Raw genomic sequence first — 72,089 nt, 5'->3', positions numbered from 1 at the left:
TATGAGGCATTGGCACAAGTTTCTTGTATCAATTGGATCTTGCTTGCTACAATCATGTGAGAATGAATGCCACTGTGTTCATGATATAATGACATCTAGGGGTTGGAACATTTATCCTAAAAATTGCTCCACCCAAAAATCTTAGATGCCTATTATTTTGTAAAATAAGAAACATAAAAGAAGGTAGTACAAAGCAAAAAGGTGTCCAAGAGAACCATGGTAGACAAAGCTGAGGAAGCTATTGAGTATCACACAATAATAGGAATGAAGGATACGTGGGTAGGTAGCGAGGATATAGGGATAGGTGGAAAAGACATAGGGATATGTGAGGCCATTAAAGAGATGTATAGGATAGTAGGGGTGCAAGGAAAAATGTGGGGTATAAACAGAGTGGCGAAGATAAAGAGGAGACAAAAACAAGTGGAGGGAAAAGAGATATAAGTGCACCACTAGAAAGTGGTGGGAAAATGCTAAGAGGAAAGGGTGAGACATCTGGATTAGCACTTGAACTATAGCAGCCACTAGAGCAATAGATTGCCTTCAAGTCAATTTCAAAAAAACTAACAAAGAAGGATACTAGCATGCTAGGATTAGTGGAGTACACAGAGTACTTTTTGTTTAGATTAGAGTATGAGGTGCTAGTTCCAGTGGTGAATTGCTTTAAAGCATCTTCAAGACAATGACCACAGTCTATATCAATGACTTGGTGAAGAGCTTTGCCATGATGTCAAAGCATCCTGTAGCATGTGCCTATGTCAAACCATTCCACAAAGGCATAAATACTCCTATCCTTACAAGAATGAGAGACCAAAGGACAATTTATGAGAGTATACATGTTGGATCCTTGCTGGTCAGCATTCAATATATGCTACAAAATTATTCATAACTTAAGTATAAGTAGAAGCCTTCGATCAACGAAAAAATTTCTATACATGTAGGAAGGCAAAAATTGTGGTGAACTCCTTGGTGAGTGCTTCCTTTAATACTTTCTCTTGCTTGATGCCCATCACTTGTTGAGACATGTCACTGCAATCCTCATCTTTTTTGGACTTAAACAAGACAATCTCTTCCAACTCAATCTCCTATTGGATTCCTTTGTGTATTTCCATTGTCTAATCCCAACAAACATCTCATGTACGTTACAGTTGGGTTACAACCTTGAAGATGCACCAAGGTCCAAATCTCAATCTAGTTTTCATAGATGTCATTTACATATGTCACCATGTGGGTGTCTTTAGTGGCAAATTTGGATCCCATCAACACATTTGCAATTGATATGAAATTCTCGAAAAACCCAAAAGGATCTTAAATCATGAACATCCAAGATATAGTTGTGAACTAAAAGCATGTGATAGAGGATTAGGGCACACTTATCATATCGTGAAAAATGGCATTGGTGCCATTCTTCCCATTACAAAGTCATAATTTTTACTTTACAATGGGGAGAATGACAAAATTATGATATTGCAATGTACCATTCTTCTCAAACTCATATGAGGTTGAGGAGAATCGCACTAGTGTTATTCTTCATATGAAGTTAGAAACATACCAAAATATAGGAAATAGTTTAGAACATGAATATAATAAGATAGCATTTATTACTCATATCCCAAATCTGATGATCTTTATGCCCTTTGACAAGGCCTTAGGCTGGCTTCTTTGGTTCTCCAAAGGCAATCCATTTCACCCTTAGAGGTTGCAAGATGTCAATGTATGGATGGTTCTTTAAGGCAATATAAGCCTCTATGCTGGCCATGGACAATATCTTGCAACTTGCATCTAATGGTACATTTACAAGACCCATTGCCATGCATCAACAATGCGAAAACCTTGCAAGCTACGTTAACATTGATGCAGATGTTTATCAATGCTTGAAGGAAAGTTGTAATGCATGGTTTAAGAAGAGGTTACAAGTTGGCAAGGCCATTTCTAACTTCCCACAAGTTGCATCCAAGTATATTGGATGGATAATAAGTGTTAGAAAAGGCAACTGCTCTTGGTCGGAGTCTTATTTTCCATAGAAAATGAACATGGAGATGGAAGGTGAGAGACGTCACTTTCTTCCAATCAGCTTATATATGTGCTTTACACTACACAAGATTTTTCTAAAGAGATGTGTTGGGATAAGAATGCATTCATGAAGTTGCTTAGAGGACCATAGTTTCTCTATCAAAGTTTGTATTGCTATCATTCTTCAATATGATGGAGATGGTGAATCTTAATGATGCCATTGCAAAGGGTGGGTTATGAAATCAAAGGCTTGTGGGGTGTCATCCACACGTATGAAATCTCACTTATGGATCATGTGATGCAGACCTTCTACACTTTGATATTCTTAAGAACACACGAAAATTTTGATGGGTTTGAGTACTTGTTGGATAGAGAATTGATGACGATAAACTTCTTTATCATGGTTAGGGTGAAGGGTGCACAAGAGGTTATTATAAAACAACTATAGCTTCCCTAACTATCGAGGTTAACACTACAGATAAACATTTGTGATATCATATCGAAATGTGTAGACAAACTTTCATGCAGAATGGAAATACAAATTGCGGACAAGGAAAATAGAGACTACAATAGGAACTCCAATCTATTACAAAATCTATGATGAATGTAGAGATGAGCACAAAAGTCTAGAGACTATGTATAAAGCCCTTGAGAGCCACTGGTAACTGACTACCAGACAAGTAGCTTTTGCACCTGCACCACTTGGCATCCTCTCCTAATCTCACAACTATTAATGCCTTAACACATGGTGCTCACGGTGAATTGTGCGAATCCACGAGGCCCTGATAAAACTCAGATGCTTAAAAAGTGCATACAATCGTTTCTCACCAATCTAAGGTAGAGAACCTATGCACGTAGAACTAATCTCTAAGAATCCCTCAATATAACAGTACTTCCAAAATAATTGCTCAGGAAGAATCATCTACTTTATTTCTTTGGGATCCTCACTATCTGCAACAGTGAGATCACATCGACACCGATGCCTGGCAGGAACTAGGGTGGGAAATTAATAAAGAATACAGAGCTACTCCAAGAACCACACAAACTTTTGTATTGTGTCATTGTTTTTATTGTGTAGAGTGTGTGGGAAATTAATAAAGAAAAGTTACAAAGTAGAAGGCCCAACTTTATCCCGCTAATCCCATTTTTAATGTATGGTTATCTTTCATTAACTTTAAAATCAAGACAACTAATTCTTTATCAACTTTTAGCGAATCCGCTTTAGATGACCACATAATCTAAAAGTAAGATATGCCTTTAGATAATTAAGAGTTATGTTATATGTTCCTTAGTAACGTTAGGTGCCTATACAATGGGGACTAGAGGTTGAGTTATTGGACACTCTAAATGACTCGGAGCTATGCCAAATTGTAGGAGTAGACTTCAAACGAGTCCATCTATGACTGGTATTTCACATGAGTGCTTCATGCTCAATCCCAAGAGCCAGATTACCTAGTATCTTGATGTGTCCAACCCAACAATCCATTAGTATTCCTACCTATCCAACACAAACATTCAATTATAGTTCCTATATCCCAATCATTTCTCAATCATTGTAGCACATCCAATAGTTGCTAGAGTGATGGGTGTTTCTATCTTTCTCCTTTTTCTCATTTCTCTTTCTCATTTGATGTTGGGCCCACCATTTTTTGATGGGTTCACATGGCTCTTATCCATATGGCATCAGTGTTCACAAAAAGTGGCAAACTATGTGCAATGAAACTTCAATTTTTTAAAGTTACCTGAGAGAGATATCTTTGCAATTTCTAAAATTCGATTTTTAAAAATGTTTTAGTTACATTTTGGTCTTAAAACTTGAAAAGTTATCGGAAAAAGGTGAGGCAAAAATTTGAAGGTTTTCCTATCGAGAAACATTGAAACTTCTTCGTGAACATTGTCTTTCTCCTTTTCCTCATTGCTTTCTCTTTCTCCTATAATGTTTCACCCAGTATTTTTCATATGTGTGATAGGGCTGTTGTTTCATATGGCATCTCTCTTTCACCTTTTCCTCATTTCTCTTCCTCTTTAATATTGCACCACCTTTTTCTCATTGCCCTTTGTTCTTCTAGAGAGAAACGGTTTCTAGATTCTTCCTTTCATTTTCTTTCACCTTTTTTGCTTTTTCTTTAGATTGGTAGGAGACTCTCTGTGAGTTTGTCCTTTAGACAAGTGCGTTGCTAAAAGAGTGTTGTTGGAGAAGGTCTTCATTGAAAAGAAAACTATGAAGTGTTAACTATCTACTTGTTTTTTATTCTTTTGTTTTTGTTAATCAAAGAAAACACAAAGTAATGAGCTAGTGAGCATAGTAATTCAAGAGCATGCAGGAACTTTGATAAAGAAAATGGACAATATGTAGTACAAAGGTACTAAACATGGTTCACACCTAAACCCCACCAATATCCTTCTTTAATGTATGATCTTTACCAAGTTTATGCTTCCTAAAATTTAAAAGTTATTGAAAATTCAATTTAAGAAGAACTTATTGAAGTTAACTAATTCTTTATCAACTTTAAAATTTTAGGTAAGAGTCAAAATTGAGAATCCCCTTTCATATGATAGCGTAAGTTGAGATTAAGTATATGTCGCTTATTGACCTTGGATGCCTTTAAAATGAGGACTAGAGGAGGTGTGCCAAATTGTAGTAGCAAGCTTCAAATGAGTCCATCTATGATTGGTATTTCACATACTCAACACTAATTTCTAGATAATTACCTAGTGTTATGATGTGTCCAACCATGTAAAGAATTAAAATTCCTACATGTTTAACACAAACCATCAATTACTATTCTCACACGTCAATTTTTACTTATTCTTTTAGGTACAATAATTGCTAGAAGTGATTGTCACCTCTTTCTTTCTCCTTTTTCTCATTCTCTTTCTCCTTTAATATTGCATGGGTGTTGCAACCATAAGGTGACATGGCTCTTGTTGTCTCCCTATTGTATATGGCATCTCTATCTTTCTTCTTTTTTTTACTTCTCTTTCTCCTCTGATGTTGGGCCCACCATGTTTGCATTTGTCGCACGGCTCTTGTTCCATATAGCTCTTTCTTTCTCCTTCTAATATAATAATGCACCCACTTTTTCTCATAGGTGACATGGCTTTTATTTCTTATGACATCTCTCTTTTGTCTTTAGCTCATTTCCCTTTGTTCACATAAAGAGAAAGGGTGAGATTCCCCTTTTCATGTTCATTCACCTTTTTTGCTTCTTCTTTAGATTGATATGAGGCTATACTTGAGTTTGCCCATTGTACACGTGCCCGTGGTGTTCGAGAAGGTCTTCATTCTTTTATGCACTAAAAAGAAAATTGGGAAGTGTTATCTTGCTTGTTTTTTAGTCTTTTCTTCTTGTTAATTAAAGAAAATACAAAGCAATGAGCTAGTAAGCATAGTAATTCAAAAGTGTGTGGGTACTTTGATAAAGAATACGGATATAATACATAGTAACTATCATACTAGACTCTTCACTTCACCCCACTAATACCCTTTTTAATGTATGATTTTTACCAAGCTTATCCTTCCTAAAATTATTATTATTTTTTAATTTAAAGAAAGACGGCACATAAGATTACTGATAAGTCAATCAAAAAGGCTTTGACTAAACCTAGGACATGGGATTCCCTCTAACCTACAGTTGGCTAATCTCCAAATGCTGCATGATTGTAGACTAGCCAAATGGCATAACACACAGCGCCTTGAATATATGGCCAGGATGCAACAACCGTAGACGAGCAGCCAGACGTGTCACCCAAGAGCGTGAGCTTCCAGTTCGCACCAATGATAAATCTAGTCATTACTCCTGAATCCCGAATGGCCATTTTAACTTTTAGCCATGCCCTTTTTGCAACCACGCACTTCCACATCAAGTGTGGTAAAACCTCCAACGAGCTCCCAAATAATGCACAGAGAGGGTTGATAATGATCCTTTTGGCCAGCTTGGCTCTCACTGGAAGCCATTGATGCAGAATCTTCCAAAGGATGAAGTAAAATTTGCCTATCAGACAACCCTTCCAGACGTCCTTTAATCGCTTGTCCCACGACGCTCGTGAGCAGCGCAACCCCCTTTTTTTTTAAAAATCCACTGGAGGACACAACTCCTCAACAAGGCATCTATAAATGACTTTAGCAAAAAATTTCCTAAGCTGCACCCTCCCCAAGTGCTAGTGAAGCACTCTCCTCTCCACCGCCAGAATGCACAATTGGCGGGTGAGTGATCCTCAACTTTTAAATTTTAGGCAACTCTTGTGCAAGGAGTTGTCTAAAATTTAAAAGTTGAGGGCTCTTCTATATTGCCATATTTCCATATCTCTTTCTCCTCCTTTGTTCCCCATGCTCTTCCTCCTCTATCCATTGATGTTTATACTACCTCTCCTTCCCTTTTCCACTCTACCCATGTCTACACTCTCTTATCCCCCTTTCTCTCTCTATCTCTTGTGGTTGCGGAGCATGAAGATGCCTTGCGCTCGTCGCCTTGATGGAAGAGTGCACCACCTTGTTGAGAAAGCTCCCCATCTTACGTACTTGTGGCACACAATGAAGAGTGAGGACTCTTGTATATTTTGCCAGATTTCCATCTCTCTTTCTCCTTTGATGTGTATACCATGTCCCCTCCTCTATTCCCCATGCTCCTCCTCCTCTATCTATTGATGTCTACCCATGTCTACACTCTCCCTGGATCACACAATGGACTAGTGCACCACCTTGTTCAGAAAGCTCCCCATCTTGCAATACAAGCTCGGAGATGGAGAACGCCTGCTACTTTCGATGAGGCTAAAGCTCACTTGCAACAGCATCGACAATACGATCCGCAACGACCAGCTGCTTGCCCATTGCTCCCAGCAAGCGAAAAAGTGGGATAGCACTGGGTGAGGTTGAAGAACGGCGTTAGGGATGGCCTGAGGATGGCAAAGAAGTCCGTCAACAGTACCAGAACGGTGTTCAATTCAAGCTTGCAATTCGATCGCCTGCAGCAGATGGTACGTGCTTTTTCGAATTGCTTCTCGATCATCTTTGCGTTTTCGACGGCTCTTAATTTCTCATCAGAAATCCGTCTTTGGATGACTTCCGTTTTCTCCACAGAACCTCCACCCCGGCTGCGCCCCATCGATCGTCAGCAGCAGCAGCAGCAGGAGCAGGAGGATCTCATAGCTCTTGCTTACGCTTGTGAGATCGATTACCTCCATGAAGTGTAGGAGCTGGTACAGAACGCAGGTGAAGACATTCTTTGGAAACCATTGCCTGGCGCATGTCGATAGATTAATCGGAGACCATCAGCTTGTTATTGAGCCTGTAGCTTTGTCGCTCCGTTGATGAAGATTAGTCGGAGACCATCAGCTTGAATTGTCACGATGATGTCACGATGATGAAACAACGTCGATCAGGGAAGTGTGAATTTTCACGTTGATGAAGATTAATCGGAGACCATCAGCTTGAATTATAACGATGATGAAACAACTTCGATCAGGGAAGTGTGAATTTTCTCGGGGATCTTTTGTAGGCACGACGATGGATGGAGAAAGGGGTGTGCGTCTGTGATTTCTCGGGCGAGACAGCGCTATACACGAAGCCGTGAAGAAGGGCCACCTGGAGGTAGTAAAGCAGCTTCTGGAGTCGAATGGATTATCATCGCAGGAAGGAAGGAATAATCGTCAGTAAGGAATGACAGGGGAATGATGTGCTACGAGTTCAAAGGGATGTTCAAACGAGGACGTGCATGCATTAATGGGCTGTCCAATTGATTGACCAAGAGCTCTGAAGATTGACCAAGGGCTGTCCAATTGATCGACCAAGAGGAGAAAGCTCTGAAGATGCTCTTAGAACCTCCTTGGAGCCAGATGGTCAAGACATCCCAGTTCATGACAAAATTAGGCTCTTTACACACCCCCAAAGTGGCACCCAAAAACATTTATGGGCGGGCTGGAATGGGCACCCCCCATTACACACAGACCGCCCATTGTGAGATCATAAAAAATGGGTGCCCACAGATGGGCACCCCTTTTACACACCGCCCAAGTACAAACCCCTTTCATAAAGATGAGGGCTTGCATGTGTTTCATGTCATGTTGAGCCACAAAATCTTCTTCCAACAATACATTGACCTTCTCTTTGGTGCATATTCACTAGGTGAGATCATGGCTTCCATTGACCCTTTTCTTCTCCCCATGCTTGACTATAATATTAGTTGGGATGTTACCATCTTTATTCTCATCTCGGGGGAACATGGAGAGAATAGGTTTATTGGCTTCCTTGTCATAAAAGGGTGTGATTTCTTTCCAAGCTTTAAGGATCTTTGTCACTAAGTTTTAAAGAAGCAAGAAGCTATGAGGTGCATGAAGTTTCACTACCCCCAACTTCATGTCACAGTACCCATACAATCCATGGTGAACCACTATGTGTCTGACAACTTCCAACTTGCAAATGCAACAATACCGCTCTACTAAAGAAGTTGGCTCTCTTGCAAGATTATTAAACCAAATGCACATACTCTCTCCGCACAAAACCAAATACGCAAGAAAAAGGATTGGATTGTTAACACCGACTAAAAGTACCTCCCATAGAGGCCATGATGAATAACCATCTTACATTGGAGAGTTTGATACAGACAATGAAATTCCATACTAGACATAAGCACATCCCATCGTGGATGTGCTAACAAAGGAGAGAGCTCCCCACCAAAGGGAAGGTCCAAAAAGATAAAGTCAACTACCTAGGCCACAAGTTTTCCCTTTTGTTTGTACTCTCTTTCCTTTGGTCTTGTAGCCAACATGTGCTCAAGTATAGCTGCATATAGTGGACTTTTTCTCCTCGTAAAAAAATCTCTAGAAATGTGGCAATGTAATCTGCCAAGATAGAAATGCCCTAGGTCTCTCTAACAACAACTTGAACATCAACATAGGTATGCTCCCTCAAGTACACAAACTTGGAGGTCCTTCTGACCACATGTTTACTTACACTTGTTTCTACCTATTTTAAAAATTGACCAAAAATATTTCCACACACCCTAAATGGATTACAAAAGTAGATATTGGAACAATGTGGCATCAGGAAAGTCATCTTCAACTCTAGTGGATTCTTCTCTAGACCTGACACAGGACAATTGTTTGGCAATGTAGTGTTGAGCACCCTTGTGGACCACTATTCTGAAGATGAATTCTTGAAGAAAGAGAAGCCATCTAGTTATTTTTCATGTCATACATGAATGATTCACAAGATATATTAGTGCTTGATGGGGCTGATGTAGAATACACAATCATTTGCCAATAAATAGTATTGAAATTTCTTGACACTATAAACCATTGCCAGTTCTCCTCTTTTGGTGGTTATGTAGTTGATTTCCACATCATTGCATTGTCGATTGGCAAAGTAAATTGGGTAATCCTTATTGTGATCACTAGGTTCGCAAAGTATGCTTCAAATTGCATACTTGGAGCCATCACGGTGGAAACAAAAATCAATATCCCAATTAGGAGCTATTAGGATTGGTGTTGTGACTAGGTGCTATTTTAGAAGCTCAAAGGCTTGGTCCCACTCCTCTATCCAAATGAATTCCACAAACTTGTATAGAGGGTGGGCTATCATGGCATATTGCAAGATGAATCTTCTATGGTAGCGGACATGTCCCATAAATATATTCAATCCTTTTGAATCTTATGGAGGGGTAATTCCATGATGATTTTGACATTTTCCATGTCAGTTGTTGCAATTCCATGTTGAGAGACAATGTGTCTCAAAACAACTCCATGGGTGACCATGAACTAGCATTTTATTGGACTTAGGGACATGCCAACTTCAATGAACTAGGCCATTGAGTATTTGTCATTTGGGAAAGGCTCAAATTTTGCAATAAGGCACTTCATTTGGCCCAGATTTGTACAAACTTCCTCTCTATTGCCTTATTCAATCTTGCCAAGTTGGAGAGCCGGATCATCTTGAAGGTGTTTAATTTGGAATCTCCTCTTGAATTGGTTTCAGAGAAGGGCCAACGTGGCTCGTTCCTCTACCAGAAGGTCTAAGTACCATTCATAGGCTTCATTGACCAATGCCATAGAGTTCCAAGCAGCTTTGGTCTTGTTGGATTGACCTCCTCCTCCTCCAACTCTACATGCATCATCAAAGAGCTGGAGGAATCTCTTTGGATCACCCCAGCCATTGTACTTTGGAAGTTTCAACTTTCCCATGGGTCTTATTCTATGATTGTTATGATGTTGTTCATTGAAAATTTGGTAGTTAAAGAAGTTGTTGCCATCCCCCTCCAAATCAAGGTTACCATCATATCAATGGCGCTCTACCATGTTGCGGATTGGGGGAGTAAGATGGATTGGATTAATTGTAGGAGGAGAATTTAGGGAGGAGGGTTGTTGTAGATGTCAGCCAGATTGCAATTGCGTGCACACTTGCTGAGTAGTCCAATGAGCACGTCCTCCTTTGATCCAAAAGTTGAATTGTGAGTGTTATAGTGGTTAGAGATGTGTTAGTATTTTTGGGACCATCATGTTAGGATATGTGTCTAGGATTTTCTCCCTTGAGAGTGGGAATGCATCAGTGCAAACGGACCGTCAATCGGAGGTTGTGAGCAAAAGTTATGAGAAAATTAGTGTGAAAAATAGCCCACACAGGAGCACAAAAAAACGAGTGCTTTGGATGCCAAAATGGTATGTAATGGGTTGGAAAAATACCCATCGCATGGTGTTTTTGAAATTTGAGTTCAAATTTGGTTTCCAATTGAGTGACTTGTGGATTGTTAACATTAATCTAAAAATTAGTCTTTAGTGATCTTTAACTTTGTGTGTGAATGAACCTGGTTAGGTGTGAATTGACCCTAGATTTAAGAAACCTAGACCTTGTGGAGATGAGCTTGATTAGACAAGGTTAGTGGAGAGGGGTTGATTTGACACTACTTAGAATTGTCTGTGGGGCTCGTTTGAATAATACCCAAGCTAGTTCGATTACACTAACAAGGGTCTGGTTAGTTTATGTGGTTTGGTTAGAAAATAATTGTGGCTAGTTTGGTTTAGTTAGCTCCCTAATTAGGTTATCTTGTACTACAATTAGGTGGGTTAGTGAGTAGGCTAGGGGATTTTTTTCATTATTATAGTTTTTTAAAATAGGGGTTAGGGGCGACGATGCTCTGGCAGCATGAGGAGTACCGCGAGGTGCTGCCTTGGAAGTAGCACATGTAGTATGTGAGGTAGGCGATAGATGCGACAAGGGTGGCGAATCGAGACGAGACAACACTCATGGGCGTGGGGTTCGAATATGGCCATGGGCTCGAGTATTGACATAGGTGATGCACCATAGGCAGGGAGGGCTACACAACCAATACAACGAGCGTGTAGGGTGGTTAAGCATCGTGTGGTGGTCGGTGGGGTGGCAAAGTGCCATGTGGTGGTAGCATGGTAGGCAATCATCGCGAACAGCGACAATAGAGGCTATGGGTGCTACATGGTGATGCTATGATGTGGCATGCAATGTAACCACACATGGTAGGGAGATGGTTGGGTGGCATGGCATGTGTCTTACACCTGAGGCATGGCAAGGCACAGCCTAGGTTGGCAGGGTACTACAACGTGGCCGACAGGTAGGTAGGCACATCACCCTAGGGCACGTGTGTAGAGGAGCATGAGAGGTGTGACAAGCGGCATGGCTAGTGTGTGGCACATGGGCAGGTAGATGCGGCACTAAGGGTATGCACACGAAGAAGCATGGGATGCATGACAAGAAACACCATCCACGCAACTAGTGTGTGATGATTGGGTAGGCAGGCAGGGACCCCTAGGATGCACATACGAAGGAGCATGGGAGACAAGGTGGGCGATGTGGTTAGCATGCGATGGTCTAGCGCCTTCGATGTCAATGTAGATGCAAGGCACATGCTTTGAGGGCAACGACGACAACGGCACTGCATACTACATGGCGCAACGATGGGAACGTGGCCAGGTGGTGGTGGCAAGGGAAAGTATGAGGCGCGAGGAGAGGCTTGAGGCAGTGGGGGTAGAGTCAAGGCAAGAGGGGACTGTTGAGGGTGCCGAGGTGCCATGGGCCACATGAGCATGGCCCTTTGGTGCACTGCAACCAGTGTCACTATCGCAAGAGTGAACTATACATCGCCACCATCATGCCGCCGCTATATGCGAGTGGGCGAGGGAGAGGGGGAGGTTCAAAGAGAGAGAGAGAGAGAGAGAGAGAGAGAGAGAGAGTGGGCAGGGGGGGAAGAAGGAGTGAGAGGGTGGAATGGGGTGGAGCTTACGGAATGGAGGTGGAGTGGAGACTGAGGGGGAAGAGGTGAAGGGGTGTGGGAGTGGAACAGAGGTGGATGGAAATGAGAGGGGGGGAAGAGGAAAGGATAAATGAATGATTGAAAAACCAAAACTTGATGAAAAATAAGAAAACTTGGCAAAAATAAAGGTGGAAGGGGGAGACGATCACCATCAATTACTCTCTAAAGACTTTCTCGATGTTCAGGATAGTTGAGGAATAGGATGGATGGCGGGTGGAAAGCTAGGACATTGTTGCAAGAAGTGCTCAATGTATAGCTTGAGGAATAAGGATGGGAGTAAGGTGGTGTTCAATGTAGAGGGAGGAAGCTCTTGCATGGGGCTTGAGAATTTGGAAGAGGGAGGGAGGCCAAATGAAGAGGAAGAATGATGGAGATGGGTGCAATTTTATAGGGATGGAGGTGGGAGAGGTGCACCCTCCAATTTGTCCACGTTTGATAATAGGATAGACTAGATTTTCAAATTCCCTTTTCTGATGTGGAGAGGCATTAGGGGCATGTACAACTTAACATTTCAATGCCCATAACTTTTCATGGATATGTCGGATCGCTTTTCTGTAAAAAGAAAAAATGTTTGAATATTTTCAGATCTACACATTGGTGTCCATCTCATGGCTTGATTTGTTCTTTACATGTTCATTTAACAAGCATAAAATTCCTTAAGCTAGTAATCGAAGGTTTCTACTTGGGATTTTTATTTTTTGCTAGAGTTGGAAATATTTTAGGTCTCCTAGCCCTTGAGTGATATGAAAATAAGACTTTTGTTGAGGTTTATTCTTTTTACACATGCTTATGAATATCTGCTCCCATCTTAAGATGCTATTCTTTTCGACAATAGTGCCAAAATGTTGCCCCTTCTCTACATCATATGCAAGTGGTGCGGGGTATGCAAGGTGGCTGAGGCCTTTTGTCACCTACAAATATATCGGTTATAGAATATGTGTAGCTTAGGACCTTCGGTAGTACATGAAACACATCAAAGTAGGCATATCTCTTCTACAAGAAATGGATCAATTAAACACACTCATGCATGGAGATTTGACCAAAATCAATTCTACTCAAGAATGTACCATAGTGCCAATCCTTTAATCATTGAACACAAGGACATTTCAAAAGCACAAGCAAGACATACTATGTTGTCCAAACATCCTTGCGGGAAAAATAATTTGCCTGCAAGAAATACACTATAAATCTTGTGATGATTGAGACATCCCAAACTTTAACCATATCAATGGAACAATGGGCCTCAGAATATTGACTTACTACAAAGGCAAACTAGATCTAATACACAAACAAAATGACTTCATGGTGTTGAGCAATATTTTTATCTTTGTCCTTACAAACTTTAGCTATAATAAATGTATACAAATCACCAAAATCACATAGAATTGTCCTTATCCATTCATGTCAATGCATGCTCGACAATTTAAATACAAACATTCCCACTTATGGGGGGGCCTTCAACATTGATTATAGAATCAAAACAGCTAACATGGACAAACTCCTCAAGTTCATGAAACCATACAAAATGGAACAACTCATTCATGGCCTCGCTACAATTCATAGTTCGACTTTATATCATATTTGGACAAACACATTCATCCAAAACTAGCTTTTAGGAACAAACTCCACATATTGGGTCCAACCATTCATTAATATATACTACACATTCATAAAAAACTGGCTTTTAGGAACAAATTGCATGGATTGGTCCAACCATTCTTTAATATATACTACTCTTTCATACACATAAATGTACACAACTCTTCCATAAACCTAAACCCATATTGGACAAGCCTTATGAATATAATTCATCTTAGTATGCTAATTTTGTCTAGTGTTTGTTTCCTTTGTTTCCCGTCAAGCTGCTAGAAGGTAGGTTCGTTTTTAATTTTGTGTTAGTTGTTAATGAGAATTAAAGGATAGCATTTCTTAGTATGACATGAACTCTTCTTCCTTTTATTAAAGCAAGGTCATAGTGATTTTTTCCCCTTGTTTTAAAGAAAAATCAGACATGGAAATTTACAAAAGGAGAATCCAACTCTCCGCCATACACTTTGCAGTGCTAATAAATTTCATTGATAAGAAGTGAATGCAAACAAGCGGATGGAGACAACTCATTAGTTAGAAGGATTTAGGAAGAAGAGAAGATAAAACTAACTTGATGGGGGATGCCCATCAACTAGGGAGAATTGGAGCCCCTTGCCATACTTCAAAATATTTTAATCCAACATGAGATCCTCCTTCCAATATCCCTAACATAGATACAAGTGTCTTTTTTCCAATAAGTAGTATCACAATGGATGGGTTGAAAAAAAGTTCATAGTATCACATTGACTACATTACTGAAGCCTGAAAGAGATACATCTAGTGTGGGTAGTATCACACTAGATGTATTGTGAAAAGGTTCATAGTTTTGTGGCAAATGGACATGTTAAGAGTTGTAGAGATGACGCTATGATGAAGAACGGGCTTAAATATGTCTCATTATATTAAATTTATAGTTAACTTTTTAACTCTCTCACGCATCTTATTATTGGTGCGAATATTGTCTTGATGCACCTTCAAAAATATAGTCCTCATAATGTTGTGATGGAGTTGATGCTTAAGTATGTCTTATCACAGTACTGCTTTTGACCTTGTTAGGTTATTTGGGAAGTTAAAGTATGTTTTCGATGTCTTAGATTAAGTGGGGCTCCACTTGCCCATATTACTCCACCCCCCCCTCCTAATTAGTTGGCCCTCCTCCCTTCATTAAAGTCCCTTTTCTTCATGCCTCTGCTCCCTTTTCATGTCTTTGGCCTCCCCTTACTTTTCATGCCTCTCCTATTTTCTCATTCCAACTCTCTATTTTTTCCCTTTTGCAAATCAATGCTTTTTTTAAAGAACTACATATCATTTCCTAAGAGAGGGTTTTCGTACCTTTGCCACCTTTTTTCTAAAATGTATTATGCACAAATTGGAAAGTACAATGGTGGCTTGCATCAAGAACGATGCCTTAAGAACCATATAGCCATCATAATGAGACGATGAGTGGGCATAAGTAGTTCTTATATAATTAATAAGTAGCTCTTATATAATTTTCATAGTGTGATGGTGAGTTGGGATAAGAACTGAAGCAGTTCTTATCCAATTAAATATATAAGTCAGTATAGTGTGATGATGAGTGGACATAAATAGTTCTTATCTAATTAAATTTATAATAGTAAAATTTTCTAGAATGCATGGCTTGATATACCATGCATTTTCATATATTAAATTCTAGTATAAGCTTCTCAAAGAGGAACCAACTTGAAACACTCTACATGCAATTGGATTGAGTTTACATGGATTGCAATCATTAAAGTTCAAAGTAATAGATTTTTGGCAATTTTATATAAGTTTAAGTTGAATGTATGCATGTAGCTATACGATAATTCATATTTGCAATTCTTGATAAATCAAAAGATTTCACATCTCATTTATATTCAAATTTTAATTTCTCAAACTTTGGTACAAGATTTTTAAAGAAAAAGCAACAGAAGTTGGAATGCAATATGAGCCTTAGATGCTCACCTCTAAGCTCACAAAAAGACATGAGTACTGTTGTTGTCCTTTTTGTTGGTCTAATCACTTTGAACTATGTCACAAGCTAAGTTTTTGAATATCATAAACTCTTATGGTAGTTTTCCTTTCTTCTAGTGAGTGTGACTTCATTTTTTGTATGAAAGTTGTCTCAGCGCTTGCCTTGGTAGTGCTCCCACTTATTAGTTCAACTAATTTGAAGTGTTGAAAAATTATTTAAAATATCTTTGTGTGAAGTTCAATGCTTAAGAGGGATTTGAAAAGGTTTTCTCTTTTTATAGATTGCTTGGCTTTTAAAAAATCTTGCCACCTTAGACTTTTATTCAAAAGAGTTCTCCTATAGCCAAGGAGTTTTATCAGCAAGCAAATGGCATGAACAACTAGGAGTTTGAACGACCTTCACATTGCTCTGTAGCTCTCAAAAGATCATATACAGTCAAGTAGATACTCACTAAAAGCAACAAATAGTAGAGCACAAGCACACACCATCCTTAGATCATGAGCCACAATAGAGCACATCAAAGGCTTACATGAGAGCTCAAAATAATTGTAGACAAAGGCTTTGTCAAGGATTAGTCCATGCTTTGTGGCATGAACAACACTTTTCTTGGAATTACATTCACTGTAAATAATGAGATTGTTTGTAAAAAATCAACACAAACATAGAGAATCTTATAGTACAACATGTGAAAATTTTTAAGGTGAGGGCTAAAAACACGCTTACCCAAGAATTCCACTTTTCTCCAAAATAGCCACATGGATTATGGAATGGTGATGCATCCCAATAGTGGTCTTAGTATTACAGCACATGGAAGTTCAAGATGGGAAATTACTGGGCCTAAAGAGTTTATAGGTATATGGCATACTTGCATGTTTAGTTATAAATGTTTGTTTGTATAGGACACACTCATTGATTGTATTTCTAACTTCGAGGAAATAGTCTATGCCAAGGACTTCTTGGTGGAATACAATTGAGATTTGAATGGAACTTCATTCAAACTAGAATTCCAATCTAGTAGAATGTTCAAGATACACAAAACAATAGACATCGTCACTTTATTTTGGATATGCATATAGAATTTCAAGCATCATACAATGTTACAACAATAGTAGAGGGGGTGCAATGAACTTTCATGTAGTATACATTGCTCTCTCTCTCTCTCTCTCTCTCTCTCTCTCTCTCTCTCTCTCTCTCTCTCTCTCTCTCTCTCTCTCTCTCTCTCTCTCTCTTTGTTTCTCTCTCTAACCTCTCCCTAATTTCTCTAACTTTCCTTTATGTTCCCTAATGTTTCTAATTTCTCTAACTTTCCTTTATGTTCCCTAATGTTTCTAATTTCTCTAACTTTGTTGGAAATGGGCTAACCCCCTTGGGTGCCCCCTTGTGGCTATTGTGTGGATTAATTAGATTCTAGATTAATGGAGCTCTTTGGGCGACATTGGCTGCCTGGACGTGTATTTGTGGGATTCCAATCCCATAAGCAATATGGGAGGATTGGATCCCTTGGATTTAAAGATGGTTACCCTCTCTCTCATCCCATTGGCTTGGAGAGAGAGAGGGCATGCATGGCTTTGGGGTGAGGGAGTGGGATCCCCTTGTACTCGATGCACCCTGGAGCTTCTACAAACTTCCCCCTTTTTTTAGCCCCTTTTTTTCCTAGTTTTCTCCAAGTACTTCATAATTTTTTTATTTTTCCTAAATTTCCCTAAGTTATCCCTAATCTAACTACTTTCCTAAACTACATTTTTAATTACCCCTTAAACTACTACCCCCCCCTTAATTGCTTCCCTACACTACACTACAATCTTAACTACTCCTAAAGTAATCCTTACTAAACTGACTACACCCCCCCACTTACTCCTCCTCGTCTACAGCGCCCTCCTGCCGTCTTGACTCCCTCCCCTCCTTGTTTATTATGCCCTTCCATCTCTTGACCTGCCTGACTTCCACCAACTGTAGCCATAAAAGACACTCCTTACCTACACTCGTTGTCTCTACTTCCTAACTCCCTCGTTCTCATGCCATCGTTGCCATCACTCCCTAGCACCCCTCACTACCCACTATCTATAGTAGAGTCTCCGACTGCCCCTAAGGCTTTTGTTGTGCTGTGTGACAATACACAATGTGCCTACCTATCCTACGAACTTCCACCACAACTCGCTTTTGACCACTCACATGGACCCTCATGTTCCATTAATGTATCTCTCCCCCCCCCCCCCTTGTTTATTTTCCCCTACTTTACTACTCATTATTAATTCTCCTACTTCCTTACTAAGCCTTATAACTCAACACCCTTTTTAATATTTGCAATTTTAGCCTTCTCCCCTTCACGTTTATTTACATCTTAATTTTTCCTTCTACATTATCCAACCCATTTCTTCAGCTAATTATTTGTTTATTTAAATGCAATTCTTTGTTATCTCTCTCTCTCTCCCCCCTTGACCTATATTTCTACCCCCTTCTAACCTTCCTTATCTCTTTGTTCTTTTCCATTACTTTCTAGTCCTTTCTTATTTTCGAGCAACTTTCCAAACCTTTTTTCATTTAAAATGCTTTATTTTTCACTATTACCCCCTTCTTTATACCCCCTCCATCATACCTCTATTACTCACTAAGATGTGACCCCTACCTTCTATATGCCTAATTTTCTCTCTCCCCCCTAACCTATATTTCTACTCCCTTCTAACCTTCCTTATCTCTTTGTTCTTTTTCATTACTTTCTAGTCCTTTCTTATTTTCGAGCAACTTTCCAAACCTTTTTTCATTTTCAAAATTTTGGAAAAAAAAATCTACTTCTAGATATTGAATCTCCTTTTACCTTACTCTTCTCCTAGTTTTTATATTTCCTTATTAAATCCCTATCGACCATACCTCATCCTTGTTTTATTAAAAGAATTTATTTCTTTATTATCTACTTCATCTTCTCTACCTTTTTATCTATTAAATCAAATTTTCTAAGATTTATATACCCAACCTTTTGTTTTTTATGCTTAAAATTGAATTTTTCGTTGAATAGTTAAAAATGCTCATGTTTATTGTTCTCTCCTAAAACCCCTTCTTTTCCTCATTACAAAACTCTCATTCACTCATCATATTCATAACCCCCTTTCCATTATTTTTTTCTTACACTTTCCTTATGCAAAATTCCAATTGCACCCTCTATAATCTCAAAAGCTCTAAATTCACTCAAGGGTACTCCAATCTACTCAATACTCATAAGTTTAAATCCATCTTGATAGGTTTGTGGTTAAAATGTTAATCTTTAGTGTGACCCCAATAACAAGATTAAAATGTTAATCTTCGCAACTAAGGTTTTAAGCAAGTTCTCACCATGTTTTATTTGGATCACACATTTTTGAGTTCTCACCACATTTTATTTGGATCACACATTTGATGAGTACTCCTCTCACATCCATGTAGGTTGGATTATGGTTACAAAATAGTTTATTTTGAGAGGGATTATTAAATATTAATAGGTTGAGAGAATGCCCATAGTGGTAGCTCAAAGTGTTTTCATGGAGAAACTCTTAATGGAACATGGGTAATCCTCTATCATAAAGCACTAGACACTCTCTAGCATTGAGCTATTCATAGTTAAGTTCTAGTCATGAATTTGGACGAGATCCATGACTGGAAAGAGAGCTCACTTGACCTTGTGTTGATAAAGGCTATGTATCACTTTATAACACCGATTGAGAGCTCATAGGTCTTGAGTAATAGGAAATAAATGTATCACATGCTTGCATGGATCAAACTTCAATTTTCGATCATGCACATGTATAGTAAATCCTCAACCTAAGGCTCTTCCATAAACATCCTTGAATAATAATCTTAGTGATGTACAACTATCACATGTATACATGTATTCAAACCATTTACTATCACAACAGATGATGTGGATAAATAGTAGTGACCATGTAGATTTGTAGGTAAGTCCCCTCAGTATAAGGCTCTCACATCTCTAATAGCATGTGGAGATACATGCCTTAGTGTCCCCAACTCCTCAAATAATTTCATTCCATCATCCATTATCCATCATCGATTCTTTCACCTTTGGCATGGACCATATTATGTCCTTGCACTTAGTTTCCACTTCCACTAGTTGGGTTCACCAAATTAGTCATTAGAACATCATAGCATTGGTTCAGCAATGCCATAGTGCATCATACTTGGATTTAGTATTCACCATTACTTTATATCAACATATCATTCCTTAGCATAAGAACATTTACACAATTTTTAAACATCTACCCACTCTTTATGCGTTAGTTCAATCCTATGTTGAGATATCGAGATCTACTCGTGATATGCCAGGGTGATCGTTGTGCATTTATGTCACCGACTTGTTAGCTGTAGATGCGGTTGGTACACCACCCATCAATAATAGCTAGATGACAGCTATCTTTATGTACTCTAGTTAGTGGCTTAGTTAGTATGCCACCTAGGTTAGCTGAGTTTGGTTTGAGACCCACATATAGGGTTCACCTATTCCTTTTGTACTTAGAGAGTTCTTTTGGCTTTCACAACTAAGAAGAGGAAAACTATTTTCAGCCTCCACCTTTGTGTGTATTCCCCCATTGTGTATGTGAGAAAGCCGCAAGTGAGACTCCTTCCTTCTCTCCCACTCTCTTCACATGGTATCAAAGCTCGGTTTATGGTAAGGAGCTCAAGAAAGCAAACCAAGTTCGCGGTGTCTTGGTAAGAGGATCAGTGTTGCCTTCCTTTTTTGAGTTTGGGAGCAAATCTCTGTAAGTAGCACAGCCGAAAAGTGCAAGAGTGCACTGTCTCAGATTGGGATGCCCTTTGCAGTGTGGCAAGAGGGCAGTATATGATGTGGGATAGGGCAAAGCTCTTGGTGACATTAGTTTTTTGATTCGAGGCCATTTCGGGGCCCGTTTTGGTGGCGGAAGTTTTTCGTAAGCACTCAAAAAAGTGCCTTGTTTTTGCTGTGCGACCACTGTTTTGCAGGTCGGTGAAAAGTTGCCATAGAAATTGCATCGTATGCCTATGCACAGAGATATTGGGAGTGAGAGAATTATTCTTATTGCATGTTGATGCAAAATCATCACTAGGAAGTGACTGTGTGGTCAAATACCACTTTCGTCAGTTTTGTAGATTTGCCCTTGTGAGGCAGAAGAAGTTTTTTTTGCAGTGACAGAATATTTTTGCAGTGTTCTGAATGACGTCTAATGCTCTTTCACAGATAGTCACTGAAAAGCTTAACAAGAACAACTTCCAAGCATGGAAGTTTAGAATGACGAATTTCCTTAAGGGAAAAGGCTATTGGGAGTCATTACTAGAGCTGAACAAGAACCAGTTATTCTTAATGTTCCCAATCAATAGGAGTTGCAGGCATTTAAAGGATGGCATGAGAGAGTTAGAAAAGATATGTACTGGCTGTCTATTAGTATTTCAAATTCTATGATTGTGCATATTAGGGATGCAAGCACGCCAAAGGAGGCATGGGATACTTTGACAAAAATGTATAGCACAAATACGCAAGCCAGGAAAATGCAACTCAAGCAGGAGTTGCATAATGTGCAAAGAGAAAATATGAGCATCAATGACTACCACATGAAGGTGAAGAAGATTGCAGATGCACTTGCTTCCATTGGGTCGCCAGTGGAAGATGATGATTTAGTTTCTGTGACCTTGAATGGTCTAGGAAAGGATTATGCATAGTTCCAAACATCCATTGCCGTCCGTGAGAATTTTCCTGAGTTTGGGGAGTTGATTGCTCTTCTAATTTCTGAAGAGCAGAGAAATGGTGGTGCATCTTCTTCAGGAGGAACTTCAAAAGAAACTGTCTTCTACTCAAATGCTAGAAGAGGTAGAGACAGAGGTAGAGCAGGCCGATTTGGAGGCCATGGCAAAAATTAGAATATGCAGCAAATTCAAGAAAACCAGTCCTATGGAGGAGGACGTGGTAACTTTAGAGGCAGGGGGAGCCAAAGAGGTCGTGGTGGATGGCAGAGAGGCCAAAATGCAAACAGCAATGTTGAATGCTACTATTGTGGTAAAATGGGTCATATGATTAAAGACTGCTATAAAAAGTAGAATGACATCATGACTGGAAAATTGCAGCAAGGCAATTATGCATCCTCTAGTAGACAAGGTAATGATAGAAATGAGCATCTATTTATGGTGCAACACATGACCAATTCTGTGACAAGTGCAAAAGAAAGCAATGATGTGTGGTATGTTGACTCAGGTGCGTCAAACCACATGACAGGTCATGCAGAATGGATGCAGGATGCAAGGAAAATGGAAAGACTAGGATTTGTGGAGACTGGTGATGATACTGCACATCCTATTGTGCAGATTGGTAAAATTCCTTTGTCTATGCAGGATGGGAAAAAGAAATACCTGTTTGATGTATTTCATGTCCCGAATATCACCAAGAACTTGGTTTCTATTGGTCAAATGGTTGAGCAGGGCTTGCAGGTCAAATTTAATCCTCATGGATGCTTTGTTGAGGATATGAAAAATAAAGGCCGCTTGATAGCAAAAGGGAAGAAGAAGGGCAGGATGTTTACGTTGGATGCGGGCATGCCTAAATTGAGTGCAGCAATGTTTGCACATGGGACCGGTGTAGTTGCAGATATTGATATATGGCATAAACGCATTGGTCATGTTAATGTACAGCGACTGAAATTAATGCAGGCCCAAAATATTGTTGCACGATTGCCTAAGTTCAAGGTTGCAAAAATGCATAAGGTATGTGAAGCTTGTCAATTTAGAAAACAGGCAAGGAAACCATTTCCTAGACATGTTGAAGTGAGTAAGAGACCATTGGAATTAATCCACTCTGATGTGTGGACTACTAAAGCTGCATCTATTGGAGGCTGTCATTATCTTGTCACTTTTATTAATGACTCTAGCAAAAAATTTTCGGTGTATTTTATAAAAAAGAAAAGTGAAGTGTTTGGGCATTTCAAAGCTTTTAAAGCTATGGTTGAAAAAGAAACAGGCCTGCAAATAAAATGCCTAAGGTCAGATGGAGGGGGAGGGTACCTCTCAAATGAGTTTGCAAGTTTCTTGTAGGAGCATGGCATAAAGCAGCAATATTCACGCAGTCATACCCCACAGCAAAATGGACTTGCAGAAAGGAAAAACAAGCATATTGGAGAGGTATCTCGTGCCATGCTTAACGAAAAAGATCTACCAGCTTATTATTGGGCTGAAGCAGTTGCTACAGTAGTCTACATAATGAACAAGACTACATGGCATGATGCCAGAGGAGAGGTATACTAGTAGGAAACGAGATATTTCTCATTTGAAAGTTTTTGGTTGCATTGCCTATGTTCATGTGCCAGATGAGTTGAGATCCAAGTTGGATCCAAAAGCTGAGAAGTGCATCTTTATTGGTTATTCTCTGCAGTAGAAAGCGTGTAGATGCTATAACCCTTCTACTCATAAGTTTATAGTGAGCAAAGATGTTGTTTTTTATGAGATGAGCAGCTGGTATAAACCAGTAAATGTGATTGATGATGTAGATGCACAAAATGGCAATGCTGCACAGAATTCATAGCAGCAATCACAAAATATTAGTGGACCTATAGTGTCCTCTACCAGTGGTTCACATACTTCGCCATGGATAGGCAGATTGAGATCAGGAGGATCTCCTCAAAGCAATGCAGATAGTGGTATGCAAGTATCATGAAAAGAAAAAGAGAAAGAGATCAGCCCATGGTTGATGTGAATGTAGGTCACTCTTATGTGGATGGTGAATCCAGTGGCTCAGAACAGAGCCTTGATGATGAGTTGGGTATTCCTTCTATTGTTACACCTGGAGTAAGAAAGACAAGGGATGTTTTGAGAGCACCTGGTAGTGAGCCTATTTTGCGTAGGTCTACCAGAGCTAGGTATCCTATGGATAGGCTGAAATATGATGGATTTATAGCCATTCACTATGCCTATATGGTCAAAGTGATACATGAACCAAAACCCACTTCTTTTGAGCAAGCCATGGGAAAAGAAAAATGGGAGAAAGCCATGGATGAAGAAATGGATGCCTTGGAAGCAAATGCTACATGGGAATTGGTGCCTTTGCCTAAAGACAAGAATGCAATTGGCTGCAAGTGGGTTTATAAGGTGAAGCACAATGCAGATGGTTCTGTGAACAGATACAAGGCAAGATTAGTTGTCAAGGGGTATGCACGGACATATGGCATTGATTATGAAGAAACATTTAGTCTGGTTGCAAGGATGGCAATCGTAAGAGCAGTCATTGCTATGGCTGCATCAAAGGGATGGTCTTTACATCAAATGGATGTAAAGAATGCTTTCTTGCATGGTGATTTGCAAGAAGAGGTCTATATGGGGCAGCCACTAGGTTATGTTCATGCTATTCATCCTGAGTTTGTTTGCAGGTTCAAGAAAGCCTTGTATGGCTTGAAGCAAGCACCCAGAGCATGGTCTGACAAGATAGGACAATATCTTGTCACTATTGGTTTTCAAATTTCCAAGGCAAATTTCTCACTTTATGTGAGAAAAACAGAGAAAGGCATTATGCTGCTTGTCATTTATGTTGATGATTTGATCATCACAGGTGATAGTGATGAAGATATCCTTCATATGAAAATGCTATTGAAATAGAAGTTTGAGATGAAGGATTTGGGAGAGCTGCGTTACTTCTTGGGCATTGAGGTGATTAGATCCACAAGTGGGATATGGCTCTTGTAGAGCAAGTATGGATTGGACATGTTGTCCAAATATGGGATGACAGGCTGTAAGCCTATTTTAGTTCCTTTGTAGCAGAATGTGAAGCTGAGTGCAGATGCAAGTGGAGCTTCTGGAAGATGCTACTATGTACAGACGCATAGTAGAAAGTTTGATTTATATGACTATTACCAGGCCAGATTTGAGCAATGCTGTTGGGTTGGTAAGTCAGTTTATGCAAGCTCCAAGGAAACCGCATTTGGATGCGGCTAGATGCATACTGAGGTATGTGAAGTCCACATTGCAATATGGACTATTTTGTGAGACTGGGCTTCAGATACAGTTGCATGGATATACTGATGCTGATTGGGCTGGTAGTATTTCTGTAGACAATCTCCCAGTGGATATGTGTTCTCTTTTGGGAGTGCTGTAGTCACTTGGAGCAGCAAGAAACAGCCTACAGTTGCCTTGTCGAGCACAGAGGCTGAGTACAGGGGTGCAGCAATGGCTCCATGTGAGGCAGCTTGGTTGCATAAGCTACTCTATGATATGCATGGGCTAGTTGTCATTTATTATGACAACATGAGCAGTATACACTTGGTAAATAACCCAGTCTATCATGCTAGAACAAAGCACATTGAGATACATTATCACTATGTGTGGGAGAAAATTCTAGTAGGTTTTATTAATCTAGTTTATGTCAACACAAAGATCAGGTAGCTGACATATTCACAAAGGCATTGGGTGCAGAGATGTTGCGTAAGTTCAGAGACCTACTTGGTGTGCAGGAATTGGGATTGAGCTCGAGGGGGAGTGTTGAGATATCGAGCTCCACTCGTGATATGCCAGGGTGACCATTGTGCATTTATGTCACCGACTTGTTAGCTGTAGATGCGGTTGGTACACTGCGCATGAATAATAGCTAGATGATAGCTATCTTTATGTACTCTAATTAGTGGATCAGTTAGTATGCCACCTAGGTTAGCTGAGTTTGGTTTGAGACCCACATATAGGGTTCACCTATTCCTTTTGTACTTAGAGAGTTCTTTTGGCTTTCACAACTAAGAAGAGGAAAACTATTTTCAGCCTCCACCTTTGTGTGTATTCCCCCATTGTGTATGTGAGAAAGCCGCAAGTGAGACTCCTTCCTTCTCTCCCACTCTCTTCACATCCTACCCCTAGGTTTGGCCATAGAGCAACCTAGGGAACCTCAACATTCCAACATGCACTTATGGTTGTAGTACACAATCCATCCTTAATGTAGATTAGAGGTTGGTGGATCTAGGACTTCACATCTATCTTGAAAATAGCATTTGGAAAGTCATATGTCTTGAGGGCACCTTATGTTTTTTAGTTGTATTATGCTTCTAGGATTTTTTGCCGTTAGATCCTTAATGTTCCTATGATAGATGCTACATTTGATGTCAACAAATGTTCAGCCATGCACACAATGGATCACCTTTAGCTCATGACAATTGTTTTGATAGACTTCCATCCCTTGTCCAATTTTCAAGCCCCTTCAACAAGCATAGCAGCATACTTGCATCTTCATCCTTTGCATTTATGCAGCCCTTGGATCATTCTATCCTTATTGCTATGCGGTCTTCTATGACCCCACATTCTATGATAGATATTACTATAGTACACCATACCTTAAGTAGTGCGACCCTTTCTAATTTTGGGTGCTATCATATGCACCAAAAAACACCCAATACTTATCTAGTGCGATTTAGGAGGCATTATTAAGGATGATGTAAATCGCACCATAGAGATAGGGCATAGGGACAATCCTTAACCCTAACCCTTGCTTAAGGAATAAAGATGTATATATTCATCAATGTATTCAATACAACATAGTGTACAATTAGTAATCTCTTATGCACTCCACTCTCTCTCCCAGACCCTCCAACACAAAGTCGTAAATACGCATATCCCCCTATTTCACTCTACTTAGCCTAGGAGACCATGAGATAAGCCCATAGAGTGCCAAGGAATTTGCCAATGTCTTGACTTCCTCAAATGAGGTTGATCCATTTGATTGGCTTGCTATTACTCTTCATCCCATGGCGAGCTCATATTTCACCAAATCTACTACTTGGCACTCAGAATCAATTGCAAGCCTCTAATGATTCACGGTGGCCTATGCCACACTATGCCAATCTAAGAAGCCAATGCCAAGAGTGTTCATCATTAAGGGAAGAAAACTATGGGATGAGTGCTAGTATGCAATTAGGCTCTTTTTAAATAGCCTACTCACATGGAGAAATGTGGTCACCTATGTGTTATCTACCCTTCCAAAGACGTAAGACACTATCGTAGTCTACCAATTCTTAAATCCAACTCCTTATGACACTAGAAAAGTACGTAATAGATCCTCTTGATTAGCTATTGTGGATGAATCTATAAATGCATCATGTTGGGAAAAAAATGTGAGACTAGAATTACTACAAAACTGATCTAGCATGATGGCAACTGGCATGTCTTATATCAAAGAACCATTAGGAAAACCTAGGAGCTATGCAGAAGAAGTTTCTTGAGTGGCCACATTGGAAGGAAAATGTGAAGAAATGGGGATTGTAGCAACAAGATGGGCCAAACATGAGGTGGGCTTACATGCTACCTCTCTTTGTCTTCCCATTACTCAATTCCAACCTTGGAACTCATTGGTGAGGGAAGAAAATAGAAAATCTACCTAGTTTATAGCCTAATAACCTTCCCCCATAGCACTAATATGCCCCAAAGTTGCTCGAACACACAAGGTGTGGTGTGCTTTAGATTAAGGAGCTTGTTCACAAAGTACAACTAGAAGTGTCAACATGGATGAACCATCTGGCTGAAGGGAAGTGAATAGATTTTCCATCTCAATATTTGTCAAGGTAAAATGGTTCAATGGAGCCTCATTGTTCTTATACTCAAACTGTCCCATCCACTTGTACACAGTGTGTATAGATCAAACCTCTTTGATACCTACCTCAATCCTCCATGGGAGCCTCAAAAACTTTAGCAAATCAATGCGCATGAGCCAGTTAGTATGGATCAAGGTATGAGCATCAAGAAAAGACTCTAGAGCATCGAACTCAAGCATCATCTTAGAACACGCTTGAAATAAACAGAACAACGAGGGCAGGGGTAAAGGAGCCAGGAACAAGGAAGAAAGGGGCATGGAAGACACAAGCACACAAAGCGCAAGAGAGTAGAAAGCATAGGTGATGATCAATGAGTAATCTTTAAAGAGGGTAGATATACAAAACAAACTTCAAACACTTCCCTTATAATGAAGAAAAACATGGCTAATGTTTGAATGATGGGGGCTATTGCAAATTTTACTAGGCATTAACTCACTGATAAGATGCCTTGTAATCATGGTTGGGAGCAGTAATAATGCCTTGTAATCATGGCTAGGCTTCTACATGATTTACACCCCTTAAGACACGTGTCCATCCATGCCACACATAGGGCCAATGATAATGCATGTACTAAACCAAAGTATGGCCTTAACTAAAACCCATGTACATGCTTTAACCCTATTTGGAATCCATGAGTGACTCGAAAGATGGGTGTCCACGAAGAATGAGTTTTGCTTGTATAGAACATTGAGTTTTCTAAACGTGTTTTGGTGTTGGTGAAACACACCCAAACAATGAATGACTTTTTATCCATGTTGGAGTCCATGAAAGTGGCATCATCCCCATTACTAGGCCATCAAAAATGTTTGGACAAATTTCAACTATCATGCTAGGTTTAAGTCTTAGCTCAACATGAAGTCCTCTAGTGTTTTTTGGGTTGGTGGTAGGTGGATTGTCTTGCGACATGGACTTATCATCTATTGCTTTCAAAAAGTGTGGCTGAGAGCACAACATGTGGAAGGCTCTTCATTGTGCTTGTCTTTGGCTGCATTTGTGTAGTAGAGGTGGAGTTTCATGCTTGTGTATAGGTGAACAATTATATAGGGTGTTTAAGTAGTTCCAATCTATTTGTGTTTGTGTGCAATTTGAATGCGGTTTAAAATTTCCAAGAACTTTGGTTACTTTGGCGCATTGGATCCTTGAGCTCATAGTGCATTATGTGGTCCTTCCAAATGGAAGAGAGCATAGATAAGCTTGCAACCTTGTATGAAAAGATCCATGCATCCTTTGTTGGACTTTCTTGGCATAAGTCCCCACAAAGTAGCATATCCACACCCTCAAACGGCTCCAAGTGGTTGTGTTTGATCTCTCGCACTTGCATGTCTATCGCAATAAAATTATTCTAGCCAATGAGATAAACCTCATTAAAAACTATCAAGTCTAGGTTTTTATATAGAGTGGAACATGTTTAGAGTATTTCTATCGCAAGGGATTTTCATGTCGAGGTCATGACTAGCAAATGGAGCGTAGAGTGTATGATGGTTCCACCCACATAAAATGCATCTCTCCCTGTGTATGCCGAAGCTAGCATTTGATGTATCGTGGTGAGATTAATGCCTTAGCGATGCTTGGATCAACACAAGTAATATAAATGTCTTGCCAGTGCCTGCATTACCTAATAGACATACGTGTAAGGGGGTTCTTGGCCTTAGATGTCTCTTGAGGAAAAGGTCTTCTACTATTGCGCATTGATCTAAATTTAATGCATGAATTTATGTGTGATACTCATTGTTTGGTTGTGCTTTGTATGTGAAGTGAACATGTTCAATAAATTTATTGTGCTTGTTTGCTTTGGGAAGCTCAACTTGCAAGTAAAATTCTTGACTTTTATTATGGTGGTCATAGTTAAAGACATTATGGTAGAATTCATAGCCATTGGCTTGAACGACATGAGCTTGGGCTCTATTTGTTTCTATTGATTGTATGTTGGCTTCATAAAGATTGTGCCATATTGGGATGTTAATACTTAGTGAATGCTTGTGGTTGGTGAAAGGCAAGTAATACAAGCACAATTCTCCGTAATGTTTCTCAAGTTCCTTACCCTTGCTATAGTTATTGAAGTAGATAGTCCTTTCATGTCTGCACTTTTTTGCATTGTTGGTGTTCCCTCCATATTCACTAACAAGAGGCCAAGCACACTTGTTGAATGGTTGGTTTTCATCGTTGTAAGTATTTTGTGACAACATTACAAAAAATATGTCATTGCTCTCAAGGTCCAACTTCTCGGTCATTTGAGCAAGAAGGTTCTCTCCTCAACAGTGCTGGTGTTAATGTAGGAGAACTCCCTAGTGATTGTTTTTAGAGGCAAAGAGAGGCATAGGTACATGGCTTGCTATGCACTTATGTGATATGTATTGAATATTGCATTGCCAACTTTATGTATGTGCTCATTTGCAGGGGTGTTTGATGGATGCAATCATTGAATGCATTCCTAATAGCTTCCATGGTTTCCTTGTCTACTTTGGTCATGTACGATGTGCAATATGCTGTAGCTCCATGTGGATTTAAACTGAATTGGAGGTTAGTGTTATCTCCCGACAATGTTGACAAGATTGGGTTGAATTTGTTTGTGAACATGTCCTTGGGCTCTTGTTTTAGAAACAACGTAGGTTGTTTTAGAAACAACCTACGTTGGGCTCTTGTTTGTGAACATGTCCTTGGGCTCTTGTTTTAGAAACAATGTAGGTTGGATGATACTTGAATGCAACGTTAGAATGTATTCATCGTCGATGACCTTGAGTTTGATGGTTTCTATTGAAAGAGTGGAGATACATTTCATTTGTTCTTTCCATTACTACTATGGCCCTCTTCTCTATGTAGTGGAATCAAAAGCTTGGTTGTGCGCATGGGTGGGTGAGGGAACCCAAAGTGACAAGCCTTCCCTCTTTGTTTGCAAGTCTTTTTGTGCTTATGGGATTGGATCTCAGGGTTTGGGAGGTCAAGCTTAATTTGTCACAACTTGTGTATTTATCCACAAGTTCCTCTATTTCCTCATTTGTAGAGGCACCATATAGAGGTCACCCTTGGATCCAAAGGGACGGGTGGTCATGTTGGCTACCATTATTGTGAAATTCAATGACAAAGTAGAAGTCCATGACCTTCCCTATTATTGAAGGGTCTTGCTTTAGTAGGTATTTAGCTTGCTTGGAACCTATACACATAGTATTGCAATGTTGTTAGTGGATCTTGGTAAATCAAGTTTCGTATTTTGTTAGAAGCACTAGTTCATCTATCTTGTTTTACTCCATGTTCAAGAATTTGCAATCATTTGAGCAAAGATTCCCATAGCCTTTATGTAGTAGAAAATTTTATGAAGAAAGTTGGAGGTCCCAATTGGCGCACCATGGCAAAGAGATTTTTTTAGACCTTCATCTTATAGTCTAATGATGTACGCAAGCAAGCAAAGTCATCGCAATTGTGCTTTATGCATGCATACCCATTTTGATGAGAGAACTTGGTGAACCAATATTTTCATTGTTTTGAAGAAAAGATTCTCTATGGACATTGCAAAGCATCAATCCTTGTTAGTGAGTTACCAGTATGCAATGTCTTGGTAGGAAGTGCATTCTCATACATTATACATGCGTGGTTGGCCATAAAAGAGCGTTGGAAATGCAAGCTCTTCACAGTATTTAACCTTAAAGATGCTCAAAGATGAGAAGCCCTCGGAAGGAGCCACAACTACAGTCTTGTCTTCAAAGTCAATTGCCTATTTGTCTATGTAGATTCCATGGACTAGTGTGTCGGTCTCAAGTTTTCATTTGCTTCATTTAGACTAGTTCTTGCTGGCAAGTCTTGTTCTAATTGTTCATTTTGCAAGCTTTCAATGTGATAGCTCAATTGGACCTTGTTTCCCTTATACAGTTAACTCAGCAAAAACTTGCTTCCATGCACGAATTGTAAGAGTAGGCCTCACTAAGCCACTCGTATAATTATGTGTACTTACCTTTTCTCTTGATGGCCCCCATGGCAGTTGCACCATCTATGATGAATTGTGGGAGGACATGCTAAGCTATGTTGACGTCTCCAAATACATTGACAATGCTTCCTCTAAGACCATGTTGTTCATCAAATCTTAATTTGCATATTTAAGCGAAAGGAATTCATATTGAAACAAGTTGTGCTTCAATGTCATTCAAGGCACTTATGAGCATAGCTTTTTTTTGGGAGAACCATGTTATTTGTGGTAGAATGTAGGGACAACAATGTTTTTAATATGCTTGAAACAAAGTGTACACAAACATCTTTGCTTCAATGGGATTTCACTATTAATGATAGCATTTTGTAGTAAGAAATTAATCATTAACATTGTTAATGTATTTAGCTTTCAGAAAAAATGTTAAACATATACAAGTATGATGTGGAGAGTCTTGTACTCTTCTTTCATAGTTAGTGTGATTAATATTATTATCTCGTTTCCTCTTTGTTGATTTGTTTTGCCTCTATCTTTGTGCCATAGTAGGTTGCTTGAGAATAGAAGTATGAATTCCTAAATTATGTTGTGTGCTAGGCAATATATTTGATGTATTGACCTTTGCAACATTTGCATCTTTTACCCTATATACCTTCCTTATAACTGATTAGATAGGATAACGTGCGTAGTCACATGTTACAATGAACATTGTTGCAACTTCTCTAGCACTTAAATTGGGCCCACTTTGAAGGACAAGTGAAAGCTGATCTTCATGTTGTTTTTCCCAAGTTACATATGCATGTTTTCGTTGACAATCATAAAAAGGAGAGATTTGCATTGGAATACTTGTTTCATCAAGAAGAATTATGTAAAAGCCAATAGTGCTAGGAAAGCAAATGTGGAAAGGTTTGGACACATGCGTAGCAGTTTGGCACAAGATTTTGAATGAGAAACCTAAACGCAATGAAACTTTAGTCAAACAATTATATAACAATGTTCTTGAGGTGGGGATGTTAGCTACCATTGTCCCAATTGTCTTTGCACAAGCGTCTTCATTATTCCAATCTACATTAGCATTGTGAAGTGCATTCCATGGATAATCACTAAAGTTTGCATTTGCTTGAATGCATTGTGTGACGATTTCTAACAATGAGTATGAGTGTGAAGGGAAAAGATTGACCAGACACTTTATAATGTATGTATTCCTTGGGTATCTTTGCAAGAAACTTGAGTTAGCTAGAAGGTCAAATGTACTAAGGTTTTCAATAATTTCCATTTAGAAAGAGATTTCCTTGTTTTGCAAGGTTTGATACTCAAGGAAATGAACTTAAGATTTGCATAAAGAAGGCAATGGAATCATATGCCAAATAATATCAATTATATGCTTAGAAAGCCATTACAAACATTGCATCATGCATCAAGCATCTGCCTCAAAAGCAATAACATGGCCAGAGCTGTTCACGGTGAAAGTGCCACTACGCTTAATTTTATGAAGCATTGAACAAACTCGAAGAAGACTTTCAATATAGCACTCCAAGAAAGGGGCATCCAATGATAGAATGTTGTTTGCAAGGGTCCCTTGCAACTACACACTGACCTCGTCACCTCCACGAAGCACTATCTTCCCCATCAAGCTTGGAGTTTGGGAAACAGGCCGCATGAAGTTGGAGCTATGGCAAAAAGGTTGAGTGTGGTCACAACTCGCATTTTGGCATAGCCTCTACAAAAGTACTCAACGAGCTGCAAGTTAAGGTTCATGAGCTGAAGCAATCCACTCACGTGCAAGACAATAAAAACAACAACATTAGCGAAAGCAATTTCATAATGAACTTGGAAAAGATAGGGTTGGAAATTACCAAACAAGCATATCCAAGACTCGTGACTTGGGTTATAAAAACCTGCTTAATCTCTTCCTTCTTCTATCCCTCAGGAATATATTCCAAGATTGTGAAGTCGAAAACATGTAAAGTCTTTCTTACACTCATGTACGACACATTCTTGAGTGTATACATCATGATGGTACTCCTACACTAGGCGCGTGAAGAGTCCCTTGTGCTCGTTCACGAAAGTAAGTTGCAAGATGAAAAGCTTTAAAAGATGCTATATCACATTGAAAGAATTTGCTATATGTCCACTCATTGCAGCACGATCTTCATTTCTAGGGCTGTCCACAATAATCAATTGATTGGTAGCTTCCCCATCCATGTCAACTTTGATCACAATGAATGATATAGTGCCCATTGCCATAGTTATGTTCTTTGGTGACCCATAATTCTTGGTGAAATAAGGCACATACCGAGGACAACAATGTAATAGTGCCTTTAATGGTTCACCTGTATTTCTCTTAAGGACCGTGGCACCCTCTATCTTATAAAAGGATTCCACTTGAAGTTTATCCTTGAATTGATCACATAGGCATGAGGCACAACAAATGTGAAAGTGTCACAATTGTATCTATTAGTAAAGTCAACCTTCAAGCAAATTGGATGGCCCTTTCACCTTATATGTTCCATATTTAACTAGGAGTTTTCCCTTGGATGGTTAATGCAATATATGAGCTACCATATGTACAATAATGGAAGTGAATTAGCACCTTCTATAAGTCCACTATGTGCTGGGACTATAGTTTGCAAGTTTTGACCATCATATGCCAAAGGTAGCCCTTTTCCATAATCTTGACCTGCCTCGCATGCAGAGTTGACCTTATCATCGCTCTCTTGTTTTGGGTACTTGCTGCAATTTTTTTGCAAACTTTGTGTAAGGATTTTTATGTAATATTTAATGAACTTATGTGTCAGCATAGCATTTTCTAAAATTTTAACTTTTTAACATTCAATTGCCTTGTTACTAAATCTACATTTTGTTTGAATTGCTAATAATATTATGATTTATAAAATTTTGAATACACTTTGAAAGAGAATGTCAATGATAACTATGACCCCAAATAAACATCAATGAATGATAACATTCTACGGTAGAATTTCATTTGTAAGACTAGATTGCAATAAAGCAATTCAAATGAAGAAAATCATAGAATGAAGATTAACCACCATACGTGACAACTTCAATTAGGGCAAATAGAAGGTAAATTGAAATGAATTTGAGTATATAGTCCAGCTGTTGTAAACGATCCAATGAGGGCGGATTTGTTTTGCATGCAAATCCAAATCGCAAGCATATCTTCTACCTAAACTAGCATTGCATAAAGGTAGAACGGAATGAGGCACAAACCTAGTAGGCTACCATGCAAGGCGGATTCATTATAGACCTTGCCCATTCATGCGAAGGTTAGAAAAAGCTAGCAACTTAGTATTTGTTAATTGGCGACGTTGTCTCAACTTGACGTTCTAGTAGGCTGAACTGAACGACATATTGCACAAACACACAAATAATAGATTTCAGCCTAAAGCATAGGCGAACACCTTAACTGCATACAGCGTTCATGGTAGCACAGCATAGGCGAACGCCTTAATCGCACATAGCCTTCCCTCATATCCTCTAACTCTACTAGCATGCAGTTGTATTTACATCAAATCATCTCGTTTAAGCTTTCATGCATCTCCTGTGTCATATAGGTTTCTCAAAAACTTGAATGATTTTTTCAAGGGCCAATAAGTTAGTGTCCACCATAAATTTGCCAAGCACATGAGCTTGTAGAGTCATCAGCAGACAAGGGATACCTACACATGCTGTATGTGCAACAATAGGTCCACAGGTGGTTGCTCGAATAATACATACCTGTAAACAAACACACACCTCAAACTATCAGTCAAGTACAAGCCATTGCAAAGAAAGTCGAACACAAAATGCCCCACAAATGTTTCTAACCTTCTGCATATGCTTGCTTGGCAACTGATTGGAAGGCCTTTCGCAAATACCTCTTCGCAAATTTATTGATCGACGATTACACTACCAATGAGCTTTGGTGCTTTTCTTGGACCAGTCACCAGCAGAGGGCTGATGTAAGAAAGACCATGATGACCAACTTCAATGCCCTTCTCCTTCCCTAATGTTGCCGAGTTTGCAAAGAAGAAGTTGATCATTCAGTTGAATGCCAAAAGTATCTATCTCTATCGAATTTACGACTGTCTTCCTCAGCATTGACCTCTTTGCCTTTGCCATATCTCTTTAGAATTTTTGCAAGCAAAAAATCATCAATTCAAATCAGCAAAGAACATGGGAAAGATACATCACAAAGCCTCACAAATCGAAAACAACAAAAGAACAATCATTCAAAACGATGATCGATGAAGAAGAGGTACGATATCCACAACACTGAAGCATAGATCGAAGTATGAAGTTTCCAGGTCAAGCAAAGATGACCCCTCTCCCAAATGTATTGGTCTCGGTCTCCATCACCTCAGGAGACTACTTAAAAGCCATGTTTCATGAGGTCCCAAAAGCAATACACAAAAGAGTGATGCAACAATAAAGGCCAACTCATACACGATGAAACAAATGAATGTACATGATAGTTACAGTAAGCCTTCACAGGTAGAAGCTTTTTGAGTACAGTCACCTCTGCAATTACACGTCCAGAATCCTTAATCTCTACAATTACACTACATCTGCAAGTTGAAATCTCCCAATTAACAAGACGGATTGCTCTCCAAGAGGCTAAACGAGAATAAGATTTTTCATGCAATCATACCCTTCCCATAGGGTAGACCAAAAAATTGCCAACTTTCATAGACCCTTAAGAGGGTTAGGCTAAGTTCAAACTAGGCAGACACTAGATTGAAAAGGGACATTCATAGATGTGGTACAACAGTTATTTATTTGATGGTTATGCATGACACCATGTGAAAAACATGGTATAATGTGTGATCGACCATGCGAACCATATCCAATGGTCGCGATAATCTGCATGTTCCTCAACATAGATGGAATTGATGCATGTGCAAAGTGGTGTTCCCATCAGATACATGCGGGTTTAGATAACACACCTCAAAGGGTGTGTTTTGACGGTTGTGCGTGACCCTAGGTTAAAAACATGGTATAATGTGTGATTGACCATGCGAACCATATCTGACAGGTAAGATACTTTGTACATGCCTCAAAATAGGTTGGATAGGCACACGTGCAAAGTGGCATGCTCATCGTATACATGCAGGCTCGAATAACACACCTCGAAGTGTGTTTTTTGATGGTTGTGCGTGACACTAGGTGAACAATATGGTTTAATGTGTGATCGGCCATGTGAACCATATCCGATGGGCACGATACTTTTGACCCAACTCAATATAGGTAGGATAGATGTGTGTGCAAAGTGGCGTGCCCATCAGAGACATGTAGGTTTAGATAACTCACTTGAAAGGGTATCTTTTGACAATTATGCATGACACCAGGCGAAAAACATGGTATAATGTGTGATCAAGTAAGTAAACCAAATCGGATGGACATGATACTTTGCACATACCTCCAAATCAAAGGTTTTGATGCACGCACAAAGTGGCGTGCTCATCGGATACATGTGGGTTGGGATAACATACCTCGAGGGGTGTTTTTTACGGTTGTGCGTGACACTAAGTGCCATTGAATTGTTCGGCAGAAGCTCTCTCCCCGCCAAGCGCTAGTCAAGGGGAGTGGAACCAATTGGAGAGTTTGGCGGGTTGCAAGCTTATGTAACGATGAATAATTGAATTGGTCCAAGTTCTTGCAATAAATGCCCGCGTCTCTGTCCGCACTGTGTGAACATCACAGAGCGACGACGGTCCTCCCTCTACTGCTGTGCCCCCCTCTGAACCGTAAAAGGCTTTTTCTAGTGCGGGGTTCACACCACCCGGCGAGGACAGAGGCTAGGTATTGAGGAGAGCCGATGAGTGGAGTGGGCAGTTCACAGCTCTAGAGCTCGGGATTGAGGTGCTAACAAAGTTCACACCACCCACTAGACATCTCGAGCCTGACCGAGGTGTCTATCCACAAAGCTCCCTACATTTCCGTCCAACTTGGCAGCCCCGCCCATGCCGTGTGGACCTCTCATCGATCACACAACCCTATCCGCCAGATGGTGTGAATTGCGGTAGGGGTTACAAATGTAGCAGGGTTGGTCAGGCTAACACCGAAGGCTTGCTTATAAAAATTTCAAAAGCTCATATGGAATATTCAGATCCGTGAATCTGACAAGCCGCTGTGAAAGTCTCGCAGCTGGTTTCCTGTTCCTGTTACTGCTCTCCCTTCGATGGATTTGGATGCCCAGCTCCTGTCTTTCGAGACCTCACCAAAGGATGACGGGGCCGAACATCGCTTAATCGAAACTTCCTCTGATGAGGATTCTGAAATTCCCCCTTGGTCGGAGCAGATTACAATCCGGGGTCTTGTCGTTGGCGCTCTCATCGGAGGTGTCTTTTGTATCATCACCCATAAGCTCAACTTGACCGTGGGTGTCATACCTTCGTTGAATGTCGCAGCTGGGTTGTTGGGGTTCTTCTTTGTGAAGAGCTGGACGGGCCTGGTTACGAAATTGGGATTTCTTGGTGCTCCTTTCACCCGGCAGGAGAATACGGTCATTCAGACATGTGTAGTGGCATGTTATGGGATCGCCTACAGCGGTAAGACCAGGGGGTTATCCGTTGGTATTCCTGTAAATTGGTTTTTTTGGGCAGTCAATTTCAATGGATAATTGACAAGTCTCTTAATTATTGCGAAAAGAGTGCGTACTAACCAAGTGAATTGGTCCTCGGAGGCTGTATTACTAAAGCTTACTGTTAGGGCACGCTTCCACCTAGCGAGAGTGAGATAAAATTGGATTGTCATCGCGCCATGGGCGCTACCTTGCTATTAATAAGCAGATAATAACTTGCCATGATAGCGGTCAACCGTGGCGTTCCTTAACATGACTTTGTAATGCAGCAGACCGATCACATTGCTCCCTTTGTTGACACACTTATATATAAAGCTTTAGACTACTAGAAAGAATATGAGAACTATGAATGACACATAGAAATAATCCTTGCCTGACGTGCGTGGACTCTCGAAGGTCATAATGCTCTGTAAAAGCTGGACACACAGATCCGTGGAGTTGCCATATTGTGCTTTCGTTAGCATTTGACTTATTTGTCATAATAGGGTTTGCTGAAGATGCTAGTTAGTAGGAGGGCGTACTGCTGGCTTTGTTGTTGGATTTTCATGAAGGAGAGGGTTGCGTAATGGTAGCTCTGGTCTTTGTGGTGCATAATGAACTGAATGATTTCTTCGGTCATGCCGAAAAATACTTGCAAATATCAAGATTGTTTCGAGGATGCAAACCGCCAAGATCATGATGGTCACCATGATTGTGAAGTCTATTAAAGGTTTCAAAGAGATTCTGAAATCTTTTGAAACCCACAAGGCAGCTTATGCTTGGGTACTGATGAGAACATAAGTGTTGGTTGGATATTAAGTAGTTTTCTTTCTCACTTTAATGTTCTCTTCTAAAGGCTGTCTTGCTCTTTCTCTCTTTCTTTCTCAATCGTTTCATTCTTCTATCTTTCCATGAGCACACGCGTGCAGGTTTGCGTATTGCTTGTTTCTCATCCTTGTTTTTCTAAAAAGTTCTCAAATGTTAAAATTATACATACGTTTTAGTCTTACAAAATATATTTTGCTATGCCCTGCCCTTTGTTATGGTTTGAAATCAGTGATAGTGATCATAACGATCAGATTTATCTTGTATAATGAGTCAGGTCAGTATATGATTTTGGTATCAAGATAGCAATTGAGTGGAATCTGGACTATGGAGTGTGCAGTTACTACACCTGAATAAAGGTTTTTTAAATATCTGAATCATCTGTCCGAGAAGGAAGAGCAGTTATGCTCATACAATCGTGCTGGTGCAGGCAAAGTCCCTATCTTTCCGGATTTTGACATTTTCACAACTGGATTTATCTTGTATTATGAGTTAGGTCAATATACGGTCTTTGTATGGGCAAGTGAGTGGAATCTGGACCATGGAGTGTGCAGTCAACCTCAAAAAAGGGTTTTGAAATATCTGAATCATCTGTCCGAGAAGGAGAAGGGTTATGCTCATGCAATTGTGCTGGTGCAGGCTATCTTTCTGGTTTTAACATTTCACAACTGTGACAGGTGGATTTGGAACCTATCTTCTCGCCATGGATGAAACTACATACAACTTGGTGGGTAGTTCTTATCCAGGAAACAGAGAACAAGATGTGAAGAATCCTTCACTAGGATGGATGACAGCTTTTGCATTCGTTGTCAGTTTCCTGGGCATTTTTAGTCTTGTTCCTCTCCGCAAGGTATCATTCATTTCCTTCATTTCTCTTAGCAACCAGAGATTCTATACTAACTGGTTTTTGGGGCAGATGTTAAACTGGCTCATTGTTGACATTGCAAATGAAGGACCTAGTAGAACATTTTCTATTTGCTATGGATATATGCTGCATATATAAAAAAGAAGCTTTGAACTGTATGGCCAGCTCATAAATGGTAATTAAGAACAGGGACATGCTAAATGCTGCTCTGAGGGTAACATACGGATTATCTTTCTCTGTGAATTTGCAGCAAGATTGTGAAGCCTCTTCTTTGGGCATTTTTGTCCTCTTCTGTCTTTATTGTCTCTAATTTTGAAGGTATGATATTTTAAAAGTCTTTTTTCTGGAGTTCTCATACTGCAAGGGCAGCAAAAGCCTTCTTTCTCTTCTTTCACAAAGTTTATTCAGCTGACGTGGAATCATCCTGCTATTTACTGTTATTTACATTGCTAGATGTTGTGTTCTAAATTTGGTAGAATGTAGACATTTGGAGCAATTCGCCATACCTGTGACATCTAGGTTAGTAATTTGCAGAAGTGCTTGTCAATATGATTCGTACAATGTATTAGGAGCTGAAGGCATAGCAATATACAGAGTCTAGACCCACGTTTTGGATTCTCAAATCCAGGATGATTTTTGGAGCATTGATAATCTTATGCAAAGTAGTGAAATGTAAGCAGTCTATTCAATCTATGCACAGAGTGTTTCCGGGTTCTCCAAATGGGTAGAGGCTTTGCTCCTGTGAGACGGCAGCAGTGACAAAGTAGGAGGGAAGGAGAGGGGAGAGGGAAAGAGGAGGAGATAGGGCATGGCTGCGAGTGCACACACAAGTGACTAACTTTACACTAGTATTAGTTGAAAAGAATGATTATGGGCAACTTTCCCATGACCATTTAGGTTTAGGGTTAGGGCTAAGACACCCTAGTGCTATTTTAGCACTCTCTAAGTGTTAGTACATATGCACATGATGTTGAGATTGCTCCTTAACACCCTCCCTCAAGGTCAGCATCATGAAGGTGGCTTTCCCTCAAGATGATGATTGTAGGGTTTACAGAAGCACTGAACATTACAGTCCATTACTTCCTTTTAATGGGAATGCCCTTCCTCTGATTCAAACTAAGAGCTTGTTGGTATTTTTTGAAAGCTCTTTCTTGAGTGGTTTGGTAAAAATGTCCAACATCATCTATGCTATCATCATGTTGCACCAAGTGGCACTCTCTTTGATGAAATGCTCTTGGACATCAATATGTTTATCCTAGAACGATATCTAGACTCTTTGCTGGTGCTTGAGCTGGCTGATTATCATAGCATATTGTGCTTGGATTTGTCTCATCAAAGTAAACTATTTTGACAATAATCTTCTAAGCCTTGTTGCTTCAAATGCTTCAGTGGTAAGGGTTCTATATTTTATTTTTGGAGAAGAGTTAGTTGTTTGTTGGACGAAATTTCTCCTTGTCTAAAGAAAAAGGCATAACCTTGGGTTGATGTTCTTGTGTTATGCCCATTGACATAGTTACTCTCACAATAATTGTGCAACATGATATGGCTTCCTTTGTATTCTATTCCAAACTGTCTTGCAACTCTGATGTACCTTAAGACTCTTTTGAAGCATTCGAATGTGATTGTTTTGAATTTGACATAAATTGTGCCAATGAGCTAACAGCATAACATATACACCCTTTTGATTGTTAGATACATTTAAAGAACTGTCATTCATGTGTTTGGCTTTTTAAGGATGAGGTTGGCCATTTTGAGGTGGAGTGTGAGGAGATTGGAAACTCTGGCTAGAGTATGAGCTCAGAATCACAGTTGGATGCTGATTTGGTGAGCCCTTCAGGGAGGTACTTGTCTTATTGTTGCAATGGCAGGCAAGGGGACGAGGATAAACTTGAGTATATTTTCTCTCTAGGCTTTAATGAAGATATTAGTTGCATGCTGTGGGTGGAATGTTTGTTCACGTGGAGGGCGTACATAATAGTTTTGTCATGAATATATTGTAGTAGTGTTCTTGGTCCTTGTATGAGTAAGCATAGTCGGCATATTGGGGTGTTTGTATATGTTAATTATAGCAGTCTGATGCATATAGTGAGGGCTCAGAATTGTGACATGTGGCAGGAAGCATCTAGGGATCTGAGGGCTTTGGAAAAGCATGCAAGAGACAAAGTGAATGTGTGATCTATCGAGCTTGCTTGACCAGAGAATTGGCTGGGTTGATAGTTTGTGTGCCATCGCCCAGGATAGTCTTTGTTTCATTGGTTGTTAGCTTCATTTTCAATGTGCCAACATGCATAAATTTAAACCAGTGTGGTAACAAGTTGTGGCCTACATTTTTTCTCACATCCCTCTCCCTCTCATACCCCCACCTCTCTTTCATTGTTTTTCAATTCATTTTTCTTAAAGGCCAGTATGTGAAATTGGCTGTATTCTAGTCTTAGGACCTATATTTTCAACTTTTTTAAACGCCTGTGAATGCTTCTAGACTATGCAATCGATGGAGGCTGGACTTGAAATGATGTATTTGTGAGGAAGGGAAAGGTCACATTGTCTGCCCTTTTCAGAGCTCTGACAGAAAGGTCTGCTCATCTGTTTGTATGGGTGTATATATTTGCATTTAGGTGAGAGCATGTGTTTGTCAATCATCAATGGTCAATACCCGCAATTTGAGGGGACGAGAGGCCAAGAAGGGCCACGTACCACATGGTGGGCCAGGTTGTGTGAGGGTGAGGGTCTATCGTGAACACCCCCATAGACATACCTGATCTGCCACATTGCCCACTAGAAGATCCCAACCGGGATCATCTGGTCTACATGGCATAACATAGCCACATGCCATTCAGTCTCACAGTCTTGGATCATGAGTCTCTTTCCTTTATTGGTCAGCTCATAGCAGCTAGGGGATGAGAGGAGATAGATTTCAGATTTCAAGATTAGCTTGTAATCTAGCACCCTTTCTTTTTCTCTTTGTGGCAGAGGATATGAGTTTCTTTTTCAATCGTAGACTGAGATTACTAGACTTCATATTCTACTATGGAACAATAAAGAACTTCATGACTGCGAGCTTACAGATGACACCACTGTATTCCTAGATGCTTTTGCCAGGAATTTGCACTCTTTCAGGATTGCCATAGAGACCTTTTGCTTGGCAACAGACGAAATCTCTGGGATTTTGGATCAACAATGTGGACACCCCAACTTGGGGGGGACTTGGCTGATTGAGAGAGACTACGCGTAGATACCTGGGTTGCGACAGATAGGTGTGGATATCTACCCCATTCAACAGTTTGCTCCAGTTCTTGAGTCCATCAGGAGGAAACTATTGTATTTGAGTAATATTACTTTAGATTTGGCCTTGAAAGCCTTGATTGTATGCTTTTTAACAAGTGAAGATCTGGCCCTGATGACGATCCTGTTCCTTGTTGCCTTATCTGTGTCGTTTGACTATATTCTTTTTCATCCATGATATGAAAGTTGACGTCAAGCAGATATTGTGGAGCTTGCTGAGCTTCGAGGACTCTTCAAGCTTGGCCATACTTACAAACACAACCTTGTCAAAATCCAAACTTGCCTTGAATTGTTGCAGCAGAACATATCTTTGGCTGGACCTGCAAGTGAGCCTTATGAAAGCTTGGGAAGCCATAATGTTCAACTAGCGACAGAGAGGGATTTATGGACTGGCATTGCTTGCTGCGAAGCAGTAGGGGCATAAGGACATGATAAAGAGTTGGTATATACTTTTTTTGCAGAGACCTGTGTATGGGTGGGTTACCAAGTAGTTCTGTGCTGTATTGTAATGTGGTGTGCTTGACAGCTTTAGGCTTAACATAAATTGTTGGGCATCAGGTTTTCACAGTTAGTAAAACAGTGATTGTTCAATTTGGCTCTGTTTGAACACCCACACCCCATATGGCAATGAACAATATTGAATGGATGCTGTGCTTTTGTTTTGCAGATAATGGTAATCGACTATAAATTGATTTATCCTAGTGGTACTGCAACTGCTGTCCTAATTAATAGCTTTCATACTCCAGAGGGTGCTGATGTTGCCAGGCATGCATTTACTTTATGCTAAAAACCTCATCCTGATGGGAAGGATCAAGTATTGATTTTTGAATTGATCATTGTGCAAGAAAACTATGACTGTAGTTACTGAAACCATTCTGTCTAATATTTGCTTATGTTCTGCAGACAACAGGTCAAATGTCTTGGCAAGTATTTTACTTTAAGCTTTCTATGGAGTTTCTTCAAGTGGTTTTTTAGTGGGGTTGGAGATAGCTGTGGTTTTGACAACTTTCCAACTTTAGGGTTGAAGGCTTATTCAAATACGTATGTATTCTAACACTACTGTGAACAGTCGGCTTCTGTAAGGACTGTAAATACCAGGCATTCATGTGAACCCATCAAAATTGTGCAACAGGACTCCAGAAAATCTAGATTTTGGCAAGTGTTCTTGAATGAAAACGATAGATAGAATTTCCAAATTGACAAATAGCATAATAAAGTGGCTATAAATGTGGAGGAGAGAGATACTGAATCTTGTGGAGACCCCATCTACAGGTTCTACTTTGATTTTAGTGCCACATATGTCGGTGTGGGCATGATTTGTCCTCATATCGTGAATTGCTCTGTGATGCTGGGAGCCATTCTTTCATGGGGCATATTGTGGCCCTTCATCAGTGCCAAGGCAGGAGATTGGTACCCAGATGGATTAGGCAGTAATGACTTCACAGGCCTTTATGGATACAAGGTATGTTAATTAGTCAGTTTCATGTTTTTATTCTGATTGGAAGACCAGGTTTTCTTTCAATGCAGAATGCGGTGTCTCTGAAACTGCATTAATCATTTCAAAACTAGTTGAGAACTGTTGATTGCAGGTTTTTCTGTCCATAGCAGTGATTCTGGGAGATGGTGTCTATAACCTGGCAAAAATCATGTTCATAACTGTCAAATCTATTTATTTCAGTTACCAGGACAAACAACAGCTTCCCCTTCTTGACGTTTCAAAAGGTATGGAGCCTGTCTTAGATAATCTGTCAAAGTTTGAATTTTGCTTAACCAATAGGTTCCCATTAGGGATAAAGAATTGTAGACTCGTTGGCTTGTGAAAGATTGATTTCTAAATCTCGAGGACATAGAAGGAGACACCATTAGATGATTGGAACTGAGATGTAGGATTGGATGCTCTGCATTTGTGAAAATTATTGCTATGCAGAATTTTGAGTTGCCATTGGGAGTCAGTTTGTTTAGTAGGTTCGATTGCAACATTTTCCTGTTGGAATTGGCATTGAAGTTTTCCCTGCTGGAAAGATGGAGAACATTCTGATTCGTCGAGCTATATGGCACCCTCTCTTCAGAGGAAACGGCCGGGCTAGGATGCCAGGTGGCAAGTTCTGGTTGCCACAATGGGAAGAAAATTCTGTGACTGGAATGTAAAATTAGAACCAGTGGTGAAAGTCACATGCATGATGACAAGCTTGGGAAATTTCTAATCAGTAAACATAACTGCTGCTAAAGTGAGTCAGCAAAGCCCTGCAACTGTAAGCAAGGAAGTAGCCATAGAGATAAGTCATGGAGTCAATGTTAAAATCACTAGGATTCCAGGATTACTACAACTGGTAGACAAATGTCCAGAGAAGCCAACTGCTCCTTGACACACTGAGACCAATCTTCTGACCTTGCCAGATAGTGGTATAAAAAGCTTGACTGATCAAAGTATTGCAAGCCCCTGAGGGTTATGGGTTGAGTAGGAGGTGCTGAAGGCACTTGTTTTCTCTTCCCATTACACTAGTTGGCAAATATCAGATCCAAGCTAAGGTGCACGCATGAAGAGATGGAACTGAGGTCCTTCCTTCACGCTGATTTACAAGGATCAGCAGTCTATGTGGATGATATTGCCGAATCAGGCTGTCTTTCCATGCATGACAAAGAAAATATTGCTTTGTGTAAGCGGAAAGGTTACTGATTAAAATGCAAAGTCCTAATGCAAGAATCCAATTCAGAATGCCTACGTGTGTCTTATTTACAGAGCTTCTGTACTTTTTTGGCTCTGAGAAAGCCATTCGATGCCGAATGTGGCAAGCAGGCCCTGAAACAGATGGATTGCTGAGAGCGGCGTGCCCTCTTGCAGTAGAGGGATGCCTTGCTTGATAACATTTATTACGGCTCAAGGTACTAGCACAACTAGATGCCAGCGCAGCATCTCAAAAAAAATGAAGGACCCCTAAGAACCTCTCAAGATGCTCGTTTGAGTAATGCAGTGGAGCTCATTATACTTGTCCCTGTACTGAAAACATGCTTTCTTGCAAGTATTAGGACTGCTTCTTGTTCTTGGCATTTAAAGCCTCCTGACATGCTGTGTGCTCAGTCTCATCTCCAAAGACGTGCATTTGTTCTGGAGATTTGTCATGGACTGCAGATGAAGCTCATTATGATGGAAGCAAGTCAGCTTTGTCTGATTGCATGTGCGCATTCTCAGCCTACGAACTTTATAGACTTGAGCGGCTATTGCAGAGGCCTCAGTGGCAGTGTGAATGCTATGCTGTGATTCCTTTTTCTTCCACTCCCAGCTCAACTTGATATACTGGAAATCATCTCTCTCTTTTTCCACCATATTCTGTCTGCTGCCCATGGTTTTTGTTCAGCCCATGATGCATTTAAGTGCAATGAAGGAGGCAGGGCCAGATTGGAGGAAGGGGATAGAATTGGCAGAAGGGAGAGAGAGGAAGGGGGAGAATCGAGGAAAGGGGGTAGAGGGAGAGGAAGAGAGAGAGAAGGGTGAGGGGAAGAGATAGAGGTTGGGAGAGAGAGTGTAGGCAGCACATAGGAGGAAGGAGGAGGGAGTAGATAGGATTAGATGTTACAGTACAAAATGAGGGTGGATGGGGACTCATATAATCCCTCCCCAATTCACAACTAAAAGACCACTAACATAGCCCCTTTTCCCTTTTCATTACAACCATCGCTTCCCATAGAATTTTGCACTCAAAATTACATGTACTGGCTGCTACGCAAAGGTGCTGGGATATCCAAGTGATGCTAATCAGCCTGGTAACAGATAGGGGTACTCTTGGACAATACTCTCTGACTGCCATGACTGTTCATCCTATGGAATCCCTTTCCATCTTATGAGGTACTCAATGGATACTGTGTTGCGGAGTACTCGGTCTCTGAAACCCACAATGCGCTCATGAACGTAGAGGATATGACCCTCCTCATCCATAGGTGGCAACTCAAGTAGGACATGCACATGCTGTCCCACATGTTTTCAGCAAGGAGACATGGAAAACATCATGGATCTTGGAGGTACTGGGTAGCTTGAGTTAATACCCTACCTCTCCAACCTTGCGGATGATTATGAGCAAGCTTTGTATTGGTATTTCCTTTGAGCGAGGCATAATGGTTCTTATGGAGACGCAAGTGCACATAATCCCCCTCTTTGAAAGACAAATATCTCCTATGTTCATCCACATACTTCTTCTACTTTGGCTTGGGCATCGTGCATATTCCTTTTAGCCAACTGCAGAAGGGCATCCATCCTTTCCAAATCATTCCGTGCTTGCTGATTTTTCTCAGCCATGTCTGCAAGTGAAGAGGGCATTCCAACCTTGCATCTGTACATTGCCTCAAAACGGGCTCATGCCAATGGAAAAGATGCTTGGTACTCTTGTAGCAAAATTCAGCAAGTGCCAACCATCTATCCCAAGATTTCCCAAGATTTCTGAGTATCATGACAAAAGTGCATCGAGCATTCCTCCACCCACTTGTTCACCCTTTCCGACTATCCATCAGTCTCAGGATGGTATGCAGTACTAGGTGTGAGCAAAGTACCCACTAGTGTAAATAACTCCTGCCAAAAGTGACCCATAAATTTTTGCATCTCTATCACTGATTGTGATGTTGAATAATAGGTCTTCGTGGGTATGAAGTGGGAGTGTTTTGTCATTCTATCCACCACAACATAAATGCTGTCCCATCCCCTCTCACCAAAAGGCAATCCTGTGAGGCAAGCATTCAGTCACATACTTAACCACATCCCGCCATATGCCTTCCCAGATGAAGCTCTGTTTGATTCTCTCATACCTCTTAGTGACACCCGCATGCATAGCCATGGGAGAGGAGTGCATTTCTTGCAAAACCAGGTGTGTATATTGTGAGTTTGGCACTAAAAAAATCCTATCCTTGCACCACAACAGCCAATTATGCAATTTGAATTCCGGGTGACCTAGAAGGCTTCTGTAAATCTGAAAATATGGGAGCTGCCTTAGAATTCTGCATATACTCTTCCTGAATGCCATGAATCCTCTCCTAATATATGGTAGAGATAGCAGACCAATTGCAAGCTCACATTCTGGATAAGGCATCTGCAACCGCATTATCCTTCCCTTTTCTGTACTCAATGTCAAAATCATAGGATTGAACTGCAGCCAACGACCTCTTTTGCTTATATGACAAATTTGGCTGTGAGGACAAATCTGAGTGTCCTATGATCTGTTTTCACCTTAATTTTGCTCTCGTACAGATAGTGGTTTCATTTCTTGAAAGCATGCAAGATGGCCAACATCTCCTGATCATAAACATCGTAATTGAGTTCCTTGGCATCAAACTTCCTGCTTTCAAAGGCAAATAATCACCTTGTGTTCCTGACTAAGAACAGCCCCCAATCTTTTGCCATTGGCATCTGCATCCACAATGAAAGGACGTGAAAAATCAGGGCACACCAAAACAGGTGCATGAGTGAGAGCAAATTTCAGATCTTTGAAGCTGCGTTGTGCTTCCTTTGACCACACAAAAGCATCCTTTTTCAAGAGGTCAGTAAGAGAACTTGCCCTCTTCGCAAATTTGCGAAAAAAGTGCTTGTGGGGTTTTGTGGCTGTGGCCAATCTTTAATGCATTTCGCCTTTGTGGGATCCACCCGAGGGCCGAATGCCATGTCTACTCACAATATGCCCTAGGTACTCAACCTCCTCTGCCATAAAAGTGCATTTGCTGGTCTTTACATAAAGCTGATGCATCCTGAAAATTTCCTGCACATGCTTCACATGCTTCATGTGCTCCTGCCTATCCTTGCTGTAAATGAGGATATTATAAAAAAAACCAGCATGAATCTGAAAAGTAGTGGCTGCAATATCTATAACAAAGGTGATCCTTAGTCATTTTAGCCTAGTAGGCTCTTTTAAAATGGCTTGTAATTGAGTAGCATTTAAGTGGGAAGCCAAATGTCGCCACGTGGCATCTTAGGCAGGCTGTCCCATGACTTGGGAGGGTGTCTCATAAGTCATAGACCCGCCCGGATGGAGTGCTTTATGGGGGTCAGGAAGAGTGGTAGTTCTCTTCTACTCTCATCTACAGGCACATATTATAGTTACTAGCACGGATGAGCATGCCAGCTATATGTGGATCCATCATCCGGCTCAAGAGATCCGAGACCCCAGAAGTGTACATTGCTTCATGCTACTTCCCTCCACATACATTAGATTATGCTAGGATTGCATCAGGGAGATGGCAGGTCTCTCCATTCTTGGTGATTTATAAGGACACACAAAGGCAGCAAAATCATTCTACTCATTGGGGCTTTCAATGCAAGGACCAAGGACAATAGGTGGAGACCTTGGACTTCTAGGGAGATGCCTTGACATTGCTGTCATGTTGCTATTGTTGCTAGACCCAAACCTATAAATGGGGGGGTGTCCTTGCTGTTTTACACATTCATTAATGATTTGCAATCTAGTACACATTCTTTCCAGCTAAGCCTACATTGCTCTTGGCTGCCTTGAACTAGGACTTGCATCCTAGCCTAAGAAGTTTCCATCCTAGCCTATTGCTAGTGCAGCCCATCACTAGCTATGGTTCTACATGTAATTCTAGGTACAAATATGAATTCGCACATGAATTTCATGCTGTCCTTTCCCTTTGTCACTATCTACTGTTATTCGTGCTTACTTAGGCTGTGAAACTATAGTTAACTAGCATGCTGTAGGCTAGCTTCTCTACATAGGTATCGAAGTACTTGTCTAGGAAATTTCGTGGGAAAATGTTGTTATTTGGTTCTGAAAATTGGAGCACACTATCTTGAGGCCAAGGGCTACCTCTCTGCAAAATTTCATCGCCAGAAGTTGTCCCAATCATTCTCTGCCACATATCAGCCTGTGAGGAACCCTAATATTCCAAGTGCTCAGATTTTGGGGCTTTTGGCATCAATAGAAAGCTCTTGATCTCCCGATCTCCCCTATGTGCTGGAATCACAAAGTTATTAGGTTTTGACCCCACATTGCAATCGAAATCCAGTCGCAGGTGGAATTGACAGTCAGTCAGCGATCTACTAGTGGAATGCACCAAATCTCGTCATATTTGTCTTGTTCTGGTCGCCATAGCCTCTAGGTGCTGCTCCTAAACTCTCGTGGAGATTTGAGCTCAAATGGAGGAGCTATGAGAAAATTCGATTGGCTGGAATAGAAGAACTGCTGCGGAAACTCATATTTACCACGCCATTTCAGGTCAGCCTTAGTGCATATATTCGCCCAGCTCTATGGATGCAGCTGACAAAGTTTGATATGATAAAAAATTTTCTTGCTGAGCAATTCGACAACTGCAAGCGTAGGACAGTTAATTGCCAAGTATTCTAGCAGTTTCTTTCAATCCAGTGAATAATCCTTCTATCACAATGATATATTGAGCCCAAATAGTGCTTTTATATGCTCTTGTGTACTATTGGATTCTAAACAGTGCTTAGATTGTTATTTGATCTTCTCTATGGCTCCCAAGAGAGTTGGATCTCAATCGAGGAAGATACCAGCAGAAGATGACCCATACATGGAGAATGTAGTGGTGGTTGATGCAATAACATCATAGGGTATTGTCATGGATGAGGACCTAATGATTGATAATGATCAAAATGACATTCCTGCTGGCAGTGAGCAAGCTAATATGAAGGAATCTTCTCTAGTGCAGACTTCTCAAGGTATGGAACCTCAAGGAGGTGGTCCACTTGATCCCATAATACAGGCACTTAGAGAAGCTACAGATGAAATAAAAGCAAATGCATTGAGGATGCAAAACTCATTTTCCACACTCAGCAAGAAATTGGACTAGATCAAGAAGGTTCAGATACATGAGGGGAAGAGACCTATGGAGCATTTTTGTGGTGATTCTGATGATGATGATGAAGTTCCTAATCAGGATACTAATGGAAGACCAGTGGGTTTCATGGCTTTTGCAAGAAGAACTGCCCAGCCAAATGTCCACCAATACAAGGAACCTTCACGAAACACTCCTCCTATGGAAAGCAGTCATGAAGTGGATGTTTTATGTCACAGTTAAGTCTCTACCACCTGATCTTAGGGTGTAATGCCTTTTCCCCGATATATCCAAACAGTGAAATCTGTTGAGGCTAAGGGTCTTTCTCATCAGGACAAGGATATCAAGGATAAGATTATTCTATCAAAGTTCAAGGTGGATACCTGCACTCCTAATGAACTGGACGAATGGTTGAGCAAGATGGAAGACTATTTCCTGCTCTGTCCTAGAAGTGATCAAAGAAAAATCAGATTTGCAGCCCTACACATGGAGGATTATGCTCATTCCTGGTGGAGGAATCTTCAAAATGAGGGGATCACTATTCATTCTTGGGAGGAATTTAAGGAGCAGATGTTTCAGACATTTGTATCCTCTATTGCTGGAGATAAGCTTGTTTGCCAATGGTATGACTTATCTCAGCAAGGTTCTGTGAGGAACTATATTAAACAGTTTTGGAAATTGTCCTTGTTTGTTCATGGTATTGATGAGAGTAGTAGGCTGCTCAAATTCATCTATGGAATTCATCCAAGCAATATGTGTAAGGCCAAATCAGGTGCCAAACTGAGTATGATCTTAGAGCTTGATGATGACCCTTCTTATGAAGACACTACTGCAGAGGTTGAATTCCATGACTGTGTAGGTGATGATCATGGAGACAATGATGTTTCTCATGATTCCAACCGTGAACCCTCTTTCCCATTCGACCCAGGCGGGTGTATTGTTTCTAATACCACAACTGATGGTGATTTGTAGTCAAAACAGAGAAGCAGATGGGAACTCGTGTGTGGATGATGATGAGGTGTTTTGGGATCCCAGTCTGTTACTTACAGCATCTCTCCAGAGGCATTATTGGGGTCTCATAATGCCCATACACGTACGCTACAAGGGACAATTAAGGGCAGATCAGTCCACATATTGGTTGATAGTGGGAGTACTCACAGCTTCATTAATTCCAAATCTATTGAGGCAGTAAGATTACAGCCTACCACTATTGATCATGGCTTGCAGGTACAAGTGGCTAATGGAGAGTATTCTATCAGCAGTCTTGTTGTCAAGGTACTGAAATACACTTGTCATCAAAATACGTCTTCGAAGGAGATTTGTTCATGCTGGACATGGGGCCCATTGATATTGTCCTTGGTTGTGATTGGCTGCAATCACTTGGGGAGATTACCATGGACATCCATCAGAGGTTTATGAGATTTTCCCATAAAGGTAAGGAGATATATTTGAAGGGCTATGAAGCACCTAAACTGGCTATCATATCTTCCAGGAAATTGGAAAGGGATCTCAGATACGTGTGTGCCATATATGCTATCCATTTTTCCCAAGTCTGAGGGTTCCAATGAATTCTTGGTTGAAGATCGTGATATGCAGGAACTGTTACAGCAGTACTCAGATGTATTTGCTGACTTGCCACATTGCCTTCCACCCAAAAGAGACATTGATCATGCCATTAATCTTGAAGCTGGTTCTAAACCAGTCAATAAGGCTCCTTACAAGTTGTCTAAGGTGGAGAGGGAGGAGGCTGCTAGGCAGGTCCAGGAGTTATTGGACAGGGACTCTATTACACATAACCAATCTCCATTTGCATCTCCTGTCCTATTGGTGAAGAAGAAGGATGGGTCTTACAGGTTATGCATTGATTATAGGGTCTCAATAAAATTACTATAAAGAACAGGTTCCCTATTCCTAGAATAGATGACCTATTGGATGAATTAAAGGGGGCAAAGTTCTTCACCAAGATTGACTTAAGATCTGGGTACCATCATATTAGGATGAGGGAAGGAGATGGGCCAAAGACAGCTTTCAAAACTGAAAGAGGGTTGTATCAATTTAAGGTGATGCCATTTGGGCTCACCAATGCCCCAGCTACCTTTCAAGCCTTGTTGAATAAGATACTTCAGCCATACCTTTATAAATATGCCTTGGTGTTCTTTGATGACATACTTATCTACAGCATATCCAAGGAGGACCACCTTGCACATGTGTGACAGATTCTGGAAGCTCTCAGATTCCATCAACTCTTTGCCAAGATGAGCAAGTGTACCTTCATGGCTAGTGAGGTGGAGTATTTGGGTCATATTGTGGGCAGCAATGGGATAAAGGTGGACCCTAATAAAGTGAGATGCATTGTGGGGTGGCCTCAGCCAGCCAATGTGACTCAGCTCAGAGGATTTCTTGGTCTTGCTTCATTCTATAGAAGGTTTATAAAGCATTTTGCCAAGATAGCTGCTCCTCTTATAGACTTTCCAAAGAAGGATTCTTTTAGATGGACTCTTGAGGCAGAAAAGAGTTTCCAGCACTTGAAGCTTGCCCTATCTTCAGCTCCTATTTTGGTATGCCCAGACTTCTCTCTTCCTTTCACTGCTCCATGAGGCTGCTTTAGGACAGCACCAATTCCTCTCCCACTAGCATCAGCTTCATTAAAGGGAAATACCAATAGTAAGTTGGCTCATCGTTATTATGGTCCTTATGAGGTGCTACAAAAGATTGGGAATGTAGCCTACAGATTAGAGCTTCTTCCTTCAGCAAGAATTCACAATGTTTCCATGTGTCTCTCTTGAAGAAGTGTTTGGGTCCCTTAGACCAGGTTATAGAGGAGCTTCCACCCATGGATGAGGAGGGATCAACACAGTATATACCTGAGAGAATCATTGATTCAAGGACAGGAATAAATCCTATACTGAGTACTACATTAAATGGCAAGGATTACCAGATGATGAGTCATCATGGCAGCCAGCTTCTATCATAGACCAATATCCATATTTGCTCAGCTGATGACTTGTTTGGGAATGGTCAATTTCCTTGCTACATGGAGCTGTGGTGATTTCTTCCTATTCCACCCATGATGCTGCTGCAGTCCAGCCTACCTTGAGGGACTCATTGGCTGCTGGATTCGCTGTTTTCTCCACTGGATGACCAGATATGAGTTTCTTTTTATGAGCTGTAATTTTGTTACATTTCTCTTGCAAATTTGAAGGCAATTTTTCTTTTGGGCAGGGAGGAATTGTAACAAAGGTGATCCTTCCTTAGTCATTTTAGCCTAGTAGGTTATTTTAAAATGGCTTGTAATTGAGTAGCATTTAAGTGGGAAGCCAAATGTTGCCACGTGGCATCTTAGGGAGGCTGTCCCATAAGTCATATTGCTATTGTTGCTAGACCCAAACCTAAACATGGGGTGGGGGGGTTTCCTTGCTGTTGTACACATTCACTAATTATTTGCAATCTAGTACACTTTCTTTCCAGCTGAGCCTACATTGCCCTTGGCTGCCTTGAACTAGGACTTGCATCCTAGCCTGTTGCTAGTGCAGCCCATCATTAGCTGTGGTTCTACATGTAATTCCAGGTACCAATATGAATTCGCACATGAATTTCATGTTGTCCTTTCCCTTTGTCACTATCTACTGTTATTCTTGCCTTACTCCGGCTGTGAAACTATATTTAACTAGCATGCAGTAGGCTAGCTTCTCTACTATATCTTGTTCATGAGTGTCTGAAGGTGGCCGGTGCATGTAGTCAATCCAAACGGCATCACCTTGAATTCATACAAGCCCCATTCTGTGCGGAAGGTCGCCTTGTGCTCATCTCCTTGTTTCACCCGATTTGATGGTAGCCAGACCTCAAATCTATCTTCGTGGAAAGCTGAGCACCCTTGAGTTCATCCAACATGTCATCAATTCGGGGAATTGGAAACCTGTTCTTGATAGTGGCCTTGTTAAGATCCCTGTAATCAATGCACATGTGGTACAGTCTATCTTTCTTCTTCACCAGAAGCATTGGGGAGGCAAAAGGAGAAGTGCTATGAGAGACGAAGATCTTCTCAAGAAATTATCGCACCTGTACTGCCACTTCCTCCTGCTCAAATTTAGAAAGACGGTATGGGGCTTTGTTTATGTGCTTATTACTGCCGGGCTCCAAAAAAATGGCATGATCCACATCCCTCTTGGGAGGCAATCGGGATGGCATATCAGCAAATACATTAGCAAATTCAGAGAGCAATTTGTGCATATCTAAGTCATCCACATGTGGAATGCTTCTCTTATGAGCTATAAATACATTCAGGGTGTAGATGGCATTCTCGTTCTTGAGCTCTCTGGCCAACTGTCTTGCTGAAATGACCTGCATTTTCGGGGCTGTCATGCCCTGTAATACCACTTGCTTACCCCTGTGTGCAAAGCGGAGTTCAAGGCATTCAAATCCATGCTGAATTCTTCAAAGATTTCATTCAGTTGCAGCCCAAGACAATATCAATCGGACCCATGTCCAGTGCAAAAAGATCTCTTGCAAAATCATAGTCATCAGAGAGCTTGATCTTTGCACCCTGGTAACACAGTCTACTAATCATATGCTGTCCATTGGCCACTACCACTCTCAGACCGTGGTCTATCTCTGTAGCAATCAGCCCCAACTTTTGCAAGGTCTTGGTGTTGATGAAGCTATGAGTGCTCACAAGCATGTGAACAGTCCGGCCCTTGATCTTACCCTTTAATCTGATAGTCTTAGTGCTCTTGGCAACCATCAATGTATCAGGGGAGATAGCATATAGTGCTGGCTGAGCATCCAATAAATCTCCTCCTCAGCCACAGGAGCATTCCCATCTGCATCATCCCGTACATGGAATGGCATGGCAAGATGATGCTCCACAAAAGACGCCTATGCATACAGTGTCGTCTACCACGGGAGACTAGCATGCGAGAGAGACTCAATAGCACCACCAGGATCGAAAGGAAACTCAGCAGCCTTTGTGGCCCCAGTGTTTGGGGCTTCTTCTGGCACATATGCTTCCCTCCATCTCATCATGAGAGGCATCCAGGGAGTCTGTAGCATCTACCAATTCCTCATTGTCAGATAGCTCGATGATCATACTGAGTTTGGCTACACCAGTGTTGCACATCTTGCAAACATCTCGATGCTCAGGGGTCCACTTCTCACTGCGTCCACTTCTCACCACACTTAAAGCATAGATTTTCCTTCTTCTTGCTGTCTATAATTGCCCTTGTATGTTGTTTGATCTCTGATTTTTCATTCCCAGCATATGTCTTGCCTCTTGGCTTGGCATCAGGATCTCTGTAGGGCTTTGCATACGGCATCTTGCCGCCCGATACAATAGGCAATCTGGGGAATGGTGCTGCTGCAGATTTCTTATCATGTCATTGAGCCCATTTAGGCTTCTTTTCTGAATCATATACAGTCCCACGAGTGCTGCCCATTGCATCCTTATATCTACTGGCATATTTAGGCTCAAAGACCTCTGCGAGTTGGGCAGCTCGCTCAGTGGGCCCTTTCCAAATATGTCCAAGAAAGCCTCCAAAAACGCTGCAGATACTCTTGGACCATTCCGGTATGTGTTAATGCATAGAACTCAGCCAAGTATTGCTTTGATATGAGTGAGGATACGAAGGTAGTGACCTGAATCCCTTCCATGTGGTTGTCTTTTGAGGTGAATCCCTCATATACCACCACCATGTGTGAGCATAATCCTGCATATGCATGCCATAAAAAATGATGCGATCCTCATGAGACTTGGGGTAGAAGCGGAAGTAATCTTCTAGCTTCATGAGTCACTCTTCCAGCTCATTTGGAGTGCGCATGTCACCTTGAACTTGTGCACAGTGAGCTTATCTTTGGCATCTTTTGCTGCATTTTTTTTGCTCTGACCACTCTCAAATGCACGGGCCTCATCACGCGTAAGTTCATGTAATTATGAAATGGCATCTCCTCAAGGATGGACTCAGGTAAAGCACGGTAAGAGCACAATGCGTGAGACAACATATCATCAATCCCGGGCTGCTATCCATAATCAACACTTTGATGAGATGTAGAGCCAAAACTCTGATGCATAGGCTGTGTATGACTATAAGTACTCCTCGGCGGTGGAATGGGAGCATGGATCCTTGGCTATGTATAACCGCCAAATGCATCTCGTTGCAAGGAATGCATACCAAAAGGCTTAGAGGAAGATTGACCTCTCTCCCACTGCTATGGATTTCCAAGTGAACGCAAAACAAATCTAGGCATGCTGGCTGGTGTGGTGAAAGGGCTAACTGTGCTCGTAGGAGCACTCGTCGAATGCACTCCAGTAGTTCGGCCCAAAATAGATTGCTCTATCAGTACAGGTGCAGAGAGTCGTAAACTGTAAGATAGCCTCAAGTTCGGTACTGTAGGGACTGCGTCCTCAATGCCTCGAAAATGGGGAGAATGCATCATGGCTGTCTGACTGATCCCCATGTTGGGGCATATGTTATTTGCTCTTGTCAGATAATGCGCCAAGCTATTGGCCAATCCGTTGAGATATCTACTCACCAATCTGCTGTCCCAATTGAAGGAATGTATCATGGATCTTGGAGGATAATGCTCCCAGGAACTGTGCCTAAGCATCCCGAGATGTAGGAGAGAGGGGCTGAGTTGTAGGGACTTCTGAACCACCAATGGATGCACCAACTGTGGTATGTACATGGTCACGCTGAGCAGCCTCATGGCTATCATGTAGTCAACAAGAGTGGCACGCTTGGGAGCCATGTTGACTGTCACGGGAGAAAGGAGCTCGAATGTAGCTAGCTTCGTGCAAAAAGTCCTGCAAGAAAGGAAGCAGATAGGCAGAAGTAAATGCTGCTGTAATAGCACCTGATGCTGTGTGTGCAGCACACAGGAAGTGTCGATGTCAAAGCTCAAGAGGAAAATCGAGGAAGAGGCATTGAAACGGAGCCGGAATGAGCCCAAACGGGGCTGTAGAAGGCTTTGGAAAGAGGTAAAGCCCTCTTTTCCTTCTTTCCCTCCCCTTTTTTTTTTGGGGGGGTTTTCCTATGTCACCTAGGGCTGTTAGGACAATGACCCTAAGACCACTAGGATGGTTATGACAGTGGGTTAGGCTAACCTAAACTAACTTAACCTTGACGTAGTAACTTAACCCTAACCTAAATCCTATAGCTAACTGTGGTTAAAAACTAACCTAAGAGTTACTTTAGATTTTTTCTAAGCTTTGCTAGCAAGAGAGGCGGCGCATGCGGCGGATTGATGCAGTGACGGAGATGCCTATGCAGGCATTGGGTGGTTAGCTGTTGCTGTTGGTTGATTGGGCGTTGGTTGGCTGTAGTTGTAGGTCGGAAGATCCCTACAGTGGCTGCTGCTAATGGTTGGTTGGGGGTCGGGGAAGGACAAGGAAGGGTCAATTGATTGCATCGACTAGATTGCCCAGTAACTCTATCGCACAGAATAGTTGGTCAAGGGATACTGATTATAAGGACTATATCATTAGCATATAACAGTATTTGTATGAGGAGATCCCCTAGTGATGAGCCCTCGCCACCTAGGCGATCTATGAAAGATGTGATCTCATCAATGTAGAATAAAAAAAGAGTCGGTGAGAGAGGGCAGCCTTGCTTCACCCCAATGGTGCTCTCGACCCAATCTGATAGGCCGCCTGGGGCACGAACCCTGCCTCTGACTGACTCATACAAGCCCATCACACCCCAAATCAGCATCTCTGGTATTTGCATCTCCTGTAGTCTCCTGATCATGCGGGATCGTGGAACAATGTCGAAGGCCTTTTGAAAGTCTAGGAAGCATGTGTAGACTTTCTGATGTCTGGACCTCGCCTCCTCAATGATAGCCCTCAAAGTCAAAATGTGGTCTAGAGTAGAGTGCTGCCTCCTGAATCCTGCTTGCCCTAGTGCTCGTTGCCCCCGTGCCTCTGTACGACTACTGATCTCTCTCTCTAGTACCGATCCATAGATCTTGGCCAGTGTGTGGCCAATCATGAGGGTATGATAGTTCCTGGTGTCCATGGGATCTCGTGCTTTGTGTATTGGTATGATAGTAGTGGTGCTCCACGCTGGTCGGAAGCCGTGGCAAACTGCAAGGTTAAACATATGTGCAAGGATCGGTGCTAGGACCTCCTGCCCATGTGCGAAGTGCTTTGTCTGAAGGCCTTCGTGATCCGGCTGTGGAGCCGGCGAAGTGCAGCCTGCACATTCTGCGTAGTGAATAGATGACAAGTAGTGGGCCTGGGCATAGTGGACATGTTTGGCGATGTCTGCCTCGGACATCATATAAGGAGCATGCATAAGTGTGCCACACTCTCGGATTGGTGATGGGGATGGGTGGCTTTCCCTTCGCGAGGAATCCCCACCTAGTGGTTGGGTTTCCTAATCTGATGATCTCATCCATCCTATGTGTGAGGAAGGCTCGTCTCTTGCGGCGTGTCAGCCGTTGAAAGATCCTTTGTGCCTCGTGTGGCGTCAACTGACCCAAGACTCGCTCCCGTGTGAGGTGGGCTCACATTTCTCTGCACTCATCATCAAAATAGGGGTTTTGAGGCATCTTCCCATCTCGTACCCGTGAAGATCGGGTCGTAGGAAAGGATCTAGTGGTAGCATTCTGTATCACTATGACAAGGGTAGCTGAGGTGTGGGCGAGGTCTAGATCAGCCTCTAATAAGGCCGGAAGCTCTCTAGCTAAGTGACACACATACATTGGATCCAGGGCACGGTCAAAGTGGATCTAGGTACGGGTAGTGGTAGGGACTCTCCTTGTGCCTGGTGTAGTAGCAAGAACATAAAAGGCTAGATATGAGTGGTCGGCTCCAAGTGGGGGGGGGGGTATGGTGAGGTCATGTATTCGTGAGACAAAAGCCAGTGGGCCCAGTAAGTAGTCCATTGTGCATGTGAATCCCTCAGATGATGGCCATCTCTGAAGGCCATTGTAGATGATAAGGTCGTGGACAGCTCCCAACTCAAGCAGGTGTCGCTCGTATGCTGTCACATGTGAAGTATTTGCAGAGAGTCTCTGAATCCCAAGTTCTACTGCATCTAACTGTGGCATCATGTGGGGATCTCTCTCATATGTGAAGTCAAGTAAGCCCACTTGCTTGTCCCTTGTTCTTGCATTGAAATCCCCCATAAGGAGGGTGTCTCCCTATCTGGAGGCCTCTATGATATCCTCATGTATCGCAATTCTCATAAGGGCTGTGCCCCTCTGTAGTGACATCATGGGCATATGATGACGTGTGTGGGGGGAAATAGCATACCGCAATGAAGATAGGTTGCGCATCTAGTGGCTGCACTTGTATCCACATGTGACGTGCACGTTCCTCTCTCCGTACCACAAATATGAGTGGTCTCAAGTGTGTTTTGAAAAGGACAGCTACTCCTCCAGAGCCTCGCACCCCACTATCTCTCCTCATTTCTTTCCTATAAGCAGACTCCCAAGTGTACCTTGTCACTGTGGCCAGCCCTCTCTCTGGGCTCTCATGTGTCTCAGTGTAGAAGATGATGTCTCTGCCAGTGTATGTCTCCGAGAAGCTACCTGGGTCGGACCAAAGTGTGCCATTACAGTTCCATACAGCCATACTCAGCTTGTTTTGTGCACTCTTCTCCCGGCTCTGGCACCGTCATAGTTCACCCTCTTCGTTCTCCCCTTCTCCCTTGTCACCTCTGGCGACTCTTTCTCGAATAATCACTTTGCCATCTTTGTAGGCAGCCCATTTCCCTGCCTCTCTTGCTGCATTTTGATGGCTGAGGTAGTCGAGGGTGCTGCCATAGAGCCCCTCTAGCCAGACCATGGGTTGCCACCAAAAGCCCAATCTTCAAGGAAAGCAAAAACTGTACCACCCACTGATAGAGAGAAAGAAGGTAAGGAGGACAAAGAAAGGAAGGCCCTAAAAAGAAGCTATGGTGCCCGCTCCTCGAATGAGTGAGAGAAAAGCTCCTTCGTAATAAATGAGAGGCCAAGAGCTTGCCCACCAAAAACCGAAAGGGTGTCTGCTGAATTCTTGGGAGGAGAGCTGGTTGAGTGTGATCCAAGGGGAGTTGAAATGAGGGACAACCCCAAAGAACTGAGGGCTGGCTTGGTCTCTTCCTTGAAGCACAATACACCGACTTGAGCCCAATAGATGAGGCTGTAGTGCCTGGGTGGCTGTCACCTTGCTGAGGACGCGCTTTCACGATTGGAGAGGAGCCGCCAAAGGGGTCTTGCGTAGTGCTGCAACGAGAATACCCTGCCCCTACGATGGCAGGGTCTTGGAGTCGAGGGCTTTGTCGTCACTTGCAGCTCGAGATGGGCAGACCAGCGTGGAGGTGCTGGGCGGTCACTGAAGGGCACTAGGCCCTACGAATAGCTGGGGGGGGGGGTCGCACCCCCTTCTTAAGGGCAGCGCTGCCTGTACAGCCCCAACTAGGGGCTCTCAAAGTAGGCAACCCGGCTGGGGCCTCGAAGTAGGCAGGGGGAAGAGGAAGGGGGGGGACGCGGGCAGCGCTCTCTTTTTCCAAATTGGGGGACTTCTCTTCAAGTTGTCCTCTTTTTGGCTCAATTTTGCTCTACAAATTGGGTCTTTTGCCATTGGCCTGCAATTTTGCAGAGGAAAAGGCATTTGGCAGCGTTGTTTCCACTCAGCGTGAGTGAGATTTGCAGATATTTGCTATTTTTAAGAGTCTAATTTGGAGGATTTTGGGGCTTTTTTAGGCCGGTGATAGTTTATTGCGATGATTTCATGCTGCTGCAGTGACATTGAGCAGATATTTCAAAATTTCCTCTTTTCTAGCATACTTTCCTTTCTGGGAAATCAGCGCTTGCAGGATTAACACTTGCAATCATCTCCTTTGCCTTTGGGTTCAATTTCAGCTCACTTTTGAGCACTATTCAGCTATGGGTAACCCCAAGCTCTATTCAGCTATGGGTAACCCCAACCACTATTCCTTTGATCAGCTTGTTTCTCTAATCCTACAAGAGGAGCAGTGTCGTCAAAATCTGGCTGCTTCTATTCTTGAGACCACAAATGCACCAGCTGCCAATGAGCACACCCATGAGGCAGCACATTTTGCTCATGATGAGTGGGCCTTTGTTGTGAGATGCCATTATAATCCGTCATTAAATGCTTCAGTCTTATCACTTTCAGATTCTGACTCTGAGTGGTGTTTTGATAGTGGTGTTTCCAAGCACGTTACATCATGCAGCAATTTATTTCAGACATTGAGTGACGCTCCCAAGGGGGGCATTGTCACTTATGCAAACAATGCCTCTTATCTTGTCAAAGGAATTGGACAGGTTGGGGTTGCTTCTGTGTCAAGGGATAGAGTCACTCTTCTATGATCCACCGAACATGGTTTTGGATCTTGCAAAGATGCATGCACTTAAATAGCACATTTGTGAGGGTTGCTTGTTGGGTAAAATGCATCGGTTCTCATTCCCAAAAGATGGGACCCTTGGTGCATCTAAGAAGTGCAACTTAGTGCACAGTGGTGTCTGTGGTCTGATGGAGATAGCTTCTCTTTGGGGTTTCTATTATTTTGTCACTTTTGTGGATGACTGCACTAGACACACATGGCTCTATACTGTCAAGGCCAAGTCTGATTTTTTGTGTGCTTCAAGATTTTTTAGCCATGGCTGAAAATGAGAGTGGATGTAAACTCTGGGTTTGGGGGAGGGGTGGGGGCGGTGAGTACATGTCTCGAGAGTTTGCTCATTTTTTTGGCAGCCCGGGGCATAATTCATCAGCCCATGTAGAGCAATTGTTCTAAACTAGAGATTCAACATTGCAGGATGAAACTTATGACGTGGGAGCACGGAGTTTCACAGGGAGGTGAGCCCTTAACTTATTTGTTGGATAATTGAGTCCAAGGGAGGAAGAAGCCATTGACATAGACTGGATGGGGGTTAAAGGCTCCTTATCAATTTGACATGTTGAAATATGCACTCTTGAAGACTGATGAAAGTAATAAGAGTTCCATGATTGGTATACCAGGAAGCAGCATATTGCAAATCAACCCTAGGTATAGCTCGGTTACATAGAGTTTCCTTATTACATGCAGTGGCAATTAATGCAACATCAAGCAAATTGCCATGCGTCTATCTTTGTGCACCTTTGACCCTACAAAGGCTTATCGAATCTGCAATAGATCAAAAGAGCGGCAGCAAGATATCAAACACATCCGAGGCATCCACATAAGGCTCCCTTTTGTGGTCCAGCCAAGGTAAGGCAGCATGTGTTTAGCAAAAATAACATCCCAATATTTGCTATGTTGGGTTGAAACAACCTGTAACCTTTGATTTGTAAGCTGTAGCCTATGATGATGCATTTGACTTCCTTATCATAAAATTATGCCTCAGCTGAGAAGGAATATGAGCAAAGGCCAAAGATCCACAACACCCTCATGTGAGAAAGTGCCATGTTATGACCTGTCCGTGTCTCATAAGGTGTAATTGTCTACAAGCCCAAGTAGGTGCCCTATTCAGGACATATTTTGCGCATATGAGAGAGTCTACCCAAAACTGATCAGGCAAATACTTGCCCTTAAGCATACACTTGGCGATCTCCATTAAAGACCGGTTCTTCTGTTTTGCAACACCATCTTGTTGTAAGAAGGAGAGCACCACCCTTCCTCCTCTGTCTAGTTTCTTCTTCAAAATCCTCTTTTCCCATTTCTATCTGCTTATGGTGAGACGCCTTGGTGCGATTACACCTAATTGCCAAGGATGTTGATCCCAAGGGTAGCTTATGAGCAGACCAGTCTTGAATAGCCTTGGCAGATCTCAAGCATGACCTTTTGAGCAGGATAGGATGGGTGAGGTCATCCCTGGTCATGTTAAATCAACAAAGTTCTATAAAACGTTGACACCACTTTTTTTTTTTTGGGAATTCCTTTGACGGCTTAGTGGCATCACTTTTTGTTGATCAACCATCCACACTTGAAAATGCACTTCACTTGAACCAAGCTGTTGCATTGTAATCTTGGCTATAATGTTGATGGCGGCTCCACTATTCAAGAAGACATCGTTCAGTCTCACCCCATCTATTTCCACGAATACTTGTGGACTCTGTTCTCACATGAGGAAAGCATAGGCTGAGCACTGATTCACCACCATAGGACTCTTTAAGATGCCCCTGGCATATTTTTCAAGAATGTGATCGTTTGATCTTTGATTTGTGGAGACAATTGACATAATGGCCTGAAGGTGACCAAAACTTCATCAAGTCCTATATTAAAGAATGAGGTTTCCGTTAACCCCTGACAACCACACGACTCGCCTTGGATGTGGCCAAGTCACGGTGTCGAGGTGGCAGTCAATTGGTGGAGTGACACGCAAAGATCCTCAAGGCAGTTGGTGCAGTGGCACGAAGCATGAACAGGCAGTACAGACGTTGCAAGAAGATCAAGAAACCTGTGCAGGAAACGACATCCAGCTCTCAAGCAAAGGCTACACACCACCTGTAAAAGGAGGCGATGAGGACTAAGCAGTAGCTAGACTTTGACTGAGAGCCGGAGGTTGCATGATTCACAGTTGAGATAACACTACGCTATTGCACCAAGGGGAGGTGTATGCATAGCACAGATCATGCTCAGATCATGCAGCCACAGACTGGCACCCAGAGCCCCATCTATAAGATACCTTGTCTTTTCCTTCAGTTCTTGGTGCATGTCCTTTAATGTTCATTGCGCATATGTCTTGATACATTTCGTCCGCAGTACAACAACTTAAGTTAGTGATGCTCGGTTTCCTTTACACCTCAGGGCATCGGTAGTATCATGGCGTGTAGGCTAGCTGAATAGACTGCAAGAATGAGCATCTGGATAGTGAGCATTCGAGGAGTGAGGAAAAAAGACCGTGACATTTGGGGATCAAAGTGGGACAACACTGTAAAAGAGGGAGAAAATCTTTAGTGGAATGGGCATTCACCAAAAGCATAGTCACTGAGTGCACAAGGATTCATGTTGATGAAGAACAAATTGCACCAAGTGATTGAAGTGATATCCTACTTCAATCGAGTGTACGGGTATCAAGCGAAGATCTGTAACTTCTTAGAACCTACGCATCTACATGTGTCTAGATGGAAGAATGTGAACAAGCCATTGTCAGAACACTTGAGCCATAGCAGATTTCTGAAATGAGATCTAAATGCTGGAAAAAGTACACTGCTAGACAAGAGGAGCACCTTCGCCGAGGTGGAATAGATGGAGAGAACCAAGCGATCGGAAGACTGGAGATGAAAGACCAAAGGCAAAGAAGGGGTGGCATCTGATAGTGGAGAGCACAAGGTATATGGAGACCCAGCCCAGTTAGAAGAGATGCATCATCCGACCACTATGTAGAGACCAAAGGTGAACCGGTTCTTTCGGCCAAGGCACACTGAGGAACCCGAACCGAGAGGAACCTGTGCACGTGTGGTTTATCTCCAGTTTAGAAACTTTGCGATGCAAAGCTTGCATTTTTACTGGATTATTGTGTTGGCCAGATCATAAGTACTTTTTTGTGGATGTTAATGGTGCATTATTCATTTTATTTGGCTTTTTTGTTTGACTATGTGCACTGACATTGGGCAGTAGTCTTAAAGCTACTTTTTGTTGACATCAATGCCACTCAAGGAGAAATTGGGTTTTTGTAACTTGTTGAAATTGTTGCATTGGTATACAGATGTATTAAATGGGGTGGGCATGGGGGTGGGGGGGGAGAGATTTCGGTGTTTGGTTTTGGGTTTAGAGTGGAAGGTTGCCACTATCAGGAACACACTTGACCTTTGTGCTTTGGTTTTTTGTGTGGTACTCTGTTGAACAGATGGGGAGAATGCACCTGTAGCAATGGATGAGAAGAAGCTTAATGTTATATTTATGAAAGAAGGTATTCCTTTGTGGGTAGCAGCTTCCGGATATGTGGCATTGGCAGCCATTGCTATTGGTGTCATTCCTCTCTTGTTCCCAGCGTTGAAGTGGTATTTGGTACTCCTCTGCTATTGTGTGGCCCCTGCTCTGGCCTTTTGCAATGCCTATGGAGCAGGTCTGACTGATTGGAATTTAGCATCCACATATGGGAAGCTTGGACTATTTATCTTCGCCTCTTGGATTGGCAGTGATGGAGGAGTAATGGCTGGGCTGGCAACGTGTGGGGTGATGATGAGTATTGTTTCCACTGCATCAGACCTCATGCAAGATTTCAAGACTGGTTATCTCACGGCTTCTTCACCCCGCTCCATGTTTATGAGCCAATTAGCTGGCACACTAATGGGTTGCATCTTAGCCCCTCTTACTTTCTGGATGTTCTGGACAGCTTTTGACGTAGGATCAGCTGATGGGGAATACAAGGCACCTCTGGCAGTGATCTTCCGGGAAATGGCCCTCATTGGTGTACAGGGTTTCTCTGCACTTCCTTCCCATTGCCTTGAATTTTGCTGTAGTTTATTTACATTTGCTGTGGTTTTGAACGTAACTAGAGACTTAGTACCTTCTAAAGTCTCTCGGTTTATCCCCATTCCCATGGCTATGGCTATCCCCTTCTACATAGGGGCATATTTTGCAATTGATATGTTTGTGGGGACCGTAATTTTATTTGTTTGGGAAAGATTGAATAAGGAAGAGGCAGATGTTTATGCAGGTGCTATGGCGTCTGGCTTGATATGTGGGGATGGTATTTGGACTATTCCTTCAGCCATTCTTGCATTGTGCCAGGTTGATCCCCCAATTTGTATGTCTTTCACATCAACCTAGATATGAGGAGGTACAAAGTAAATTATCTTAAGCTATTGCTTTGTCAATGGCGTCATTGAATCAAACATTATTCTTATTTGTAAATATGCAAATTTATAAAGAATCGTTTAATGGATGTGGTTTTCATCCAAGAGATCTAAGAGAAGTTTTCAGGTAGATTTGCTTTAACACTTTTCGTGTTTGCATCACAGCTTTTCATCAAATGCATTATTTTATAAATATTGCATATGAGCACAGCTAAGCTCCTTCAGAGGCAGGAGAGTCTTGAACGAGCCTTTGAAATTAATTAATGTTACTGCTTGTGGTAATATGTAGAATTTATATAAATAGCATCTGTATTCTTAAGCTCTATGGAATACAATTTTATTATGATATTAAATGAATGGAGCGAAGTTTTATGCATCAGTCCTTTGACTCATGTTATGGTAGTGGCATATCATGATAAGTGTGTCATGATCATCCATAGAAATGCTAAGTTGATTTTTTGTTGTGATAGATCTTAAGCTTTGTTGTTAGTCCTTTTCTCTTGTAGTTTACACATGTGCCACCTGTGTTTCTATCTGGATAGGGTAGGATGACCATTTTCTAGTAATTTACAAGGTAGATGTGGCATTAGAGGCCTGCCTTTTCTTCTTTTGTCTCTGGGGGACCCTTCTCCAAAAATATTATGCAAGACTGTAGAAATCTAGAACTACTTGTAAGAGGCTCTAGAACTACACCTGAGTAAGAGGCTCTAGAGGCCCCAAACACTGAGCTGAAGCCTCCTAGCATTGCTAACATTGTAATGAAATAATGGGAGGCTTTTATCATGGTTTCCTGCAGCAATCTCAAAGCTTTAGCATTGGCTATTATCAAACTAGACATACTATCTCACATATACCAACAAGTAGAGCTATAAAGAGTCCTTGAAGTTCATATATAGTAGGCTTTGTATTCTGGAGGAATTTTGTATCGTTCAACTCGTATTAAGAGGCACATTTTGGTGAATTATCCAACTGCTATTAAATTTGGAAGGCCCAAACTTTGTACTACTAGGATGAGCCTTGTTAGGAGAATGCCCAAAAACTATGGTGGATTGTGATTTGGCGATGATATATGTGGCAAACTTGTGATGACCTATTGTAGGCAACATATTTATTGTCACTTTTTCTCATTTGCAAGTGCCAAGGTTGTAGCACCTACAATTATGGTTAGTTGCTCATCATAGTAGAGCGATGAAAGTTATAGCATAAGGCCTTGGGTCATATTCCAGTTGGAGGCGTAGGCTTAACCATGGAAAGCAGTTTTCGCATTTAGCTTAGGTGTAGAAGAATTTTTGTTTTTGAACGTGGACGAAGTTTTTCACCTCCTTCGGGAGTTTTGAGGGTAAGGAGTTCTAGGATTTAAAGAAAGGTTTCAGGGTTTAGGACAAGTACCATCTTTGAGGAGTGGGGAGCTTGTCTCCTTCGTGGATCAAATGGGTAGGGGTTGCACAAGCTAATCTAGGCGTCAGATGGGTAAAGGGGGATTGTGAAAGTAGAGTGAGGTTTGCAAAGATGAAGGCAAGCAAGAGGGTGGGAGATTGCAAGGTTACAGCATGTTATTACACTTTGATGTGTTGAGGCAGTAAGGACACTAAGAGTGAGAATGTACAACAACAAAGTAGTGGAGTGAACACACTATCCAAAGAGTGGGAGCTTCATTTCATTAAGAGAGATTTATACATGTTTAAGTTTCTATCTCTACACAAATATGGATATTCTCTCTCTACATAAATCATGTGTCAGAAATTGTACAAAATTCATGTATCAAGGATTTTCTATATTTACACAATTCATATAATAAAATTTTAGTTCTCTCTCTCTCGTCTTAGTCTTTTTCTCTCTATCCAAAATTCAATCGGCTTTGGAATCCAAGGTCTTGATGTAAAATGAATGCTACATTAGACATAAGTTGAAATAGTGTCATAGATTGTTCATTGAGAAGGATATTTATTAGAGAAAGAAGGATGAGGTAGTCACTTAGGATTCACATTTAGAGTCTTGGGTCCCATTGGTACCTTCAGGTGATGTTTGTTGGTGTTGATGATGGCAATACCTTTGAAGTAAGTGTACCTATTTCTTGTGCTGACTTGCATTGACATCACCTATTGCACTCTTAGCAGGTTTCAGTTTGACTTATAGATTGTGTCTTTGATTTTCCTAAAGATTTTTCAATCCTATGTTTGAATAGAGGGTAGGATTGTTGACACTTGAGTTTGTACGCGAGACTGTCTTTTCCAAAATTGCAATCGATTGTTTTTACTGATGGTGTTGGGTTGGATATGGAGTTTGGTGTTGGGTTGGATATGGAGTTGGGTTGGATATGGAGTTCCACTTATTGCATCTATCCTTCGATTATATGTGCCTCTATAGATGCATATGCCTTTGTGTCCATCATGCTTAAGACCTCTTAAGCCTAATTATTGTCATGAGTAAGAGGTGTTCCTATGGTGAGTGGGATGCCATGCAACTGCTTTTGTTGAGGATCATTTGCAATCGGTGACTCTTTAGTGTGTCATTTTTCTGGATGTAGAGTCACTCTTTCTAGGCTCTACATTTTGTCATCAAGGTATGCATACTTCTTCTAGCATATTGCATGGTCTATCAACATTTGCAATTTCTATTGGGACTATAGGGTTCTTAATTTTCTTGATGCATCTTTTGGTGATCCATGCCCAATTTAAGCTTCTATGCAAGTATCGATGCCGATTGCATACAAAGCAGTACACGTCCTTCTTTTGTATCTAGACAAATTCCATCCTTGGTTATTTGAATCAAATCAAAATGTATGGATTGGAACACTCATAAATGAAGTACTATGGCCTTTCTCTTTGATAGGTCCATGTTGACATTTTGTCATATTGCAATTTGACTGAGTGATTTTCTTTAGAATCCTCATTGACCTTTATTGTTGATCTGTTCTTGGATTGAGTGACTTGTAGTTGGCTTGCTGTTGCTGACACTTCATTGCTAATTCCCTACAAATAGTATAGACCTTTGATAGGCTTCGTTGTCATTTGCTAGCATATGTTTAAGTTTGATGAACTCTTCTTCCCTTAAGTCTTGTCTCTCATTGTTTTATTTTGCATGGAATATAGTACTTTTGTTCTTTTAATTGTGCTCCTATTGTAGTTTTGTCTGAGTTGTGCTAGCTATTGTTGCCAAACATCTTGAATTCATTCATTAGTTTTATTTTCTCTTAGAAAATATTCTTGAATTGCTTTAGATTTTGTTGGTGGATCTTTTCTCGTTTGTTCTCGTTTCTTGAATATGTCAAGTGTTGGCCTTCTGGGATTTATATAGGATAGTGCTTTGGCTATTTTATCATCGTATCATCCTTGGGGAATTGCTAAGTGCATGGGTAGGATTTGATTTCTCATCTATGTCGAGGCACCCATGATTGAGACATTCAAATATATGGTGCTTTTTATCTCACTGTTGTACTTGAAGAGTTTGGTGGTACAAATGTTTTGAATGCCAGAATATGGTTCATACCATGGTTGCATTACCCATATATGCTTTTTAATTCTTGGCTTGATTTTGTCAGCTAGCTACACTTTCAATGGTCCACGTCTATTACATTTATTTTTCGATTTGGAACTGGCTCCACATGTATCACATTTATTTTTGTAAACCTACCTTTCCAGTTCTACTGCAGCCAATTGCTCCATGATCTCAATTGATTCTTCAATGGTCATTGTAGAAATGCATAAATTTGTTGTTGTATTGCAACTATAAGGTTCTCTATCCTAGAAGGGAAAGTCATGGTAAAAAACTAAGCTGATCATGACAAGGGTGCACAAAATATGCAGAAAGCATGAGTTGGTTCTGGGTCTAGCTCTAAGTAACTAAAAGAGTAGATTCATTTGTTTTACTGCCATTCTTCCTTGATCTGAAAGAGTACTAGGGATTTGGGGGTCTGAAGAAAATTTTGTGTAACCTTGTAGATGCCGAGGAGCTAGTCATGTGAGAAATTTTCCTTTTATATCTGTTCTAGAGCCTTGATTCACAAACTTATGATCCTGAGATAGTAGAGCCAGTGTAGATAAAATATTATTAGCGTTATACAAAGAATAACAGATTTACATCAGGCTTGTTCCTAGAAGACATCTCAAGAAATCTTCTTCAGAATTATTAAGAGCGCTAGTACACTTGAAAGTATATCTACAAATCCAAATAGACCACAAGGTATGTGCTTTTATTTTACTCCACACCCCACTTTTGACGCTAATAGCATCACCTAGTAGAATGGTTTTCCAGTTCACCAAGACTTTAGCAGCATCTTCTAGTAGAATGGCTTTCCGGCTCACCAACTCACCTACGTGGGTTTGAATGGTTTTCTAAACCCTTCTTGCATTTGGACATGCTACAAAACGCTGAAAGACATCTTCCTTGCATCTTGGGCATATCCTACACAAGCGATCACTTTTACCCACTACCTCTCCCCATTATTAGTCTAGGCAGTCTTGTGTAAAGCTAACTAAAGGAGCGTGGACATGTTCTTAGAAATGGACTTATCCCAAATCTTACACAATCTAGTTTTCCACGTTAGTTGAATGTCCCTTATTTTCCATCTTTTTATCTAAAGCCATTAAGATTTCTTCAATGTCATTTGAGGGCATTGGTATGGGAAACAAGTGGGAGCATCTGAGCTAGCTAAACTCTTTGAGTATGTCAAATTGCTTGCTCCATTGAATTTCTTTAGACCATAGGTTTAGTCAACCCATGACTAGAGCCTGATCTTGATTGGATAACCTAAATAGCCTTCTAATTTTAGGTGGGGTTTTCCATCTAAATTCTTTTTTCTCCTAGCATTGGCCCCAACATTGGAGACCTCTCTTGAAAATCTTTCTTGCATAAAGGAAGTCCACTATTCTTGAAAATGGTTGAGACCCATGTTGAATCAAGATTCATAAAATTCCTTTTGCCTGAAAATACCATTTGATTCCTAATAGCTTCAAGGTTCAAGTATGCATAGTGATGCTAGCCTAGGATAATATTTCCAATAGGAGCTCTCATGGGTCTAATTAGCTCGGGGGGGTCACTCATCATATGTAACCCTATCACGTGAGTTCAACAGAAGGATATTTTTTATTTCTAAAATTTACAGAAATAAATATACATAAGGGACTATTTAAAATAGTTTTGGAAAAAAATTATAGATTTGTATAGAAAAGGGGTACATTTTATTAATGGAAAAATTACAGATAAGGGATTTTAGAAATAGGCCTTGAATGCACGTGATATAGAGGGTTTATACATAGTGACCCCCCTGAGCTAATTAAAGAGAAATTTCTAAGCAATAATAGAGATCGTCTTGAGAATATCCTTTATGCTCTAAGTGGCTACAAGCTTGTATGCTAATTCTTGCTGAATATCTAAAACACCAAGCCCACCTTCACCCTTAGGTCTGATGCAAAAAGACCACTTGATTTGCCACCCCAGAGAAAGGATCTATGGACCTTGATGAGCTTATCTAGGCCTATTTTTCCAGACCTATTTTGGAGAAGGACCAGTGGGAAAGAGATATAATGGTTTAACACCATTGTTCTCCTTGCCAGATTAGCCTAGAAACCCTTCCACTTCAATTTTCTCTTTGAATTTGTTTAAACAGCAATCCCATCTATCTTTCATAGACACTTGAAACCACATTGGAATTCCCAAGTTCTTGGTCACTTCCTCCAAAAGTGGAATACCTATTTTGGCATAATCTATTATAAAGCCAG

At 41.2% G+C, this 72,089-nt stretch overlaps 1 protein-coding gene across 3 annotated transcripts; it reads left to right on the top strand.

Moving 5' to 3' along the window:
• The first annotated feature begins 37,454 nt into the window (after nt 1-37,454).
• On the top strand, nt 37,455-66,424 carry LOC147896212 (putative metal-nicotianamine transporter YSL6). Of its 3 annotated transcripts, XM_087382855.1 has the most exons (8): nt 37,455-37,877; nt 39,391-39,563; nt 43,528-43,625; nt 43,764-43,901; nt 44,133-44,322; nt 44,450-44,582; nt 65,418-65,571; nt 65,710-66,424. In XM_087382855.1, the coding sequence occupies exons 1-8, from the start codon at nt 37,508-37,510 to the stop codon at nt 66,341-66,343; spliced, it is 1,890 nt and encodes a 629-aa protein (XP_087238981.1). In that variant the 5' UTR covers nt 37,455-37,507; the 3' UTR covers nt 66,344-66,424. The 3 variants fall into 3 exon arrangements, with proteins under 3 accessions (XP_087238981.1, XP_087238979.1, XP_087238982.1); XM_087382853.1 differs by having other exon boundaries at nt 65,418-66,424; XM_087382856.1 differs by lacking the exons at nt 37,455-37,877; nt 39,391-39,563 and adding an exon at nt 41,061-41,402 and having other exon boundaries at nt 65,418-66,424.
• The last annotated feature ends 5,665 nt before the right edge of the window (nt 66,425-72,089 follow it).

The sequence above is a fragment of the Dipteris shenzhenensis genome, chromosome 12, assembly GCF_047967505.1.
Source record: "Dipteris shenzhenensis isolate YYH24624 ecotype China chromosome 12, Dip_SZ_1.0, whole genome shotgun sequence".
NCBI classification, from domain to species: Eukaryota; Viridiplantae; Streptophyta; class Polypodiopsida; order Gleicheniales; family Dipteridaceae; genus Dipteris; species Dipteris shenzhenensis.
The sequence above is the reverse complement of the archived record's forward strand: the minus strand, read 5'-3'. Positions and strand labels throughout refer to the sequence as shown.

What these genes read in the sequence shown, in the direction of transcription:
- LOC147896212 (XM_087382853.1), top strand. Translation starts at nt 37,508, where the DNA reads ATGGATTTGGATGCCCAGCTCCTGTCTTTCGAGACCTCACCAAAGGAT. An exon ending in GTCTTGTTCCTCTCCGCAAG is followed by an intron (nt 39,564 to 43,527) that starts GTATCATTCATT and finishes TTTGTTTTGCAG; the next exon opens with ATAATGGTAATCGACTATAA. An exon ending in GAGGGTGCTGATGTTGCCAG is followed by an intron (nt 43,626 to 43,763) that starts GCATGCATTTAC and finishes TATGTTCTGCAG; the next exon opens with ACAACAGGTCAAATGTCTTG.